Source organism: Bubalus kerabau, chromosome 8 (genome assembly GCF_029407905.1).
Source record: "Bubalus kerabau isolate K-KA32 ecotype Philippines breed swamp buffalo chromosome 8, PCC_UOA_SB_1v2, whole genome shotgun sequence".
In the NCBI taxonomy this organism is placed as follows: Eukaryota; Metazoa; Chordata; class Mammalia; order Artiodactyla; family Bovidae; genus Bubalus; species Bubalus kerabau.
The window spans coordinates 103,401,448-103,473,536 of NC_073631.1; the positions used below are offsets into that span (position 1 = coordinate 103,401,448).

At 40.2% G+C, this 72,089-nt stretch overlaps 1 protein-coding gene across 2 annotated transcripts; it reads left to right on the forward strand.

Moving 5' to 3' along the window:
- Window positions 1–44,446: 44,446 nt before the first annotated feature.
- Window positions 44,447–46,202, forward strand: LOC129659550 (heterogeneous nuclear ribonucleoproteins A2/B1-like). 2 transcript variants are annotated; one of them, XM_055591016.1, is made up of 2 exons: window positions 44,447–45,372; window positions 45,493–46,202. In XM_055591016.1, exons 1-2 carry the CDS (start codon window positions 44,616–44,618, stop codon window positions 45,675–45,677), a joined length of 942 nt encoding a protein of 313 aa, XP_055446991.1. In that variant the 5' UTR covers window positions 44,447–44,615; the 3' UTR covers window positions 45,678–46,202. The 2 variants fall into 2 exon arrangements, with proteins under 2 accessions (XP_055446991.1, XP_055446990.1); XM_055591015.1 differs by having other exon boundaries at window positions 44,447–46,202.
- The last annotated feature ends 25,887 nt before the right edge of the window (window positions 46,203–72,089 follow it).

The window sequence follows — 72,089 nt, forward strand, 5'->3', positions numbered from 1 at the left end:
AACATTCAGAAAACGAAGATCATGGCATCCAGTCCCATCACTTCATGGGAAATAGATGGGGAAACAGTGGAAACAGTGTCAGACTTTATTTTTCTGGGCTCCAAAATCACTGCAGATGGTGACTGCAGCCATGAAATTAAAAGAGGCTTGCTTCTTGGAAGAAAAGCTATGACCAACCTAGATAGCATATTCAAAAGCAGAGACATTACTTTGCCAACAAAGGTCCATCTAGTCAAGGCTATGGTTTTCCCTGTGGTCATGTATGGATGTGAGAGTTGGACTGTGAAGAAGGCTGAGCGCCGAAGAATTGATGCTTTTGAACTGTGGTGTTGGAGAAGACTCTTGAGAGTCCCTTGGACTGCAAGGAGATCCAACCAGTCCATTCTGAAGGAGATCAGCCCTGGGATTTCTTTGGAAGGAATGATGCTAAAGCTGAAACTCCAGTACTTTGGCCACCTCATGCGAAGAGTTGACTCATTGGAAAAGACTCTGATGCTGGGAGGGATTGGGGGCAGGAGGAGAAGGGGACGACAGAGGACGAGATGGCTAGATGGCATCACTGACTCGATGGACATGAGTCTGAGTGAACTCCAGGAGTTGGTGATGGACAGGGAGGCCTGGTGTGCTGCGGTTCATGGGGTCGCAGAGTCGGACACGACTGAGCGACTGATCTGATCTGATCTGATCACTTTAATTAGCTTTGGTGACATACATTTATAAATAGTACTTATAGAATTAAATATGTTAAAATCTACAAGGGGGTCTTGAGTATTCTAGCAGATAATTTCATTACTTTACAGATAATAATGTATAACTAAAATATCTTGAGAATTTACCATTTGCTGGACACCACAATAATCATTTATATTATCTTGTTTAGCCCTCATAAAAACACTGAGACAGAGAAATAGACCTGCAGGTTAAAGCCAATTATTTAAGGTTATAGAGCAGAATCACTTAGTAAGAAACCTGAGAGTTAAATCAAAGTTTTCCTGTGACCACAATCTGGAGACTCTCCATACTCTGCTGAATGTTGTTGCTGTTTAGTTGCTAAGTTGTATCCAACTCTTTTGTGACTCTATGGACTGGAGCCCACCAGGCTTTGTCCATAGGATTATCCTGGTAAGAATAATGGCGTGGGTTGCCATTTCCTCTTCCAGGGGATCTTCCCAACCCAGGGAATGAACCTGAGTCTCCTGCATTGGCAGGTGGATTCTTTAATTACTCACCTGGGAAGCCCACAATATTGAGTACATGTATTTTTAGCAGATACTAAATTATTTCTGGATGGTGGAGTCTCTGAAAACTCTAATCCTAACCCCATTCTAGCCTTTATTGTCAACCTGGGGCCTAAAATAATTAAAATTCTTTTAACTGAAACAAATAGTCATGAAAAATCATAGCTAATTAAGTTTTAAAATAAAAGAAAGAGTGAATCCCATGACTGACATGGATTGTCAAGGGGTGATAAGGCCCTTAAGAATCTAGGATGGATGCTCTAAAGAAGGTTTTAACAAATGATTATGAACAAGAGACTTCAGTTTATCAGGACAGAATTTGTCTCCCTAGGATGCATGTAGTTTTCTGTCTACATAAACCATCTATATATTAGTTGGTACCACCAAGGTGAAACTTTATAGCTTTGATTTCATAGTAATTGCATCTAACTTTCCATTTTATAGATCTGCTGAGACATAAACAGCGATGCTCATAAAAATTAAGGTTAATGACATTTAATTTAAATCTAAAATATAGCACTTAATTTAAAATAATGGTTGACTATTCTTTCATAGGAAATTAGGTTGCTGTTTTATGATGATTTTCATTTGGGAGTTTTATGGCTGCAATTTAGGATGACTGCTGACACAGGTCCATGCTCACCAGCAGGCTTTTACCATTAAACAGAAGTAAAGAATGAATAGAAATGTAATGCATATATTCTGTTTTATTTTATATGTTTGTTTCATTTGAAATTTAAAATGTGAATAAAGCACACTCACAGAAGAAAATTAGCAAAAACATTGATTGACAGCTTACTTATAGCATCAGGCTCTTTATTGAAAAAAGTATGCACAGTAAGTCATTTAAATATGTTTACTTACTAAATTATTTTCAGACTCTACTACCATGGCTAACAGTTACATATTACACACATTTTATTGGACAAACATGGGATGCTAATTACATTAGAATATTAAAAATTAAAGGCTTTTTTGAAGTAGCTTCTTGGAGTAAAAAACTCTGACTGACGCCTGTGAAATTACTTATACATTAAGATACAGCTCACATAAAATATACATGCTACAAATAGCACATTCTTTCCCTTTCCTTCTGTGAGGTAAATAGCAAGATCAGAAAAAGCAGAAAGCTGGTTAAAAGCTCAACTTCTTCCCTCACTTGTTTTATATTCATCATATTCATTTATTTATTAAAGTACATTGTATTGATGCTGGTGATAGTGTGAAAAAGATAGGAAAAGCCCCAGTCCTCAGGGAGCAATATACAAGGCTGTATATTGTCACCCTGCTTATTTAACTTATATGCAGAGAACATCATGTGAAATGCCGGCTGGATGAAGCACAAAGTGGAATCAAGATTGCTGGGAGAAATAACAATAACCTCAGATGTGCAGATGACATCACCCTTATGTCAGAAAGCGAAGAAGAACTAAAGAGCCTCTTGATGAAAATGAAAGAGGAGAGTGAAAATGTTGGCTTAAAGCTCAACATTCAGAAAACCAAGATCATGGCATCTGGTTCTATCACTTCATGGCAAATAGATGGGGAAACAATGTTAACAGTGAGAGACTTTATTTTCTGGGGCTCCAAAATCACTGCAGATGGCGACTGCAGCCATGAAATTAAAAGAGGCTTGCTTCTTGGAAGAAAAGCTGTGACCCATCTAGACAGCTTATTAAAAAGCAGAGACATTACTTTACCGAAAAAGTCCATCCAGTCAAAGCTATGGTTTTTCCAGTAGTCATGTATGGATGTTAGAGTTGGACTATAAAGAAAGCTGAGTGCCAAAGAGTTGATGCTTTTGAACTGTGGTGTTGGAGAAGACTCTTGAGAGTCCCTTGGACAGCAAGGAGATCCAGCCAGTCCATCTTAAAGGAAATCAATCCTGAATATTCCTGAATATTCATTGGAATATTCACTGAAACTCCAATACTTTGGCCACCTTATGCAAAGAACTGACTCATTGGAAAAGACCCTGATGTTGGGAAAGATTGAAGGCGGGAGGAGAAGGAGACGACAGAGGATCAGACGGTTGGATGGCATCACTGATGCAATGGACATGAGTTTGAGTAAATTCTGGGAGTTGGCAATGAACAGGGAAGCCTGGCATACTGCAGTCCATGGAGTCGCAAAGAGTCGGACATGACTGAGCAACTGAACTGAGCTGAACTGAAGTAATGGTAAGTTTCATAATGACTAATAGGGACAAAAACCCAGCTGGATGTGGCAAAAAGATGATCAAAGGGGACTGAATAAATAGTTAGACTAACAGGAGAATTGGAGGAAAGGGTAGCGTACTGGAGTACAAAGACTTAGAAATGAGCAGAGGGTGAGTGGCAACCAGACAGACAAGTTGGTTTTCTAGGTCATATGAAAAATTTTCAGCAATCTGACTTTGGGGCATATATCCAAAAGAGTTGAAATCTGAATCTCAAAGAGTATCTCTACTTCCATGTTCATTGCATCATTATTGACAATAGCCAAACCAGGGAAGCAATCAAAGTGTCCATCAACAGATGAATGGACTTAAAAAAATGTAGACAATCTTGTAATTATCCTCCAGTTTTAAAAATTGTGGCATATACATACAATGGAATCTTAGCTTTAAAAAAGATGGCAATCCTCCCATTTGCCGCATTGGGGATGGATCAGCAGGACATCATGCTAAGTGAAATAAGCCAGATAAAGAAAGACAAATACTGTGTGATTTCACCTATATGAGGACTCTAAAATAGTCAAACACATAGAAGTGGAGGGTAGAATGGTGATTGCCAGAGAGGAGGGCAGGGAATGGGCCAATGGGAAAATGTTGGTCAAAAGATACATTGCTTCCACTTTGCAAAATAGTTTCTGATGAGCTACTGTACAAAATAGGGCTCATGATGAACAATTTTGTATTGAATGCTAAGAGAGCAGATCTTATGTTAAGTGCTCTTACTACAAAAGGGAAAAGAAACTCCTCAATATATAAGGGGGCAAGTGGAAACTTTTGGGTAAGCTTGTGGCATTGATAATGATGGGAGTTTCAGGGATGTATTGTTGTTGTTGTTGTTGTTTAGTTGCTAAGTCATATCTGACTCTTTGTGATCCCATGAACTGTAGCCCATCAGCCTCCTCTGTTCATGGGATTCTCCAGGCAAGAATACTGGAGTGGGTTGCCATTTCCTTCTCCGGGGAGCTTCTGACCCAGGGATCAAACCCGTTTCTTTTTCAGTGAGCCACCGGAGAAACTTATCTCCAAACTCACAAGTTGTGCACGTTAACTATCTATAGCTTTCTGTATGTCAATCATTCCTCAATACAACTGTTAAAAAAGGAGAGAATTAAAGAATTTTTAACTCTAAGCTCTAACCCAAAGGAAGCAATTCAAGGATTCTTCAGTGTCACGGAGTTTGAATGAGAGAAGAAGACAACCATTTCTTCTTGGTTCCTTTATAAAGTGTCCTAGAGTGGGAATCCATTAGTAAAGTTAAGAGTGGTCACAGTTCAGAAATCTTTAATAAATAGCGATGTAAATTACCTTGTGAGATGGAATACCTTACTCATTATATTTACATTTCCAGGTTACTTTACATTTGGTCTCTAAGAACACAAATAAAACAGCATTGTCATTGGCTCAAAGGAGTGAGTTTCTGGGATTGGAGCATTCTGAGTATTTTAGATCTGATTTGGAGTAGATATTTGCAGGAGTTTTCCCTACAATTTCTTCAGTCTTTCAATATTCTTGCTCAAAAATATAGCCTGAGAGTAGACATAAAGTATGTTTGTTTTTATCAATAACTCCAAATTCGGCTGCCCATTAACCTGTCCTTTGGCCGTAAGATGCTTGTGCAGACAAATGTAAAGGAGTTCACTGTTAGTATCTGCTCAGGAATAGAAAATTGAGGATTTATGAGAATGACTGTGACCTCAACTATACCAGAGGGCTATATATGTTTGAGTTTCCAGCAGAATGCTCATTCTTTCAAAAATACTCCTGAACAAAGAAAGATGCCTTTATTTTAAAACGTTACCTCACATTATACCTGGAAAAAATTTTGAAGCAATTTCTGATAAAAATAACTGTCATTACTTTAGAAATTATTTCAGTTCAGCTCAGTTCAGTCACTCAGTCGTGTCCGACTCTTTGCGACCCCATGAACTGCAGCACGCTAGGCCTCCCTGTCCATCACCAACTCCCGGAGTCCACCCAAACCCATGTCCATTGAGTCGATGTTGCCATCCAGCCATCTCATCCTCTGTCATCCCCTTCTCCTCCTGCCCTCAATCTTTCCCAACATCAGGGTCTTTTCAAATGAGTCAGCTCTTTGCATCAGGTGGCCAAAGTATTGGAGTTTCAGCTTCAACATCAGTCCTTCCAATGAACACCCAGGACTGATTTCCTTTAGGATGGACTGGTTGGATCTCCTTGCATCCAAGGGACTCTCAAGAGTCTTCTCCAACACCACAGTTCAAAAACATCAATTCTTCAGTGCTCAGCCTTCTTTATAGTCCAACTCTCACATCTATACATGACCACTGGAAAAACCATAGCCTTGACTAGACGGACCTTTGTTGGCAAAGTGATGCTTTTTAATAAGCTGTCTAGGTTGGTCATAACTTTCCTTCCAAGGAGTAAGCGTCTTTTAATTTCATGGCTGCAATCACCATCTGCAGTGATTTTGGAGCCCAGAAAAATAGTCAGCCACTGTTTCCCCATCTATTTCTCATGAAGTGATGGGACCAGATGCCATGATCTGAGTTTTCTGAATGTTGAGCTTTAAGCCAACATTTTCACTCTCCTCTTTCACTTTCATCAAGAGGCTCTTTAGTTCTTCTTCACTTTCTGCCATAAGGGTGGTGTCGTCTGCATATCTGAGGTTATTGATATTTCTCCCGGCAATCTTGATTCCAGCTTGTGCTTCTTCCAGCCCAGTGTTTCTCATGATGTACTCTGCATAGAAGTTAAATAAGCAGGATGACAATATACAGCCTTGACGTACTCCTTTTCCTATTTGGAACCAGTCTGTTGTTCCATGTCCAGTTCTAACTGTTGCTTCCTGACCTGCATATAGGTTTCTCAAGAGGCAGGTCAGGTGGTCTGGTATTCCCATCTCTTTCAGAATTTTCCACAGTTTATTGTGATTCACACAGTCAAAGGCTTTGGCATAGTCAATAAAGCAGAAGTAGATGTTTTTCTGGAACTCTCTTGCTTTTTTGATGATCTGGCGGATGTTGGCAATTTGATCTCTGGTTCCTCTGCCTTTTCTAAAACCAGTTTGAACCTCTGGAAGTTCATGGTTCACATATTGTGGAAGCCTGGCTTGGAGAATTTTAAGCATTACTAGCGTGTGAGTTGACTGCAATTGTGCGGTAGTTTGAGCATTCTTTGGCGTTGTCTCTCTTTGGGATTGGAATGAAAACTGACTTTTTCCAGTCCTGTGGCCACTGCTGAGTTTTCCAAATTTGCTGGCATATTGAGTGCAGCATTTTCACAGCATCGTCTTTCAGGATTTGAAATAGCTCAAGGGGTACCATATTTAAGTCCATTAGCTTATGTATATAAATTAGTCCTCTGAGAGTCCTGAAAACTAGGTATTTCAGGTATCTTCACTTTAGTGGCCAGACTTGAGATCTGAGATGTAAGGTTGCCGGAGGACACAAAACTAATAAGTACTGGCTGCTGCTGCTGCTGCTAAGTCACTTTAGTCGTGTCCAACTCTGTGTGACCCCATAGACATCAGCCCACCAGTCTCTCCTGCCCCTGGGATTCTCCAGGCAAGAACACTGGAGTGGGTTGCCATTTCCTTCTCCAATGCATGAAAGTGAAAAAGTGAAAGTGAAGTCACTCAGTTGTGTCCAACTCTTAGCGACCCCATGGACTGCAGCCCACCAGGCTCCTCCATCCATGGGATTTTCCAGGCAAGAGTACTGGAGTGGGGTGCCATCGCCTTCTCTGGAATACGTACTGGAGATGTGCTTTAAACTCAGGTTTCCTGCTTCAAGAGGGTGTGCTGTTTTCACTGTTATGGATTGCCTCCAAAGGGTTTATTTAATATTTATTATGTTACTTACATGGACTAGTTATTTTGTGGATCACAAACCTATGCCCAGAGGTCATAATAAAAATGAGGCAGAGTTGTAAATTATTGATACATTTGCTTTGAGAAAATATTATTTGCTATCTTGGAGCATATTTTACTGTAGCTCAACTGCATGAGCGAAAGACAGAATCAGTGGGTAATGGACTTCTTGTGTGTGCTCAGTCACTTCAGTCGTGTGGGACTCTTCGTGACCCCATGGACTGTAGTCTGCCAGCTCCTCTGTCCATGACATTTCCCAGGCAAGAATACTATAATGGGTTGCCATTTCGTCCTCCAGGGGACCTTCCCGACCCAGGGGTTGAACCGGAGTCTCTTGCATTGCAGGCAGATTGTTTATCTACTGAGCCTCCTGGAAAGCCCTTCATACTCTGTTTAAAAAGTGGTCTTTTGTAGAAGAGCAAAGTCTTCATGCTTGTTTATTTGCTTATCATTTGTCTTAAAATAATTATACCTAAATGAGGAGGATTAAGGAAAGTCCAGGCCTCTCTCCTCTCTCTAGGGTTTTATTCAAATATGATTGATAATAAATAAGAAATGGTAATAATATACGGAATTATTCCTGGGAATTTGTTTCCTTAGAAAGACTAGCACTTCTCAAATTATTTTTTGCTGAAGATTAGTGTTTTGTTAGATGTTAATAATGGTTCTGCCAGGGACTTCCCTGGTGGTCAAGTGGTTAAGACTCGGTGCTTCTACAGCAGTGGGTGAGAGTTTGATCCCCGGTCAGGGAAGTTCCTCCGTGCCACTCAGCATGGCCAAAAAAAAAAAAAATCTGCCAAAAAATAGTTGGTTCCATGGTGAAATAAATTTGGAAGATTTGAGATGATACACTGTCAAATATGATCTTTGTAATTGGACTTCTTAGAAGCTTTAATCAGATCAGATCAGATCAGTCGCTCAGTCGTGTCCGACTCTTTGCGACCCCATGAATCGCAGCACACCAGGCCTCCCTGTCCATCACCAACTCCCGGAGTTCACTCAGACTCATGTCCATTGAGTCAGTGATGCCATCCAGCCATCTCATCCTCTGTTGTCCCCTTCTCCTCCTGCCCCCAATCCCTCCCAGCATCAGAGTCTTTTCCAATGAGTCAACTCTTCGCCTGAGGTGGCCAAAGTACTGGAGTTTCAGCTTTAGCATCAGTCCTTCCAAAGAAATCCCAGGGCTGATCTCCTTCAGAATGGACTGGTTGGATCTCCTTGCAGTCCAAGGGACTCTAGGTATGTTATAATCACTATCGGAGAAGGCAATGGCACCCCACTCCAGTACTCTTGCCTGGAAAATCCCATGGACGGAGGAGTCTGGTAGGCTGTAGTCCATGGGATCGCTAAGAGTCGGGCATGACTGGGCGACTTTACTTTCACTTTTCACTTTCATGCATTGGAGAAGGAAATGGCAACCCACTCCAGTTTTCTTGCCTGGAGAATCCCAGGGACAGAGGAGCCTAGTGGGCTGCCATGTATGGGGTTGCACAGAGTCGGACATGACTGAAGCGATTTAGCAGCAGCAGCAGCATAATCACTATATTGTGCAACCTTCCCAAACCCACTTAATGGGAATCTCTGAGGGTGAGATTCAAGCATCAGAATTTTTAAATTTTCCTGGTGAGGCTGGCATGCAGAAATGCTACTGTAATGAAACTACTTTTTTTTTTTTTTTTTTTGTACATACGCTCAGGCTAGAGGCCAATTGTTTTCATTTCCCCAATTATTTGTCACAATGGAGGGAAAATGATGATAAACAACACAAAGTAGAAAGGCTTTTGTAGTTCATCATAGATTCAGTTCTTTATTAAATGAATGTCAATTTTGATCAGACAAGCACCCTATGAATCACTAGCCATGGGAGAACAGATGGAGCTACAAGAGGGAAGGAAATGATGGGAAAATAAGCCAACTCCCCCTGTATATCTCGGATTTCTGTTCACAGTGCTTCCACTTCTCCAGAGGCAGCAGCCAGGACCACCGCGGGAACGCAGGGCGCTTGGCTACCCTGCCCACTCTGCCGCCCAGGGCACCTGTTTCTGCAGCCCTAAGGAGGGCTGAGATCTGAATCTCTCCTTTTATCTTTTTACTTTAGTCTGCTGGTTCTGGCAGAGGCTTCAGATCCTATTAAATGAATTCTTGCTCTCTTTTAGCCCATTCCGTATGTCTGAAATGTAGTGAAATGCGTTTATTAAAGATTTGGACTGACTTGTCCTTCTTAATTCCTCCCGTGGAGCCCAGTGTCTCTGAGGCAGAGATGGACCCAGAAGAGAACCCCCCTCCCTCCCCTCCGCTGGGCTTGCTCACCTCTCCAGCCAAATGTCCCGCTTCTGTCTCAGGCTCTCTGCCTCGGCGGATGGCGGTCCCGTCCCTGCAGTTCCACGGTTTCTCTTTGCCTTTGTGCTTTTGCACAGGTGGCTCTCTCCTTCTTGCAAGCATTCCTTTGTACTGTCTGGCTGATTCCTATTTGATATGTTCTTCACATCTGGACTTGGGGACCACGTTTCCTGGCAGTGCCCCCATCCTCCCTTATAGACTCATCTGGGTCAAGGGCCTCTCATGTCTGCTACAAATAGCACCCCCTAACTGGTATTAAGTGGTAATCAACATGGCTGGCTTATAGAGTCCTTGAGGGCAAGGTCTGAGTTTTGTTTCCCTGGAGTAGGAAATGGCAACCCACTGCAGTATTCTTACCCAGGAAATCCCATGCAGAGAGGAGCCTGGTAGGATACAGTCCATGGGGTGTCAGAGAGTTGGACACGACTTCTAGACTAAAAAACAGACAACAATTACTTTATGATAGTTTGTAAAAACTATCACGAGTTTTATGTTCCCAAAAGGACTATAAGCTTTTCATAGATTATCTGTATTCTACTTCCAACTTTGGGTAGTCATTGAATGGCTGTACAACTCAGATGATGCAGACATTATCAGGTCTATTTAGCTTATTCTGTTCACCTACAAGTATGCTTTCATTGTACCCTCCTTTATAATTCCAGCAATTAACTTTCTGCTTGCTGATATCTTCATTCATTCTTTATTTTCATAAATTAACTTCTTCATTTAATAGATATTCACTGAGCACCTCTTCTAGGTACCAGGGATACAACAGTGAATAAAACAGAAAAAATTCCTGCCCTACTGGGCAGAGGCAGAAGGGAAACAAGGTAAGCAAGTGACATACATCTGTGCTATGCTGTGCAGGCAGGGTTTTTTGTTTGTTTTTAACCACTAGCACCAATGGTAACAAAGATACTGGAGAAAGTAGATATAATGGAAGGAGGATAGAGAAGGTTGAGGGAGTTGGAATTTAAGATAGGAAAACCTCACTGATAAAAAAGGGACCTTTCAGCAGCATCCTAAGGGAATGAGTCTCGTGGGTATCAGGGGAAGAAAGTTCCAGAGAGAGGAGAAGGCAGATGCCGAGGCTCTGATGGGAGAGTGCAAAGTATGTTGGAGGGACAGAAATGCTATCAATGTGGTTGGAGCCAGCAAAGGGGAAGAGTTATGGGAGAGGGAACTGGAAAGGTGATGGGGGTGAACAGAACTGTAGGGCCTGGAGGTCATGATAGGAACTTGGCCTGTTTATCAGAACCTTGTTTGGGTATTCAGTGTAGAACCAATGCCATTTAGTGCATTGGAGGATATAAAGGTGAAGTGTCAGACACTGTCCTTGAATTCAGATTCTCTTGAGAGTTCAGATTCTATCATGTGGGGGAAGCCCCAGTTTGGGTGAGAAGCATCTCAGATCCCAAGTACAGAAGCTCAGTGCTGACCCTAACATACTGTTGGTGTGAGTGTAAACTAATATACTCTCCACTCCCCTGCTGGCAAAATGTATGTGCTCGTGTGCTTGGTTGTATCTGACTGTTTGCGACTTCATGGACTGTAGCCCACCAAGCTCCTCTGTCCAGTGGGATTTCCCAGGCAAGAATACTGGAGTGGGTTGCCATTTTCTTCTTCAGGGAATCTTCGCAACACAGACATCTCCTGCATCTCTTGCAATGCAGGTGAATTCTTTACCTGCTGAGCCATCATGGAAACCTGGCAAAATGTATACAGATTTCATCTGTGTATGCTCTGGACCTAGCAGTTGTATATATAGATTTTTTTCCCCTGGATAAATATGAAATAAACAAAGCTGTGTAAGTAAGTACATTTATAATAGTGAAAAATTAAATATTCAGCATGAGCTTATGCAGGTGAATTGTGATATAGCCAATTAAAGGAATATTTTGTAGTTATTCAAAATGATGTTGAAACTATTGATACAAAAAGATGATCATGATATACAGTTAAGTGGAATAAAGTTATAAAAGAGTATACAAAGGAGGAATCCATTTTTATAACATACTATAAGTGTGTGATCTGTGTATCATGGGATCTAGATGAATATGAACCAAGCTGTTAACAGCACTAATCTAGGCATATTGGAACTTGGGGGGATTTTTACTTGCTTCACTTTACCTCTCTTTTTGGTATGATGAAATCAATGGGAAAACATTTCTATGGCAATCAGAAAATTATTGCTTTCACTTTTTAAAAAGGAAAGAAAATGATAAGTTCTTAGTCCACGATGAACGCTGTGGCCAGAAAGCATTCTGCTTTTCACCTGCTCCCCCTGATCACATGGGGTAGATTTCTGGGTTCCCACATAAAAAGGCTTACTTGGTTTTATCAATTTACTTTCTTGTCTGCCAAACTAGGGCAGGTCTAAGGACCCATCACTCTGACTGTCACTTCCTTCTGCATTTTGTTGTTGTTCAGTCTCAGTTGCGTCTGACTCTGTGACCCCATGGACTGTAGCCCAGCAGGCTCCTCTGTCCGTGGGGATTTTCCAGGCAAGAATACTGGAGTGGGTTGCTTTGCCCTCCTCCAAGGGATCTTCCCAGCTCAGGGACTGAATCTGTGTCTCTCATCTCCCTTACATTGTGAGGAAGGTTCCTTATCACACTTGCCACCTGGGAAGCCTCACTTCCTTATACCCTTCCCTAAACTGCTTTTGACGTCAGTGTCTCCAAAGTGGAAACAAGAAATGAAAATACCACAATGGAAGACATATTTATCAAGAGAAGCAGCATAACTGATTAACCTGGCTTGTATGTTCTGTGCCCAGTTTGGGACTCTTCGGTCCTTGATTTGAAAATGTTTCTGGGTCCCCAAGGATACTTATTACTCATGCTTGTTACTTCTTGAATATTACTGATGCCTATTCAGGATTGGTTTGAAGACTTTTAAAAAAGGATTGTCCGGCCCCTTGCCTGTCCCCTATATAGTCCTGACTCAGCTGAGCAGAAAAAAATTAATAGAGTTCTGAAAGGACTGAATGAAAGCTATAGTTTCCAGCCAGTCTCCTTGGGGAGCTGGAGATGCCTAGGCTGTGGTTCGGAGGCATTAATTCTGCTTGCTTTGACTTGCCAACTGTGTTTGATTTCTTTTTTTCTCTATCATTGGGCACTTTATTGTAGAATTTTGTATATAAAGGAAGCGTTCAGCATGTATTGCCATTTCCCGCATGTGCTTAGGCAGCAAATGCTGTCAAAAGCACTCAGTATAATAACAAAATGGCTCTCATCAATGACTTTTTTTTATTATGGGTTTCCTAGCTCTCTGATAGGCTGTACCTTTGATTTAGGATTTCAAAAAGAATTTAATCATGAAAGAAAGCTCTGTGTGCTGGGTGAATCCTCTTGAAAGCAATTGCCTTTTATATCTCCAGGTTCTTAATCGCTCCTTCAGTCTGCTCAGCTGTTTTATTCTCTTTTATATTTGGATCAACATGTAAATAACCGAGGACGATGGCTGAATTGACTTAAGGCAAATGTAATGGAAAGGTAGGAATGAAGTCCAGGCTCAGTAGAAGAAGTATAATTTGGGGAACAAAAGAGTAGGAAGCTGATCCATTTGATCAAAACATGACTTTTCATGTCCCAAGTTTTTGCATCAGGAATATGGGATTCTTCCATATTCAGCAGTTCAGTCACTCAGTTGTGTCCGACTCTTTGCGATCCCATGGATCACAGCACGCCAGGCCTCCCTGTCCATCACCAACTCCCGGAGTTCACTCAAAACTCACATCCATTGAGTCGGTGAAGCCATCCAGCCATCTCATCCTCTGTCGTCCCTTCTCCTCCTGCCCCCAATCCCTCCCAGCATCAGAGTCTTTTCCAATGAGTCAGCTCTTCACATGAGGTGGCCAAAGTATTGAAGTTTCAGCTTCAGCATCAGTCCTTCCAATGAACACCCAGGACTGATCTCCTTTAGAATGGACTGGTTGGATCTCCTTGTAGTCCAAGGAACTCTCAAGAGTCTTCTCCAACACCACAGTTCAAAAGCATCAATTCTTCGGTGCTCAACTTTCTTCACAGTCCAACTCTCACATCCATACATGACCACTGGAGAAACCATAGCCTTGACTAGATGGAAATTTGTTGGCAAAGTAATATCTCTGGTTTTCAATATACTATCTAGGTTGGTCATAACTTTTCTTCCAAGGAGTAAGCATCTTTTAATTTCATGGCTGCATTCACCATCTGCAGTCTTCCATATTTGCTTTCCCCAAAGTGAGTTTCAGGGAACAGTGGTCCTGTGAGGTGTTCTAGGATAGTGTTCCAAGGTTGGGTAGGTTTGGGAAGTGCTATGCACTGGGGCATTGCACATGATCCTCAGTGGTTTACAACATGGGTTAATATTATTGGATTGGCCAAAGTTCAAAATTTTCTGTAATATCTTAAGGAAAAACATGAATAAACTTTTTGGCCAGCCAAACAGCTCTGAGAAGACTTGACATAAAGTTTTATTTTGTTGCTTATAGCACTTTTTTCTAACGTATTTGCCTATTAAACTCTTTTAGAAGAATCACTTATATTCTGAGTTTTATGTTCCTTCCTTCCTTTGGAAAATGGAAAGATTAATGAATACTGTGTAACTGAGATGAAAAGATATGTACACGGGAGCCCAAAGTTAGGGCAAAAAGTTAATATATTAAGGGATCTTCTACTTTATATTTAATTTTATGAATCTCTCATTTAAAAAGATACATAAAACAAATATGACAAGATGTTAACAGTTGTTAATTTTGGAAAGAGATTATGGGTTATACTGCTTTTTAGTATATGCTCAGTTTCTGGGAAAGTTAGTTAAGGTACATGGGAAATGTAAATGTCAATTGTGTATAAGGCATTACAGTAATAACCATTCATCTGTTCATTTGTTCAACAAAGGCTTATTGAATACTTAAAATATACCATGCACAATTCTCGGCATTTGTGATATACCAATAAATAAATAGATAAAGCTCTCTGTCCTTGAGGTACCAGACTAAAGTTTAATTCAATAAATATTTATGAATTGTTGCATCTTGTTTCTAATAATGTCTGAGTAAGATTCTATCTGACTGACCCTTCTGCAGATAACAACTGTAAAGTCTAGACAAGATCAAGACAAAGCTAAAAATCAAAACCAATGGCCAGAAAGTGCTGGAGAGCAACAAAATGCAGGTAGTTTCTGAAGGGGAATCAACACTGAGAAAAAGCAGATGGCTCTAGGTAAGTTCCTATTGGTATGGCTTATAAACTGAGTAAAGGCCTCAGTTTGCCCTACACAAATAATGGCCTTTTTTTTTTTTTTTTACTTTGGTGGAGGCCATCACCACGAAATTTGATAGATTTTTAAATCTGAGAGGATTAGGAAAACCTAAGCAGAATGTATACAAAGAAAGCCATACAAAACATAGTCAAACTTCTGAAAATCAGTGATCAAGAGAAAGTCTTGAATGTAGCCAGAGAAAATCAACAGATTTTATAAATGTGAATGAAAATCCAAATTGTTATTGATCTCTTTTTAGAGTAAAATGGAGTTTAGAATACATTAGAACAAAAATATTTAAAGAGCTTGAAAGGGAGAACTGTTAATCAAGAATTTTCTGTCGAGAAAAAATATCCTTCAAGAATAAAAGCAAAATGAAGACATTTTTAGGTCAAACTAAGAATATTTGTCACCAGTATAGCTGAACTAGAACTATATTGTATAGAAATAAGTTCTTCAAGCTGAAAGGAAATGATATCAGCTAAAAATGTCCTATTTTGAGAGTTATCATAAAGATATAGTAATCAAGACAGCATAGTATTGGTGAAAGAATAGACACATCAGTTGGTATAATAGAATAAAGAACTCAGGAATAGATCCACACAAATTTAGTCAGCTGATTTTTGACAGAGATGCAAACCTAATTCAATGGAGAAAAGATAAGTTACATCAATATGTTTATCAAAACTCTGTAAATATACACTTAAGATTTATGCATTTCATTGTATGAATGCATGTTTAAAAGAAAAAATAATGAACTTTAATTAATGATTTGCATATTGACAGATTTAGGAGTGAAATGTATCAGTGTCTTCAATTTACTATTGTTGTTATTTGCTAAGTCATGTCCGACTCTTTGCGACCCCATGAATTGCTGCACTCCAGGCTTCCCTGTCCTTGACTAGCTCCCAGAGTTTGCTCAAACTCCTGTCCATTGAACCTATGATATCATTACACTGTCTCATTCTCTGTTGTCTCCTTTCTCCTCCTGCCCTCAATCTTTCCTAGCATCAGGGTCTTTTCCAGTGAGTCGTCTTTTTGTATCAGGTGGCTAAAGTATTGGAGCTTCAGGTTCAGCATCAGTCCTTCCAATGAATATTCAGGGTTGATTTCCTTTAGGATTGACTGGTTTAATCTCCTTGCTGTCCAAGAGACTCTCAAGGGTCTTCTCCAGCACCACAACTTGAAAGCATCAATTCTTCGGCACTCAGCCTTATTTATCATCCAACTTTCACATCCATACATGACTACTGGAAAGACCAAAGCTTTGACTATATGGACCTTTGTCAGCAAAGTTGATGTCCCTACTTTTTAATATGCTGTCTAGGTTTGTCATAGCTTTGAAATGAATAGAGATTTGATGAAGCAGATTAGTAAATGATAATGATCAAATCCAAGTGGCAGCTCTTCACATGCCTCTAGTATTATTTTTCTCTCTGTTTGATGTTTTGTAATAAATATTGTGAGAAAAATTCTGGACTGTCTATATAGACTGGTATTTCTAACTGTTGTCCCCCAAATCAGGAAGAAGTAATTCTTCATTCTCAAGGATCTCCTAATCCAGTGAGAGAAACAAAGATGTAAATAATAAAAACATGGTACTATAAATTCAATAGTGATGAATACAAGTTTTTATGCCAACATAGAGAAAGGCCCTATAATCTAAACCAGGGGTGATCAGAGGTGATGAGGTATAACATGCTGCTTCTACTGAGTTCTGATTAACAACAATTTGTCATAAAGGTTGAGGAAAGGAGGCAGTGAAGGGAAGGGTATTCCAGGTAGAGGAGATAGATGGGCAGAGACCAAAAGAGGATTTACAATAGAAATGAATGAGATATTAGATATAATTGGAAGCCAGACATTGCAGGTTGAGCCTGTCTCTTGGGAACTGTGGAATGGTCTTCAATAAGGAGGTAGCATGGACACATTTGAGTTTCAGACAGAAACTCTGGCAGCTGTGAAAGATGGATTTGAAGTATTGCCTCTGCAAGAGTAATTAGGCTGTTAACAATTTTGAGACTTGATGGGCATTTGAACTAAAACTTATATTTTAAGGATGGAGAAAAAGGGAGACTCAGTTTAAAACATAGGAAGAAAGCAGAGTTGGATATGGGTCTAGGATAACCATATAATTTATCATCTATCAAGGGTACTTTGGAGAGTGAAAGCTGGCATTTTGATAATTACACCAGGGGCATCTGGCATTAACTGGAATGGTACAGGGCAAATGGAGCATATTGTCAGAGAAGACATAAAGGAGTGTGAATTGAAGAGGAGCCTAGAGTGACCCTGAGGCTCCTAACTCATTGACGGAGGTGGGAGCAGGTTTAAAAGTGAAGATGATTATGTACAAAGAAGTTTGTGATTTGTTGGTTTCTGCTCTAAGGAATTTACAGTCAAGAGAAAACTCAACTTTCCTAGGCTATGATAGACAAATGAGATCTGAGCTGGATCACAAGAGAATGCAGGATTTAGATCTCCAGCAAGCTCGGTTGGTAAAGAATCCACCTGCAATGTAGGAGACCCTGGTTCTATTCCTGGGTTGGGAAGATCTGCTGGAGAAGGGATAGGCTACCTACCCCAATATTCCTCGGCTTCCCATGTGGCTCACTTGGTGAAGAATTTGCCTGCAATGCAGGAGACCTGGGTTCAATCCCTGCATTGGGAAGATCCTCTGGAGAAGGGAAGGGCTACCCACTCCAGTATTCTGGCCTGGAGAATTCCGTGAACTATACAGTCCATGGAGTCACAAAGAGTCAGACAAGACTGAGCGACTTTCACTTTCAAGGTAAAAGGATACATAAGACCAAGGTGAGCCCAGTGCCATGAGCTCTGAAAATAAAATTTTTCATAGAACTATTTTTCTTGATTATTTAAATAGTTAAAAAATGGAAATAACTCCTGAGGGTCCCAGGTAGCACAATGGTAAAGAATCTGCCTGCCAATGCAGGAGACGCAAGAAACCCAGGTTCAATCCCTGAGTGGGGAAGATCTCCTGGGGTAGGAAATGACAACCCACTCCAATATTCTTGTTTGGAAAATGCCATGGGCAGAGGAGCCTGGTAGGCTTACTGTCCATGGGGTCACAAAGAGTTGGACATGACTGAGTGATTGAGGGCACATACACACACACAGACACATACCCACACACACCCCATTATTAGAATTTTAGGAGTCCAAGTGAGAAATAGATATCAAAGCAGACAAATGAGGTGACTGTATCTAGATCTCTCTCCATTACTATTATTACTAGACTTGGATTGGAGCAGGTGGTTTGGATCTGCAACCACCACTGCACTTCCTGATTGGATCTCGGGAATCTTTGTGGGGAGAGGAGCCCTTAAGGCAGTCACCACGATATTCTTGTTCTCAGTAGTAGTCTGTAACTTCAAGGTGGAGCTCCTAACCAGGTAGATGATTATCCATCCAGGGGAGGAATCACTGTCTTAACTGTATCGAGCCCTGAGAATGGGGTCAGAGAGATTAAGACAACAGGTGACACCTGACTTTTGTATCATTGTCTTTTTCCTATCAGAAAAGCAAATCAACTGATTTCAGAATCTTTCTACTTAACCAGATGGATAATTCCCTCCTCTTCCAATGCTGGGAAGTCAAGGAGAGGTGGGAAAAAGAGAAGTTTTACAGTCATGCTGGCCCTTCCTGGGATGAAAGTTATTTCACCGACACTTGAAGCCAGGAGAGTAGAGTCCCTTCTAACATCCTATATATCTCTGTCATAACTCCAGTCTAGGTTTGTTATCCATTTCAGAAATACATTAATATATTCTCATGTAGCAACACACCCATTATGTTAGGCTGCCTGCAAATCTCCTTTTTTTCCTTCATCCTAACAGTTTCTAGGCACTGACATCCTCATATTTGTAGATTTACATTCAGTTACAAATTCCTTAAGCTGCAGTTTCATTTTGCTTCCATTTCCATCTGATTGATTTCTTTTGAACAAGATATACCTTTTGATCACTGACTTCATAATGAATTCTGTACCATCGGGTCTCACCCATGCTTATGAGGTAAAATTGATCTTCTTTGCTAAGCCTCAAGTTCACCTTGACTTTTTTCCCCTAACCTAGATCGAATGCATTGGTATATCTATTGAAACATATGTAGATTCTTGTACTTTCAGCTATGTTCTCCTTTGAATTACTTGGCACTTCATCCACTGTTAATCTTTTTTTTTCCAATGTCAGAAGCAATGTGGACTGTCAATACTTTTTCCCATTTTAACTGAGAATATTTCATCTTCCTTTTCAATTTCAAATTGAAAGTCCTTTCAATCAGAATAACAAATTATTTTCTTATTAGTAATCATGATATATCTTTTGTCAGAGACATTCTATAACCTCTAGGTGGAACTCAAGGATGCATGCCCTACTCCCTCTTTCCAAAGTCAAGGAAGAAGATGTGTACTGATACCTGTCTATTTATCTAGATCTATGGGTCAGTGGGCTTCCCAGGTGGTGCAATGGTAAAGAACTTGCTTGCCAGTGCAGGAGACACAAGAGACTTGGGTTCGATCCCTGGGTTGGGAAGATCCCCCAGAGAAGGGCATGGCAACCCACACCAGTATTCTTGCCTAGAACCCCATGGAGAGAGGAGTCTGATGGACCACAGTCCATGGCTTTCATTGAGACCCTATGGACTGTAGCTATTTCCTTCTGTAGGGGATCCTCCTGACCCAAGGATCAAACCCACGTCTCTCTCATTGCAGATGGATTCTTAACTGCTGAGCCACCAGGGAAGCCCAAACTCTAGGTTTGAGGAGTGGTAAAGGAAGCCTTGCAATGGCCTCTGATTCCTATTTAAGCTGATGGTTTGGTGCTGATTTAGCTAGCTATTTGTGTTTGTACCCTAGGGAGGACAAGAGAAAATTGTTAATTTGGATACCAAATCCCACACTGAACTTTCAGCACCCAGTTCACCATGGAAGTAGATCCCACTGCAATAACACAGAATTAGCTAGGAAAAGAGCTTTGCATGTTCCTGGAATTTATTCTCTGAATATACCTCTCTCCTCACACAGTGTGACCTGTTCCAGAGTCAGCTAGTCAAGGATTCAGTGACCTAGGATTCCAGTCAAATATCTCTCTCCATCAGTGATAATCAGCATACCTAGCCAAAATCCTATCCTTTTTGAAACTTTAGGGTTTGGTCTGGAAAATGAAAACATACCTATATTATCCCCCATTTTCTAATAATCTATAATCTACTTCCCATATACTATTATTTTAAAGCTGCAGTACAATGTGGAAAAAAATGGTCAAGTCATTACGTGTCATGTGGTAAAGGGGTCCTAGTCCTTGGCCACTATAGTTAGGGTGGAGAAGCTATAAAATGGGAAGTAATGGAAAATACTTCATAGGTGGCACAGTGGTAAAGAATCCATGTGCGGTGCAGGAGAGACAGGTTCAATCCCTGGGTTGGAAAGATGCTGTGGAGAAGGAAGTGGCAACCCACTCCAGTATTCTTGCCTGGAGAATCCCCATGGACAGAGAAACCTGGTAGGTTATAGTCCACGGAGTTGTGGAAGAATCAGACACGACTGACTGATGCAGCAACAATAGATGGGGAAAATGTGCAAGCAGAGAAGGAGCAGAGCATGCATGCTCCCTGAAGCACTTCTTTTGCTAGAGAGTTGTTGACTCAAGCTGGGCATAGCTGGACAGGATGGACTGTAACCAATGATCCAGTGGAGAAGACTTTGCCCCTGTAAAACTCTCCATGTTTATAGAAACTAAATTTCTATTTTTCCCTTTTTAATTGAAGCATAGTTGATTTATTGTGTTGTGTTCATTTCTGCTGTACAGCAGTGATTCAGTTATACATATATATATGTACATTCTATTTATAAATTTATTTCTATAGGATCTATATGTTTATAGGTACCCTATATTTGTAGGAATTTGTTAGATCAGGATTGGAAACATTTCTCTCTAGAGGACTAAAAAGTATTTTTAGCTCTGTGAGACATAGGTTCTGTCACAACTACCCAACTCTCTAGTGTAGTGCAAAAGCAGACAGAGCCAATCTGTATATTAATGGGCATGGCTGTGTATCAGTAAAACTTTATTTACACAGGAGGTGGTGCGTCTGATGTGAGGCCCGTTTACTAACCATTTATCTAGATAACAATGAGCACTTTCTATTCAAAAGTGGTCTTAACAGAAAGGGAGAACTCTTGGAACTTAATACCTGTTGTGTCAGCCTGTTCTTTTACTGACCTAACTCTGACTGACTGAGTCAGATCTGCTAAGCTACAAAAGCAATCTGGAATGAACCTCCAGAACTACACTCTAGGAGCACTGTTATTAATTTCTCGTGAATCTACAGGAGAAGATAGGACTCCTAGCAACATTTCTAGGAAGACCTTTCTGAAATTGCAGTCTCCAGTTCTTTACTTTCTCAATTTCAGTAGAGACTCTCTGCCCACTGTGGTTTTTGAAAAGGTCGTTATCTGTCTCCATGTTATAAAATCCAAAGATGGCTCTCTGTCTCTCCTTACCCAATCACTCTGCAGTGTATATATAGCTGGCTGCTTTGTCTTTCGTAATGTACTGGCTTCTCTTGGCTTCTATGACACGGCATTTTCTGCATTTTCCTTCTACTTCATTGGCTACTCTTTCCTGTTTGTCTGAGTTGGCTGCATCAGCACATCATCTAAATGTTAGAGTGTCACATAGCTGGGTTTTGGGCACATGCTGTTCTCTATTTGTTCTTCCTCCATTGCTAATTTCATTTAGTCCTTTGGCTTAAATGACATTTATATTCAATGATTACAAAATTTATAACTCAACTTCTGGCATTTCCTTTCATTTAGAGTCATATAAAATTATATTCTTTTTTTTTTAAATTTTATTTTATTTTTAAACTTTACATAACTGTATTCTTGATGTTTAACCCCTTGGACTGCAAAGAGATCAAACCAGTCAATCCTAAAGGAAATCAACCCTGGATATTCAATGGAAGGACTGATGTTGAAGCTAAAGCTTCAATACTTTGGCCTCCTGATGGGGAGAGCTGGTTCATTGGAAAAACCCTGATGCTGGGAAAGACTGAAGACAAAAGGAAAAGCAGAAGACAAAGGAGAAGATGGTTGGATGGCATCACCGACTCAATGAACATGAATTTGAGCAAACTCTGGGAAATAGTGGAGGATAGAGGAGCCCAGTGTACTATAGTCCATAGGATTGCAAATAGTCTGGCATGACTTGGTGACTGAACAACAACAAGTTTAATATTTACAAGGAAGAAGTAAACCTGTATTTTCCCCAGTTTTCAGTATCTCAGTGTATGGCACCATCCCTTCAGCTCACCAAGTAAAAGCCCACCTTGGTTTCTATTTCTCTCTCTCACAAGCTCTACTTCAGAACCACAAGCAGAACAGAGCCCAAACTAAACAGCTTCTCTCCATCTCTGCTTATGCAAATCACTTCTTTGCTTGATATCTGTAACAGTCCACTTCAGTTCAGTTCAGTCACTCAGTCATGTTTGACTCTTTGTGACCCCATGGACTGCAGCACGCCAGGCTTCCCTGTCCTTCACCAACTCCTGAAGCTTGCTCAAACTCATGTCAATCGAGTCAGTGATCCATCCAACCATCTCATCCTTTGTCATCCCCTTCTCGTCCCGCCATCAGTCTTTCCCAGCAATAGGGTATTTTCACATGAGTCAGTTCTTTGCATCAGGTGGCCAAAGTATTGGAGTTTCAGCTTCAACATCAGTCCTTCCAATGAATAGTCAAGACTGATTTCCTTTAGGATTGATTGGTTGTATCTCCTTGCAGTCCAAGAGACTCTCAAGAGTCTTCTCCAACACCACAGCTCAAAAGCATCAATACATTGGCTCTCAGCTTTCTTTATAGTTCAACTCTCACATCCATACATGACTACTGGAAAAACCATGACTTTGACTAGACGGACCTTTGTCAGCAAAGTAATGTCTATGCTTTTTAATATGCAGTCTAGGTTGGTCATGACTTTTCTTCCAAGGAGCGAGCATCTTTTAATTTCATGGCTGCAGTCACCATCTGCAGTGATTTTGGAGCCCAAGAAAATAAACTCTCTCACTGTTTCCATTGTTTCCCCATCTATTTGCCATGAAGTGATGGAGCTGGATGCCATAATCTTAGTTTTCCGAATGTTGAGTTTTAAGCCAACTCTTTCACTCTCCTCTTTCACTTTCATCAAGAGGCTCTTTAGTTTTTCTTGGCTTTCTGCCATAAGGGTGGTGTCATCTGTGTACCTGAGGTTATTGATATTTCTCCTGGCAATCTTGATTCCAACTTGTGCTTCATCCAGCCTGACATTTTGCATGATGTGCTCTGCATAGAACTTAAATAAGCAGGGTGACAATATACAGCCTTGACATACTCCTTTCCTGATTTGGAACACCAGTCTGTTGTTCCATGTCCAGTTCTAACTGTTCTTTCTTGACCTGCATACATATTTCTTAGGAGGCAGGTAAGATGGTGTGGTGTTCCCATCTCTTGAAGAATTTCCACAGTTTGTTGTGATCCACACAGTCAAAGGCTTTAGTGTAGTCAATGAAGCAGAAATTGATGTTTTTCTGGCACTCTCTTGCTTTTTTGATGATCCAACAGATGTTGGCAATTTGCTCTCTGGTTCCTCTGCCTTTTCTAAATCCAGCTTGAACTTCTGGAAGTTCACAATTCATGTACTGTTGAAGCCTGGCTTGGAGAATTTTGAGCAATACTTTGCTAGCATGTGAGATGAGTGCAGTTATGTGGTAGTTGCATTCTTTGGCATTGCCTTTCTTTGGGATTGGAATGAAAAGTGACCCTTTCCAGTCAGTCCACTGACTCCTCCAAATTCTCCTATCTGGTTAGAACCTGGTCCCCAGGGATCAGCCAGAGTGCTCAGTTTATTTGTTTATTTTAAAATTTTTTTATTTTTTTTTAACACCAAAAACATCTTGTATTGGAGTTTAGCTGATTAACAATGTTGTGGCATCTTCAGGTGAACAGCAAAGGGGCTCAGCCATACATACACATGTATCCACTCTCCCCCAAATCCCCTCCTATGCAGGCTGGTACATAACATTGAGCAGAGTTTCTTGTGCTATACAATAAATCTTTATTGGTTATCCATTTAAAATATAGCAGTGTGTACATGACCTTCCCAAATTCCCTAACTATCCCTTCCCCCTGACAACCATAAGTTTGTTTTCTAAGTCGGTAAGTCTCTTTCAGTTTTGTAAGTGCTCGGTTTCAAAGGTAAATTGGATTGTGTCTTTTCCTGCAGAGAACCTTTAATGACTTCTTGGCCCATGCAAAGAAAACCCCAAATTCTTACATTATCTGGTCCGTCTCAGACTCTCCATCCCCTTTTCTATCACTGTCTCCCTCCCTTCCTTTGTTTCAGCTACGTTGGCTAATTTTGATTGTAGAACTTGTTGTAGCAGCTCTTTTCTTCTGTATGAAATGTTCTTCTCCCCAAGATCTTTGCATGACGAGTTCCATTCTGAACTTCAGCTTAGAAGTCATTGTCTCAGGCCTTTCCTTATTGATTATTTATCGCTTCACTCACCACGCACGGACATTGTGTATTACAGCATTGTTCTCATTACCCTCATAGCTCTTACCTCGATTATAAGGACATAAGTTTATGTGTTTTATTGTGTGTCTCCCACCTGAAAGTAAGCTCCTGAGAGTAGGGACCGTGTCTGTCTAGTTACTCATACCTATAGGAATGTTTAGCAAAGTTGCCTTACGGAGAAGGCAATGGCAGCCCACTCCAGTACTCTTGCCTGGAAAATCCCATGGATGGATGAGCCTGGTGGGCTGCAGTCCATGGGGTCGCTGAGGGTTGGACATGACTGAGCGACTTCACTTTCACTTTTCACTTTCATGCATTGGAGAAGGAAATGGCAACCCACTCCAGTGTTCTTGCCTGGAGAATCCCAGGGACGGGGGAGCCTGGTGGGCTGCCGTCTATGGGGTCACACAGAGTTGGACATGACTGAAGTGACTTAGCAGTAGCAGTAGCAGTAAACACTTGTTAAAAATGAACAGATACTGTACCTCTAAAAGCTTCTTTCTTAAGTATCTGCACCAGGAATATTGCTTACTGTCTGCTCAGCTTTGTTGTTTCCTAAGCAGTCATGTCTCTCAGCAGTGAGTCACCAGCCTCCACGATGCATCTCTTCTCCTGAGGCGGTTGATTGGTTTCTGGATCTTTCTTGGCTGTTTCCTCCTGGATGCAGCAAGTATGGGCTGTTTCTTCCCAAGAGGATCACTCAGGACTGTCGTGTCATTTCTTGCTAAGTCACAGTCTTTTACCAATTTCCTCTTGGTGCCCTTGTACTTTTTAAGAGATTTGAAATGAACAATCCTTTTGATTTTCTTTGATTATGATACATACTTATACATGATAAAGAGTCTGCCAACTCTTGGGTCTAGTTGGGGCAGCTCCAGTTCACTCCACCCCTGTGGTCTCAGAGTAATTATTAATGGAACCTCCTTTTGTTTCCCCAGTTTTTTTCAGTTTGGACAATGTACTATACTGTCACCCTTACTGGTAAGCTTGCATGCCATCATTCTTGCTCGTTTGTCATCAACCCTGTGCTTCCCAGTTTTTATCCCTGCTGGTGAGGGGTCTCAGGTGGCCTTACACTCTTAGTGGATCCCAGGAAGCCCTCATTAAAAATGGTCACATCTGGCCATTGAACCCCAGCGTGGGCTTTGCAGCCACTATCTTCTCACACCACAACAGGCAGGCTAATTTATCTTGGTGAGATGAATGAGTAATTAACAATTCGCCTCCTTAGAGCTGCTGAGCTGGGCTTTGCACAGGGAATTGCTTGCTTCAGAAAGCTGAGTCATCAGCCTAGAACCCACAGCCTTCAATATTTGAAAACTCCTCATCTCTCTCCGCCTCTTCCTCTTCTGCCAAATGAATTCCTTGATGTTTGTTAACAGGACTGCTAGTCTAGGCTGAAATGAAATTTCTTTCTTTTTTTAAATTCTTTTCCTTTTTTAAAAAAGTACTTACTTTGTTTTTTTCAGCCTGCTTGTGCCTCATTGGCATATCCTTCAGGAATCAATAGCAAATCATTTTGCTTATCAATTATAGTTGGTTTTACAAAGTCTTTTCTTAGCCATGATTTGTTTTCCATTGATACCGTGGCTTAAAATGCTATGATATTCTCTTCTCAAATAGCCTATAATTAATTTCTACCACCAGGCTTCCCTGGTGGCTCAGCAGTAAAGAATTTGCCTGCAGTGCAGGAATCTAAGGAGACATAGGTTCGATCCCTGTGTTGGGAAGATCCCCTGGAGGAGGGCATGGAAACCCACTCCAGTACTCTTGCCTGGAGAATCCCATGGACAGAGGAGCCTGGTGGTCTACAGTCCATGGGGTCTCAAAGAGTCGGACACAACTGAAGTGACTTAGCACAGCACAATTTCTACACTGAACTATATTAGTCTTCACTCAAATTAGTTTTAATTTACCTCATTTCACAAGGGAATCCTACAGCACGGGGTTATGTTTCACTGTAGCAGCTGTGATTTGACTCCATCTGCCTTAATGTTCTTTTTTGAGTTATTCTGACATCATTTTGATAGCATTCTCTGCCTGTGCCTGACGCTAATATGTCTTTGCCATCATGTAGCTGACTTACTATGGTATCAGTTGACTTTGGGAGGATTTTTATTTTAGTCTCTGAAGAAATTTATTGTAAAGTTTCACCTAGTTATTCCACGACATAGTCCTAAAGAACAGTGTTATAGTGAGAGTCTAGTGTATCTCAGTAAATTTTATGGACTTAACCATGCCCCCTCCAAATTCATGTTGAAGTTCTGACTCCTAGTACCTTAAAATGAATTCTCAGTACCTGTATTTGGAGATACAAGTTTACCTGTATCACCTTTAAAGAGTTAATGAAAGTAAAAATGAGGTCATATGGGGTCTGTATATGCTCAGTTGGTGAAGAATCTGCCTGCAATGCAGGAGACCCAGGTTCAATCCCTGGGTCAAGAAGATCCCCTGGAGAAGGAAATGGCAACCCACTCCAGTATTCTTGCCTGGAGAATCAATCCCATGGACAGAGGAGCCTGGTGGGCTACAGTCCCTGAGGTCACAAAGAGTCAGACACGACTTAGCAACTAAACCACCACGACGACTCCAGTATGATTGATGTTCTTACATGGAAGGGAGATCAGGACACAGACGTGTGTTCAGAGCAGAGGTCATGGGCGACACAGTGGCCATCCACAACCTAGGAGAGAGGCCTCAAAAAAACCCAAACCTGCTGACTCCTTGATTTGGGACTTTCCAGCTGCCAGCACTGTGAGAAGATAAATCTCCATGTTTAAGCCACCTGGTGTGGTGTGTGCATGCTCTGCTGTGTCCAACTCTTTGTGTCCCCATGGACTATAGCTCACCAGGCTCTTCTGTCCATGGAATTTTCCAAGCAAGAAATACTGGAGTGGGTTGCCATTTCCTTCTCTAGGATATCTTCCTGACCCAGAGGTCAAACTCAAGTGTCTTGCATCTCTTGAGCTGACAGGAGGATTCTTTACCACTTGCGCCATCTGGGAAGCCCTTAAGCCACCTAGTCTGTGGTATTTTGTTATGGTGGCCCTAGCAAACCAATACAGTACATATGCTCAAATTATAAGTCAATTAAATTACATATAGTATACTGCATTCAGTAGTTAAAGAAATGATTCTTTTCTACCCAGCATTGTACTAAAATATTAATAATAATGCCAAAGAAAATTGCATTTCATCCATTCTTTCAAAAGTTGTTCAAGAAAACTGTTTTAGGTTTTTTGTGATTCCTGCACAAAAATAGATTATAATGCAATTGAGAAGACAGGACTGAGGCTTTTGGGGGAAAAAGTAAGGTTATATAACAGTATATGTTAACTTATAAAACTTATTTATTTAAATTATTCTTATTTTCTTATTTGTTTGAATTCTCACAGCTCTGTGTGTTCCTTTAGGATAAACACCATCTCCTGTATGTTTGCTCTCTGGTACTCAACAGTTGATGAATATTTTTAATGAAAAGTTGCACCTGGAGTGAGCTACAACAGAGTGAGAAAGGTGTCAGGTGTAGACAGTCATCAGGGTGACTGATGGAGTAATAATAGATGACGGCAAGGGGTAGTGGAGCTATTCTGTAGCTGGCTATAGAATATATTCTACATTCTATACATCTATAAATATATTCTATATTCCTGGCCCTGGAAGCAGGAAGTCCAGGTATGAATTCTGTTCAGCCATTCCAGGAGACAGATATTTATGTCAGATGGATGAAGGCTTTATTCCAGGGCCATTCATTCTCTGTTTCTTTGTAGGTTTGATTTATTTTGGGGCTAAATTTGAGAGCTCTGGGTTTTATCCTGTATTATCCTAAGAGTTATGGATTCCTTAGAAAATGATGAACATAGGCATGGAGTGTTGTGGTTCACATAGTATCCAGAAAAGCAAAGGAAATTCCCAGGCAGAGAATAATCACTTCTCTTTATTTGAGGATATTATGGGAAAGGCAAGCTATAATTATTTTGGCTATAAACGTAAAAGAGTTGGATTCTTCATCTATTAAGTGGGAACTCAGCTTAGCTTTGCACTTAGAGGCAATTCTCATTCAACATTTGTGCAAGGAAAGAAGATCACCTCTACATTTCCATAGGAACAGAAGTCATTTTGGCTGTGCTGTCCCACTTCTGGCTTCCCTAGTGGCTCAGTGGTAAAGAATCCACCTGCCAATGCAGGAGACATGGGTTTGATCCCTGTGTCAGGAAGATCCCCTAGAGTGAAACCCACTCCAATATTCTTGCCTGAAAAATTCCATGGACAGAGGAACCTGGCAGGCTACAGCCCATGGGGTCACAAAGAGTTGGACACTGAGTGACTGAACACACACATCCCACTTCTTAGGGGGGTTACTCTTAAAAAACCCATCAGTGGTTTCAACATGTCAACTTCCATCAACATGTCAATGTATCCAACAATTTTGGAAGGAAATTGAAGCTGGGTGGAAATCTGGGGTGCCAAGAGCTAGGGAAATGACCTCTTCAGAAGCTGGCAAAGGCTCAGGTGTGCAGGGAATGTGAGATGAAAAGTGTGAATAGAAAGTGTGAATTGAAGAATCACACAAAAAGACTTAAAGTTCAAACTGCAGGAAACATTTTTTTTTTTCTGAGTTGCAATATCACAGAATTTTTTTTTTTTGCCTTTGAGTAGATTCAATTTTTAGCCAACTTAAAGGGTTGCTGCAACCATGAAATTAAAAGATGCTTGCTCCTTGGAAGGAAAGCTATGACAAACCTAGATAGCATATTAAAAAGCAATCACTTTGGTGACAAAGGTCCACCTAGTCAAAGCTATGGTTTTTCCATTAGTCATGTATGGATTGGAGAGTTGGACCATAAAGAAGGATGAGCATCAAAGAATTGATGCTTTGAACTGTGGTGTTGTAGAAGACTCTTGAGAGTCCCTTGGACTGCAAGGAGATCAAACCACTCAATCCTAAAGGAAATCAACCCAGAATATTCATTTGAAGGACTGATGCTGAAGCTGAAGCTCCAATACTTTGACCACCTGATGCGAAGAGCTGACCCATTGGAAAAGACACTGATGCTGGGAAAGGTAGAAGGTAAGAGGAGAAGAGGGCAGCAGAGAATGAGAACAGGTTAGAAGGGCTCATCTTTGAAGCAGAGTGAGATAAAAAGAGCTGGAAATGGAGAGCTGATGACCAGGAAGAAACTTTTCTGTCTTCAAAGAGAATAAAAAATGAGCTGGTAGGTGAAGGTATTTCCTGGACCACTTTTATTTTAAATTTATTTATTTGAATAAATGAAACATTCTCGTGAAAAAGAAAGTAACATACAAAGTGTAAAAAGTAAGTTACTCTCCATTCCCCATTACTGACTTTCAATTCCCCACTTCCCTTATCCATTTCTTGCTTCATTTAGAGTTTATCTAGGAATAGACATGTGTTTTCACCAGAAAAGAAAAAAAGAAAAAAGGAAACAAATGATTAGAGACAACATTAGTGATTCAGAAACTTCTTCATTTAACATCCTTTGGGATATGTGCCATATGAATACTTATAGAAAATACCTCATTACACAAAATGCTCCAGAACATTCTATTATATGGATATGCCTTAGATTGCTCTGCAACACAGAGCAACATTTTAATATTGCTGACAGATTTTGCTGTTTTAATATTTGAAAGATATACCCATTTGAATTAAGAGTTCCAAAGAATAGCAAGGAGAGATAAGAAAACCTTCCTCAGTGATCAATGCAAAGAAATAGAGGAAAACAATAGAATAGGAAAGACTAGAGAGCTCTTCAAGAAAATTAGAGATACCAAGGGGACATTTTATGCAAAGATGGGCACAATAAAGGACAGAAACAGTATGGGCCTAACAGAAGCAGAAGATATTAAGAAGAGGTGGCAAGATACACAGAAGAACTATACAAAAAAGATCTTTTAGACCCAGATAACCACAATGATGTGATTGCTTACCTAGAGCCAGACATCCTGGAATGTAAAGTCAAGTGGGCTTTAGGAAGCATCACTACAAACAAAGCTAGTGAAGGTGATGGAATTCCAGTTGAGCTATTTTATCCTAAAAGATGATGCTGTGAAAGTGCTGTACTCAATACGCCAGCAAATTTGGAAAACTCAGCAGTGGCCACAGGACTGGAAAAGGTCAGTTTACATTCCAATCCCAAAGAAAGGCAATGCCAAAGAATGTTCAAACTACTGCACAATTGCCCTCATCTCACATGCTAGCAAAGCAATGCTCAAAATTTTCCAAGCCAGACTTCAACAGTATGTGAACCATGAACTTCCAGATGTTCAAGCTGGATTTAGAAAAGGCAGAGGAACCAGAGCTCAAATTGCACATCTGTTGGATCATCAAAAAAGCGAGAGAGTTACAGAAAACATCTACTTCTGCTTTATTGACTATGTCAAATCCTTTGACTGTGTGGATCACAACAAACTTTTGAAAAGTCTTCAAGAGATAGGAATACCAGACCACCTTACCTGCCTCCTGAGAAATCTGTATGTAGGTCAGGAAGCAACAATTAGAACTGGACATGGAACAACAGACTGGTTCCAAATTGGGAAAGGAGTACGTCAAGGCTGTATATTGTCACCTGCTTATTTAACTTGTATGTAGAGTTCATTATGTGAAATGCTGGGCTGGATGAAGCACAGGCTGGAGTCAAGATTGCTGGGAGAAATATCAATAACCTCAGATGTGCAGATGACACCACCGTTATGTCAGAAAGAGAAGAAGAATTAAAGAGCCTCTTGATGAAAGTGAAAGAGGAGAGTGGAAAAGTTGGCTTAAAACTCAACATTCAGAAAACTGAAATCATGGCATCTGGTCCCATCACTTCATGGGAAATAGATGGGGAAACAGTGGAAACGGTGCCTAACTTTATTTTGAGGGGCTCCCAAATCACTGCAGATGGTGACTGCAGCCATGAAATTAAAGAACACTTGCCCCTTGGAAGAAAAGCTATGACCAACCTAGACAGCATATTAAAAAGTTTGCCAACAAAGTTTCATCTAACCAAAGCTATCATTTTTCCAGTACTCATTTATGGTGTGAGAGTTGGAATATAAAGAAAGATGAGCACTGAAGAATTGATGCTTTTGAGCTGTGATGTTGAAGAAGACTCTTGAGAGTCCCTTGGACTGCAAGGAGATCAAATCAGTCAATCCTGAAGGAAATGAGTCCTGGATATTCGTTGGAAGAACTGATGCTGAAGCTGAGGCTCTATTACTTTGGTTGCCTGATGTGAAGAACTGACTCATTGGAAAAGACCGTGATGCTGGGAAAGATTGAAGACGGGAGAAGAAGGGGATGACAGAGGATGAGACGGTTGGATGGCATCACCGACTTGATGGACATAAGTTTGAGCAAACTCCAGGACAGGGAAGTCTGGCATGCTACAGTCCATGGGATCGGAAAGAGTCGGACACAACTGAGTTTTTGAACTGAACTGAACTGAATATTTGAGGGTTTGTTTTGCTCTCCAAGCTTTTTGAGTTAATTGCTTATCCTAATTAATTTTTATTTTTTCTTCTTCAGTAATAAAGGCATTTTTGACTTGAATGTTCCTCTGATTTCTTTCACAAAAATATTTCCATATCTTAGCCTCATTGTCAGTAATTTCTATAATATTGTGAAATTTCAGGTTTGCTTGTTGTTAAGTTGCTAAGTTGTGTCTGATTCTTTGCAACCCCATGGACTATGTAGCCCCCTAGGCTCTTCTGTCCATGGTATTTCCCAGGCAAGAATACTGGAGTGGGTTGCCATTTCCTTCTCCAGGGGATCTTCCCAACCCAGGGTTTGAACCCACATCTCTTGCATTGGGAGGCGGATATTTTAGCACTAAGCCACCAGTGGGCGAGCTTTGCTTATTTCTTCTTAATTCAAAAAAACGTTTTTCATCCTCAAGGAGATAAAAGTTTTTTTTTTTTTTTAAATGATGTTTTGGCTATTAAAATATGGTGTGAGTTCTTATTTATGGACTTCCTTGGAGCGTCTACCTACAACATGGGAGGCCCAGGTTCGATCCCTGAGTTGAGAAGATCCCCTGGAGAAGGAAATGGCAGCCCACTCGAGTATTCTTGCCTGGAGAATCCCATGGACAGAGGAGCCTGGCAGGCTACAGTCCACGGGGTCACAAAGAGTCAGACACAACTGAGCAACTTCACTTTCACTTTCTTATTTATAGGGTCATTCAAGTTATTATTTTAGCAATGGAATATTTTTAGGGGGAGAAAAGCACATTTCATATGGAAGTCATGCTGTATGCTGAGTCTCAGCTGATAGTGCCTGAAGAAATCTTTCAGTCCCTTACTCTAAACCTAGCCCTGTGATCACCAGCTATCAGAATTATACCCTCTGGAAAGGAAAGTACCAAGATCTAGGAAATGTGACCAGCAATCTAACCAGTAACAGTGAGGACACCATAGAGGTAAATTGTACATTTTCAAGCCATCAGCACTGAAGGCTTACTATTGCTTATCACAAACTAGTAATTGGTGTTTACTGCCATATTTGTGAGATTCATAAATCCAATTTTTATCTTGGATAACTCAAAAGAAATTTCCTTCTTGATGAAAAACATCCACTTTGAAAGGCAGTTAGAGCCTTTGTACTCTCGCAATTCAGTATGTACTTTGTTCATGATTTGAGGTGATTTTTCTCACCCTATAACTGAAGAATTCCACTTCCATTCTCCCTAGAATTCCAAGTGCAGTTGTTTCATTTAAAGCAAGCTACAAAAGTGGCCAGAAGTGACTTGGCCGAGATATTAAGGCTGACTTTTCAGATGTCCATCAGTCCCGTTGTGGATGTGCGGATCCCCTTCTGCCAAGTCAAAGCTGCCTATTTGCTATACTTACCTCAGATGCAGTACATCCAGTTATGAGGAAAGCGTGCCAAATGCAGGTTCTGAGTGGACCCTGCTCAGAGGGATGTCACTCTACAGTTCTCAAGCATTTGTTTGTTATTAGTTATACCCAAGAGATGGAAGTAAACCCCAAGTATCCTTTCTCTTTATAGAAGACATGGTAATTTGTGAATCCATAGGGGAAAACAGCACTCTTATGTTGCTGAATAACCTTCAGTAAGTCTGTAATTTTGAAATTACCAAGTAGGGGCTTCCCTGGTGGCTCAGTGGTAAAGACTCTACCTGCCAGTGCAGGAGACACAAGTTCAATCCTTGATCCGGGAAGATCCCATATGTCGTGGAGCAACTAACCCTCGTGTGCCCGCAACTGATGAGCTTGTGCTCCAGAGCCGGGAAGCCGTAGCTACTGAGCCCACTCCCGGTAACTGCTGAACCCCGTGCACCCTAGAGCTCATGCTCCATAAGGAGAAACCACTGCAGTGAGAAGCCCATCCACCACAGCTAGAGAAAAGCCCTCACAGCAGCAAAGACCTAGCACAGTCAAAAATACTAAAATTTTTTAAGCATAAAAAAAAAAAAAAAATTACCAAGAGATGGGTTTGTGAGAAAGGAACAGATTCAGAAACATGAAGAATGGTTAGGGTGACCCTCAATTATTTTTCACCTTTTTTCCCACTCCCATCTTGCAAATGATTTAGGGGCAAAACCAGTTTTCAGGTTATAAATCATATGGTTTTCTAGTTTCAGAAATAATATTAGCTTATGGTACAACCAGTCCATCCTAAAGGAGATCAGTCCTGGGTGTTCATTGGAAGGACTGATGTTGAGGCTGAAACTCCAGTACTTTGGCCACCTGATGTGAAGAGCTGACTCATTGGAAAAGACCCTAATGCTGAGAAAGATTGAGGGCAGGAGGAGAAGGGGACAACAAAGGATGAGATGGTTGGATGGCATCATCGACTCGATGAACATGGGTTTGGGTGGACTCCGGGAGCTGGTGATGGACAGGGAGGCCTGGTGTGCTGCGGTTCATGGGGTCACAAAGAGTCGGACATGACTGAGCAGCTGAACTGAACTGAACTGATAATTCTGGTAAAATACCTAATTAAGTGATTAATTCTGTTTATGAGTATCTACTGAGCACAGCATTGTAACCATGTCTTTCAGTCATTTGCAGACTGATAGGCTAATAGGAATGCATAATAATCTAATATAGCAATTAATTTGAAATGTGCACAAATGTAGTTTATGTCCTCTTTCTGAAATAAAGAATTATTTTCCCTACAGAGACTGTTATCAGTGTGAGTCCTCCATGAGACTCCTACACAGGTTTACTGGATTATTATTAAGCAGAGGAAAACTCTGCTTCAGAAGAGGGTTACCTGATTGAGGGGGTTCTGAGAAGGGCTAGGAAGACCTGGGTTCCTGTTCCAGCTCTTGCACTGGTTTGTGGGTGATTTTGTGCACATCATTCAGCCTCTTTGCACCTCGGTTTCTTCATCTTTATGCATGTGTGCTAAGTCACTTCAGTCGTGTCCAACTCTTTGTGACCCCATGGACTGTAGCCTGCCAGGCTCCTCTGTCCATGGGATTCTCCAGGCAAGAATACTTGAGTGGGTTGCCATGCCCTCCTCCAGGGGATCTTCCTGTCTAGTGATCGAACTCGAGTCTCTTATGTCTCCTGCATTGGCAGGTTCTTTACCACTAGTGCCACCTGAGAAGCCCCTTCTCCATCTTCAGTGTGAGGACATTAGAACTGTGATGTAAGTTCCCTTTAACTCTAACATTTAGAGACTAGGATGAATATGATCTACACACTCAGAAGTTTGCAGACAAAAGTGTAGTTGTCTGGATTTGATGACAAGCATATGCTATTTCTTTCCTTTTTTGCAGCAAAAGTCTTCATGAGCAATTGTTTCCAAAGGAAGTATTTCTCTGATAAAAGTATATCTGAATAAATATTGAGCAGTGTTGATCATTGGGAACTGCTGAAGATTCCTGTGTTATAAACTGACTGTTTTCTTATATGTGAGTGGGTGAATGCTCAGTTGCTGAGTCATGTCCTACTCTTTGCCTGCCGGGCTCCTCTGCCCATGTGTTGCATCTCCTGCCTTGGCAGGTGGATTCTTTACCACTAGCACCACCTGGGAAGCCCCATTATCTTATCTGTAGGCAGAAAAAAAGAATGTGCTTCTGAAATGGACAAGGAAATAGTGCCCTCTCCAAACTACACACAGTGAGATGTAGATTTTTGTATACACAATGGCCAAAACCTTTTTTCCTTTCACTTTTATTTGTGGTAAAATAACATAAATACCATCTTGAACATTTTTAAGTATACAGTTCAGTGACACTAAGTACATTGATACCATTATGTGATCATTATCACCATCCATCTCTAGAACGCTTCTTAGTTCAGACTTGAAACTCTCTCCTCATTGACTCGGTTCCCTGCACCCCATAGATCCTGGTTGCTGCTGACAAAAACTTTCAGTTCTCAAGTTCAGCTGCCTTCTTTCAGTTCTTGTGGTCCTTTACCTCTCCGTAGCACTGGACACCATTGACCAACTGTGGCTTTTTGAAAAGCTCTGTGGTTTTTTTTTTTGTTTTTGTTCTTTGACCTCTCTGTTGCTTCCAGCTGCTTCTCTGCTCCCCAAGGAGAGGAAACTTGTTTTTTTTCCCCTTCCTTCCTAACTGGATACAAGGAAAATTTCAGCTATGATCCTTAGCCTACCTCTCTCACTGTCACTTTTCCCTAAGACATCATTGTGTGTGTGTGTGTAAATTTAGCTATCATGTCTATTTGGACAATTCAGAAATTTTTGTCTCTGATCCTGTTCTATCACTCTAACCTCTGGTGTGTACATTACCACTCAAGACTGTTGCCATCATGTCATACGTAATGTTTTCAAGGATTTTATCCTGTTATCATTTCTTCCGTGTTCCTTTATTTTCTGTCTCTTTTTTTGCTACTTTCTTAATTTATCTCTCACATTCTCCAAGAAACTAAAATGCTTCTTGATCTCCTGCTTCCACTCACTAAGTACAGTGTGTTCCACCTTTGAAAATATTGCATGTCTCTCTTTTACTTTCTTCAGTGCCGCCGTTCAGGTACAACTCTTGGTGGGCTGTCTCATGTCAGACTGTCTCCTCCTGAAGAATTGTGCACACTTCTGCCTCACTCACCTTCCCCAAAGACCACTTTCTTCAAGTCTATCACTTCACTGAACCTATTTCCCGTGGTTTTCTGTTGGAATTCTTCTGCTTGGTTTCAAGTCTCTCAGACCATATTTCATCTCATGTACGCATTCTGTACTCTGGTCACATTGGTCTCTTTCCTGACACTTGGATGTTCTTATATCTGTGCCTTTAACCACGTGGTTCCCTTTTTTCCGAGCACCCTTTATCTTTCTCTAACTATACCCTCATACGTGAAGGCTGCTCCAGTTCTCACTGAGGTCCTCATCTCCCCTTTCTCTAAACTTCTGGGGTCACAGCCGGTACCACAGGCGTCTTAGCATCACTTACAGTCCTAGATTGCTTGCTTTTTTATGTGTATTTATTTTGTGATATCCCTACTTAATTGCACATTCCTTGAGGGCATAGGTCTACATAGCTACTGAATGACTGGAGTTTTTCATCAACAGAAGTGCCCTAGGTTTGGAATAATTATAAAAAGTTCAAATCTTAAAAAACACATCAGGAAAATTGCAAAGCTCCTTCTTAAGTAAAGGAGTTTTGACCAAATAAATTTTTCTTTTCAGGTAACTTTATTATAGTGCAGTTGTTGAGATCCTGTTTTGGGAAGCAAAGCTATAGATTCTGGAAGGAGGCAGAGGGAAAGTTCCAGTGGAGATGCTAACAAGAATTAAGACATGAGTTCTCCACAGATTACTCTTCACATGCATGCCATTAAGTTGTGATTCAGCTCCTTGTCTTAAAAAGAAGTGTTACTGGAGACCTTTGTTGCTCAAGTGTCATAAGCAGCCATAAAGCTGTATTGAAACTTGAACATTTTGGGGGGAGAAATCTCCCCCTTTAAAAGAAAGTTTCTGCATTGTCTATACTCTGACATTAGATGGAAGTAGAGAGTTATAAAGTCCAAAGATCTAAGGTCACAAAGTCTAAAGATCCTTCCAATAGTCAGATAATTGGATGAGTTTACATTTGTATAATTAGCTGGATTAGACATTTATCAGATTTATTGATTGATCTGTTGAAACGGTCTGTTTTTGGTCTCACTGATGATCTGGTTTCCTCTTGTTTCTACCACATTGTGTTTTCTCCATGCAAAGATGCTTGTCTGACCCAGTGGTATATAACACAGTGAGGAGACTACAGGTGAAGCAGGCTTTGCCCTGTTTGTTTTACAGCATTGCCAAATAGGGGAGAGGACAACAGGCCCTTCAGTAGCGCATGGAGTCAGCCGACTGCTCCAGTTTCTCTAGGCTTCCCAGCTATGATCTGGAGCTGAACGAGGATGTCTGGATCTAAGCAAGCTCTCCCACTGCCGAACGAGGGAGGTGAAATGGTTGGCCTCCGTTCTAGTGCCATGACTCAGGATTTCAATCTCTTCTTGAGTGGGTTCTCAGATGCCCTCTGTGACTCAGAGCATTATGGTTCTCTAGACCTACAGAAACTCTGGGTTAGGTTATCAGACTTTCCTCTTTCCCTCCTGTTAGAATCATTTCAGCACAGGGTCTTTGAACTTGTCTAGTCTACCACATAACTGCTCAAGTGCAGGTGGTACTCCAGAAGTGGATGATAAGTAGTCCCAGTTTTCCTGGTCACTAAATGGCACCCCACTCCAGTACTCTTGCCTGGAAAATCCCATGGACGGAGGAGCCTGGTAGGCTGCAGTCCATGGGGTCGCTAAGAGTCAGACACGACTGAGCGACTTCACTTTCACTTCTCACTTTCATGCATTGGAGAAGGAAATGGAAACCCACTCCAGTGTTCTTGCCTGGAGAATCCCAGGGACAGGGGAGCCTGGTGGGCTACCGTCTCTGGGGTCGCACAGAGTCGGACACGACTGAAGCGACTTAGCAGCAGCAGCAGCAGCAACATAGTATTTTAGAAAAAGAAAGTGATGAGTAAAGTGAAAGATAATTGTTGTCTCAAGGAATATTCCTACTCAAGTAAGGCAGAAATGATAAATTAGAAGATACTCAAGCAGGAGAAATAGGCTTCAATGGGATGCTTAGTGATAATAGAATTCAGCCAAAAGAGGCAGTGGGACAGTACTGTACTTAAGTAACAGCAGGCATTTTTAATACAGTCAGCAAAACTGAACCTAAAAATTGAGGTGGCTATAGTTAGTGGGCAGGGGAGGCTTTTGGCCATTCTATAAGTATCATGCCTTCAGGAGAAGTGAAGATGTTTTTATCTGTCCTTTCTTTTAAATTAATACCATTTAAACAGTAGAGAAAGTGTGAATCTTGTATGGAGTCTAACTCATACTAAACGTGTAGGCAATGAATAATGGTCAAATTATCAAAATTACAATTAAACTTTTGCTGGAAACTCAAATAATTTACTAAATTAAAGTTCTCTTAGTTGTTAGAACCTTTATTTCTTTTAGTTAATAGTAGATATAAGTATTTGAGTTGTATGAGAACCTTTCAAGTGGTATATTTCAGAGAATGAATACCTTGAAGTAAGGCTTGGGGAGTTACCTTCCTATACATGTCACTACTTTTAACAAAAAAGACTGTTTTGAAATTGGGTAATAGCCATTCATTGCTTATAGCCATGGTATGTATATAGTGCTCTGATGTCCAAAGTCACACCAACATGATTGTACCATGCATTTGGCTAAATGTCCAGCAATCTGGAAGGAGACTTAAAGCCTTAAAGCTGCCTTAAAGCTAAATTATTGACACCATTAACTATTTTTGGTAAAAGTAATTCCAGGCAAAGATCATTCTCTAGGCACATCTTCTGGGGATGTGAAAGGGAATCTGTGTTCCACATTGTAAAATATGATGTGTTTCCTCTTTTTTTTAGATCTTAAAATTAAAATGGTATTTGAAAAAGTCAGAATTACCAAAAAGAACTGATAGAGAAGAAAAGAACAGTTCAAAATGTGATCATGGAAAGAAATGTATCTCCATGGTTATTACTGTTGTAAAGATTTAAAAAATGGAATTACTTTTTAGGACACAAATCCACATCCTCAGATAGAGAAACACATGAGGACATGTGTACATTCGTGCAAATCAGAAGTGCAGTCATTTGAGAGTGGAGCGGTAGCTATTTTGGTAGGTGTGGATGACTGAGTGTGTGAGAGAGATGGAGTGAGGGAGAGATAAATGAGAGTTGGAAAAGGATGGACAACATCGTTATACAACCCTGTGGGTCATTTTCTATTGTTGGGAAGTGAGAAGGACGACTGGTTGTAAATGATTCATGAGGGGCCAGATAGAGCCTCTGAGGAGGGCAGTGGAAAAATATTGTGTTGGGGAGATGGATCACTCCCTTTAGCATCTTAAGCCTTACTCTTAGCCTTGGGGAGAAAAAGAAACAAATTAAGGAAAAAAATAAATATTAATTTCTCTTCCTCATAATCATCTGGAACTGCAACTCTGCTGTTTCCTTGAAGTGGCTAGGATCTTTACCCCAAGGAATAATTTATGGTCCAGTTTGAAATGTAAGCAGGTCTTATAAGGAGGAGAAGAACAGAAGGCGAGAATATGTGTGAAAGGGTTGGAGGCACACGGTCACCTATAATTTAGCAAAGTCCCTCGTTTTTATTTTGTGTTCATGTAAATGCACCATCAAACATTTTTGAAAAAACACTCAAGTTTCTAACAGTATTCTCTACCGATTCTCTAGCCCAAGTTCAAAAGCGTGCAGACATCAAAGAAATTGAAAAAAAAAAAAAGTAAAGAAAAGAAATAGGGCAAAAGAACAAATAGGGAAGGAGCAAATAAGTGTACTTTATTAGGTGTCTGGCACAGCAATAGCTGTTATTTATACAATATCTAGTTTCACAACAACTTCTGAGGTTTAGTTAAAGCTTTACCTTTTTTACATTTTTTTCCTGAAAAAAAAAACTATAATTTTAGTCTAAGAAATTTCTCTGAGACCACGCATCTTTTAAATGGGGAAACCAGATTTTAAATGAAGCTCTATGTTCTTTCTAATCAAATTCATGACCAATAATATCTCATTTTTATTGTCTTGAAAACTTGTGTCACTCTTCATTCTTCTGTTTCTTTTGACCACCACATTTAAGAATAAAGTCCTATCTAATCTACCTCCTAGGCCCCTCTCAATTGCTTTTTTTTCTTTTCTTCTTTTTCACTAACCTCCTTTAGGCCTCTAATATTTCTTCCATATTCTATCTCATTAGTTAAAAAAATTTTTTTTATTTGTTTATTTTTGGCTGTGCTAAATCTTTGTTGCTGTGCTAGTAGCTAGAATTCACATAATTCAAAGCCTTTTGAGTCTTTACATAAATTTTTAGGGTGTAAGAGGTCCTAAGACCAAAAAGGTATAAACTGCTGAGCTGTTGAGACAGAGATGAAAGCACAAGTGGCTGGATGTATGAAGCTAAGACATTCTCCTGTTGTTCAGTTGCTAAGTTGTGTCTGACTCTTTGATACCCCGTCAACTGCGGCACGCCAGGCTTCTCTGTCCTTCACTATCTCCGGGAGTTTGCTCAAACTCATGTCCATTGAGTTGGTGATGCCATGCAACCATCTCATCCTCTGTTGCCCCCTTCTCCTCTTGCCCTCAATCTTTGCCAGCATCAGGGTCTTTTCCAATAAGTTGGCTCTTTGCATCAAGTGGCCAGAGTAGTGGAACTTCAGCTTCAGCATCAGTCCTCCCAGTGAATATTCAGGGTTGATTTCCTTTAGGATTGAGTGGTTTGGTCTCCTTGCAGTCCAAGGGACTCTCAAGCGTCTTCTCCAGCCCCACAGTTCAAAAGCATCAATTCTTTGATGCTTAGCCTTCTTTATGGTCCATCTCTCATATTTGTACATGACTATTGGAAAAATCATAGCTTTGACAACATGGACCTTTGTCTGCAAAATTATTCTAATTTCATCTTTAAAATGATGGGGAGATAGTGAAAGATTTTTAAATAGAGGAGGGCAAATCAAATCTATATATTTCTGTGTTGGGAAATATCAGCCAGCCTGTCCTTTGGAGGCTTGCTTTGTGGTTTAGCTGAGGGGTGGCTTTGAGAGGAGGCACGGTGACTAGGAGGCTGTCCTAGTGGTTCAAGCTCAATGTGATGCAGTCTCAAAGGGGAGCAAAGGAGCAGTGGGAATCACTTTGAGGGGACTTCTGGATCTCTGTAGGACTTAGGGACTGGAGCAGTGCACAGAATGAATGGAAGTGAGGACTCCGGAGTGCTGCAGGTTCCTGGGTCAGGTAATTCAGGGAATGCTAACAGCACGCACTGTGCTCACACCCTCTCAGATCTCTGTTTCCTCTCCAGGCTTCTGTGCTATTTCGCTTCTTTGGGCGATGACTTGATGGCTAACTTGTGCAGAGACTGCAAGTACCTGGGAATTTATGTTTCCCCAGCTCAACCGTGAGATGGCTTTTAGCCAGAGACTGACTGCACAGAATATGAAAGCTCAGCTCCGCTTCCTTGAGATGGAACAAACTGGAGATGTAAAATATACCCCAGGGCTCCCCCACAGGATCAGGCTGAAGCTAGAATTTTTGCTGCAATCACACTGTTTCTTGGCTTCCACTTTTTCCATTCAGTTTTCTCTTCCTTACTCCCTTACAGCGTTCTCCTGGGAGCACACTTCTCTCTCTGCCCCTCACATGAATATTCATCTCAGAGTCTGCTTCTGTGGAACCTGACCTAAGACAGCACTCTTGTGGACCTTGCATTTTGCTCAGATAGAACATGCTGTTGGGGGCCAGCATGAGGCACTCCGCCTGTGGCAAAGGTCATGAGGAAGGAGGCTTGATATATGCAAAGGCGGGATCGAGCCTCAGGAGTCACCCTGGAAATCCTCGAGCATCTACCCCCATAACCAGAGCCTGCCTACTTTACTACTTCGTGCTCTCACCTACACCTCTGACTTTACGGGGGGCTGTCCCCCACCACCTCTTTCGGAGAAGGAGTTAACTTAGAGCTCCAGTTAATAAAAACTCCTGGGCGTGACAAGAGTGTTTTAACCTCCAAACTCCTCTGAAGGTTCTCTAGCCTGCCTGACAGGCTTGTCCGGCCACATGTGATTGCTCACAGCCTCCCAACCGTGAGAGGCACGAGATGCTTTAAACCTTCTAAAAACAGGTTCTTTAGAGAAGTTAGAAAAACCATTAGTATAAGTATAGTGGGCTGATTAGAAATTGTATTGGTGAAGGGTTTTTCATTTGTTGAGCCAATGTTTGTTGCTAAGTCTCCACATCCCCTGCCTTTACACACATTAATGAATATATAGAAGAAATAAGTATTAACCTTTGATATTAATCACATTAGACCTTAGGCTAAGTAAATTCTTTCCTTAACTAAAACCCACTACACCCTCACCCTATAGGAATGTAACTTTATTTGGGTGGCATCTGTTTTAAGAATAATCACCCCTGGAGAAATAAGTGTCCTGGTTGACTGACTGCTGTCACAAGGAAAGGGTCATAAATTGTCAGCAGGCTCCCTGGCCAGAAGATGATGTAACACCCCTAAGACCTCTGTATACATTTGTATGAAGCACCTGACTTTGATAAAAGTCAGGACTGCTGACCCTGCATGACCTTTGCATAACATCTCAGTGTATAAAAGTAGACCATGGAAAATAAAGAATTGGGATCAGTTCCTCGAAAGACTGGTCTCCCCATGTCGCTCTCTCTCTCTCTCTCTCTCTCACTCTGGCTGAGTCTCCATCTGGAGCGCGGAACCTGCCATGCTTACTAATTATGCCTGGGCTTCTAAGATTGGACCGGGGAGGCCTCAGTGTCTCCTCTCCTTCAGGAGAACGGAAGGACGCCTGCGGCCTATGTAAGTGGTGCAAACTTCTTGTCTTGAAGTTTTATTGGTCTCCCGTGTAAACCAAGCCACTCAGCCTCTTTTCTCCACTGAATTTTCCTACTGAGCTATCCTTATTCTATTACTCTTTATATCTCTAATTAATATCTAATTGAAGCTATTGTATCCTGATCCTCGCCGACGCCGTCCCTGCTTCGAACTCCCTGGATCAGCCGGGGCTGGACCCCAGCAACATACCATATGTGGAGCGGACTTTAGAGGAAGGAGAGTCAGTTCACTTTGGACATGTTGATTTTAAGTGCACTTGGATCATTTGTGGAAATAGCTAATAAGTAGTCAGAGCTGAGTTAGAAATATTGATTTGAGAGTCGTCAGGATATGGATGGTGGTTGAAGCCATGGGTGTGAATGAGGTTCTTTTAGGAGAGTGTATGAGAAGTCTAGAGGTGAATACTGGGCCATGGGGAAATTTTGACAGATGTATATTAGCATGTCCTTCATAAAAATCCTTTTTACACAAGTAGCACTTTCCATTTTCATATTCAGAAACATCATATCATTTGACCTTTATGGTAACAAAGGAAGGTGGGAGTCTGTATAATTATTGTCATTATTTTTCAGATGAGGAAATTGAGACTCTGAAAATTCATGTGAATTACTTAAAAGTCAAGAAAATGGCAAGGCCAGCACAAAAACTCAGGTCATTTAATTCCTAGTAAAAAGATTTCCTGCCTCCCAATTGCTTTTGAAAAAAAATGTCTTTTTTTTTCCTTCTAAATAGTCTTGCAATGTGCAGGCAATTGTCTTCTTTATTGCAGACTCAGCAGTCATATGAATGCATATGACATCTGTTCCAGGGTTTCTGATATCCTCATAAATTTATTATGCTCTGCTGCATAATAACTTTGTTTCCTAGAGCCCAGAAAGTCACTTCCTTCAGGAAGCCACCCTGAACCAGCTTCAGTGCTCTGCTTGTTTCTTAACAGTTTTATGTTCATTTGACAGCATATTCTTTTCACATGTTGATATACTACTTCTGAATTTTTTTCCTTGATACTTTTTGTGTATTTTTGTTTTTCTTCTCCCAACTATTTTATAAGACAATCTTTAAGATGTTCTCTTTTATATAAAAGTCAATACAGGGCGCCAGAGGCTCTAGCGGCAGTAGCAGCAGCGCCGGGTCTGGAGTGGAGGTGCTCCAGCGGTGTTGTTTCTCGAGCAGCGGCAGTTCTCACTACAGCGCCAGGACGAGTCCGGGTTCGTGTTCGTCCGCAGAGATCTCTCTCATCTCGCTCGGCTGCGGGAAATCGGGCTGAAGCGACTGAGTCCGCGATGGAGAAAACTTTAGAAACTGTTCCTTTGGAGAGGAAAAAGAGAGAAAAGGAACAAATCCGTAAACTCTTTATTGGTGGCTTGAGCTTTGAAACTACAGAAGAAAGTTTGAGGAACTACTACGAGCAATGGGGAAAACGTACAGATTGTGTGGTAATGAGGGATCCTGCAAGCAAAAGATCAAGAGGATTTGGTTTTGTGACTTTTTCTTCCATGGCTGAAGTTGATGCTGCCATGGCTGCAAGACCTCATTCAATTGATGGGAGAGTGGTTGAGCCAAAACGTGCTGTTGCAAGAGAGGAATCTGGAAAGCCAGGGGCTCATGTAACTGTGAAGAAGCTGTTTGTTGGTGGAATTAAGGAAGATACTGAGGAACATCATCTTAGAGATTACTTTGAGGAATATGGAAAAATTGATACCATTGAGATAATTACTGACAGGCAGTCTGGAAAGAAAAGAGGCTTTGGATTTGTTACTTTTGATGACCATGATCCTGTGGATAAGAGTGTGTTGCAAAAATACCATACTATCAATGGTCATAATGCAGAAGTAAGAAAGGCTTTGTCTAGACAAGAAATGCAGGAAGTCCAAAGTTCTAGAAGTGGAAGAGGAGGCAACTTTGGTTTTGGAGGTTCTCGTGGTGGCAGTGGAAATTTTGGACCAGGACCAGAAAGTAACTTTAGAGGAGGATCTGATGGATATGGAAGTGGCCATGGATTTGGAGATGGCTATAATGGGTATGGAGGAGGACCTGGAGGTGGCAATTTTGGAGGTAGCCCTGGTTATGGAGGAGGAAGAGGAGGATATGGTGGTGGAGGACCTGGATATGGCAACCAGGGTGGGGGCTACGGAGGTGGTTATGACAAATATGGAGGAGGAAATTACGGGAGTGGAAATTACAATGATTTTGGAAATTATAACCAACAACCTTCTAACTATGGTCCAATGAAGAGTGGAAATTTTGGTGGTAGCAGGAACATGGGGGGACCATATGGTGGAGGAAACTATGGTCCAGGAGGCAGTGGAGGAAGTGGGGGTTATGGAGGGAGAAGCAGATACTGAGCTTCTTCCTATTTGCCATGGGCTTCACTGTATAAATAGGAGAGGATGAGAGCCCAGAGGTAACAGAACAGCTTCAGGTTATCGAAATAACAATGTTAAGGAAAATCTTATCTCAGTCATGCATAAATATGCAGTGATATGGCAGAAGACACCAGAGCAGATGCAGAGAGCCATTTTGTGAATGGATTGGATTATTTAATAACATTACCTTACTGTGGAGGAAGGATTGTAAAAAAAAAAAAGCCTTTGAGACAGTTTCTTAGCTTTTTAATTGTTATTTCTTTCTAGTGGTCTTTGTAAGAGTGTAGAAGCATTCCTTCTTTGATAATGTTAAATTTGTAAGTTTCAGGTGACATGTGAAACCTTTTTTAAGATTTTTCTCAAAGTTTTGAAAAGCTATTAGCCAGGATCATGGTGTAATAAGACATAACGTTTTTCCTTTAAAAAAATTTAAGTGCGTGTGTAGAGTTAAGAAGCTGTTGTACATTTATGATTTAATAAAATAATTCTAAAGGGAAAAAAAAAGTCAATACACTCTCGGTATAGAATTTTGGGGAAAGTAAAAGATAATCCATAATCCTAGATTATAACAATTATCAATTTCTTATGTATTTAATTGCAGTCTGTTCATTTCCCCCACTTTTTTGATTTTGTCCTTCATGGTGGCATTCCTGATAGTTGTAGTTATTCACCCAGATTGTTATTTGAGGTACAAATATGTCTCATAATGAATTTAGATTCTGTGTTAGGATATATTGCAGACATTGAATAGAGATTCTACATCTGCTTGGGCCTTCCTTAAGTAGGAGATAGATTTGCAAAAGATGCCTCTGACATTTCAGTCAGGTTTCAGGAGCCAAGATGGTCAGAGAAGAGACTGATGAGGGGGATATGATGTTTTGCTTACAGGGGTATTTTTACTTTCATGGAATAAAATGTTTAACAGATTTAATGGGTCCAGTGGTCTTCATTTGTTAGGATGACCCTGTTTGGTGAGCTTGCATTTTTACTTTCCTCTCCCTGTTGGGACTATTTTGACAGCTGAGGGCATATTGGAGCTAATAAACAATTTGGCTTTATCTGATTTTTATTCAGCTGTCAAAACATGAATCTGACCTTCTTTTAGAGTTTAGTATAAAACATTTTTCTGGACTTTGATTAATTTTTAAGAGAGTTCTAATAGACTGTACATTCCATTCTTAGACGAGAAACTCTCCAATCAAGTTTTCTAAGCTATTCTCAAGTTCATTTGGCTAGCATCCTTTCTTGGCACAAGAACGTCATTGTATATAACTATGACTCGTCATTAATCTGGGTGTATTAGATTTTCAAACATTGTTGCTCCAAACTACACACTGGATTTGCACTTTGCTGGATGACATTTAAGCTGTTAGCCTGGGTGTTATGTATTCCCAGCACAGCATGAAAATGCATTTACCAAGGGCTTTGTGTCTGTGGTTTTAGATAAAAGAAGAAATAAATCTTCCTCTCTCTTGAGATGTTTAGATTATGTTTAATTGACTTTTAAAATATATTAGCATGATCAAAACACTTTAAAAAATGAATTCTTTTTAAAAAAAATAAAGCAGGTTATGTTAGGGGTTTTAGTTTAAAAGCTTTGAAACTGTGAAATACCAAGGAGTTGAGGAGCATTTTTTTTAGAGAAAGACCAGCACATGTGAAAAATATTTATGATATATGCTTATGCTTTTGAAGTTTGAATAGACATAAACTTGCTTCTGAAAAGAATGCTTTTCATTCCTAGGAACTTGAAGTTTCAAGCCTTTTCACAGGATACTGTTGGAAACCTGTTGTTGTCTAATGCTACTCTTGACTTAAACCTTAGAAAGAAGTCAATATATTTTTGGAGATACATGGACAATGATAGAATTTCCATTTCTGAAAAAAGGTGAACATTTGCCACTCTGGCCATATCTCTCAAGGCATGGTCTCTGGACCAGTTGCTTTGGCATTGCTACCCACCAGTGTGATATTGAGCACGCGGTTGTCCTGTGATAAATGATGCTGCTCTCATAGACTGTTGCTGAGGTGCTTGACCTCAAACTATCTGCCAACCAACTTCTGCTTCAAACTCAATGGAGGTCAGTCCCTTATGAGTAAAACTGTTGAAGAAACATGATATCAACTCACTGCTCTGGCTAATCGATTATCAGGCCTATCCTTGAATCAGGGCAGAGCTCTAGAAAAGTACATAACTGTTTCACATTATCATATCGCCTGAACAACCACCGTGTCTAAATCAGATTTAAATGCTTTATCTTTGGTTTTGTCTGTATTTGGTAGATAATTTTGGTCAAAGACATATTGCCTATTACTTCTGTATACAGTCTCATTTGGTAAGTCCATTTAGAATTAATAACCTGGGAAGAAATGCATGTGCCCATTTTCTCTCTTTCTCTCTGTCTCTTTTATTCCCTTATAAAATTGCTTTGCTTTCTTCAATCAAATAACAGAAAGTTTTTGGCCTGGGTTTTTTGCTGTTGTTATTTTTCTTGCTCCTGAGGAAATTCAGAGCAAAATTGAATAGGCAATCACAATAATTACATCATACCTTATGCTTAGCATTTTTGCTTTCTTCTACTCCTTCTTATATCTTTGATACATTATTTCCACCCCCAGAACTTTGCTGTATACATGCATTTTATTTTAAGGTGCTTTAAATCCCTATGAAAAGCAGAAACTATAAACGAACTGTTAAGGGTAGGATAAAAAGGGCTGCTGAGAAGGGCAGAGAATAATGATTCTATAAACTTCTATAAACTGTAGAAACATAAAAGGCAAATGGTATTTTTGATCATCATTTTACTGCTAGAGTAACTCCAGTCAACCATGGTCATTTATAGTGAGACTTAGCAAGTTGTGGCCTTATCATACATTACTTTTCTGTGGACTCTATTGATTGAGAGAGATAATGAATATGATTAATTATATGTGGATTTAAAATTCTTTATATAGGATCCTTTAACAAAAGATTATGAAATAAATAAGTGGACCAAATATCTGTATCAAAATGGAAACACCATGAGGATTCAAAGGGCTTTCCTGGTGGTTCAGACAGTAAAGAATCTGCATTGTTGGGAATATCCCTTGGAGAAGGAAATGGCAACCCACTCTACTATTCTTATCTGGAGAATTCCGTGAACATAGGAGCCTGGCTGTCTACAGTCTATGGGATTACAAAGAGTTGGACACGACTGAGTGACTACTAACACCTTCACTTTCACGAGGATTCAAAACATTAGCTTCTCTTAAATTTATTGTATTGGTTTTTTTTCTTTCTTTTTTATTGGAATATAATTACTTTACCATGTTGTGTTTGTTTCTGCTGTATAGCCTTGTGAATCAGCGATATATATCCCCTCCCTCTTGAGCTTCTCACTTACCCCCTCATATACACTCATTACCATGTATTAAATAGCTACTGGGAAACAGCTGTCTGGTTTTGGTTTTACATGTCTCAATTTTTTTTTTCCAAAGGATATATAAACTTGGAATCTTTGGCTATCTGAAAAACTTTAGACGTGAAGCTAAAATAATTTCAGTGGAAACAGGAAGTAATTATGAAGCAATTAAAATATATTTGCATGCAACCTTTCAAAATTACATTTATTTTTGCATCTAGTCCTGTCTGTACTCTTGAGATAATGTAGATACCAGTAAAAGATGAAAAACGAGAATCAGAACTGTAGGGTAAAAATTTCTTTGAAAAGTCATTTACCCCAAAATCTCATCTGAGTTTTAACCTTTGATGATTGTTGCTTTAAATGAGCAGAAAATGAGTAGATGGAAAATAACTTTTTTCTGTTCTCTTTCCATTGAAATCGGTCTTCAGAGCTGATTATTCCACTTCGTGGATGGAAAGTCTGGCAGGTTGTGGTAGCTTTTATGGAATGCTAAAAGTTTTTCTCATTACAAATCACAAGATGTAGTCTTAGTATGAAATATTTAAAAGTCTTTTTTGTTTTGCTTTAATATTAAGGCTTCTTCTATTTCTTCCTGTAAGAGAATTTTTCTCCCTTGATGAGTAGTTTCCAGCTCTCACAGATCAGAAAAGGGGAGGGAGGAGAGGAAAGTGCAGGAAACTTTTGGTATCCTTGTGATCTAGTTCCTGTGTTCTCTAGACCTGGCCAGGTATGGAAGCTCACTTTTCTTCATATCGAGGGATGCTTTTTAATGGATTCTTCAGAGACACTCTCCATTGTTGGGATCACCCAGCTGAAGTTCTCTGGAGACTGGCTGCTGCTGCTACTACTGCTAAGTCGCTTCAGTTGTGTCCGACTCTGTGCGACCCCATAGGCAGCCCACCAGGCTCCCCCGTCCCTGGGATTCTCCAGGCAAGAACACTGGAGTGGGTTGCCATTTCCTTCTCCAATTCATGAAAGTGAAAAGTGAAATGAAGTTGCTCAGTCGTGTCCGACTCTTAGCGACCCCATGGACTGCAGCCTACCAGGCTCCTCCGTCCATGGGATTTTCCAGGCTACTGCATCTCTATTTCCACTGGTTGTTTGATTCTTCCTTAGACGCTTTACATTAAACAATACCCAATTCTTTTTCTCTCTGGTTTCTCACTTTCTGTCTTTCTTGTCCTCCAGATGTACTCACACCCCAACAAACTCTGAGAATACTGACCAGTTCCAGCATAGCCAAGTCTCATTTATTTCTCTATCAAAGCAGCCAGCAACCCCGTGTCTTGCTCTTTAGGATTTATAGGTAGGAGTCAGACACCAGCTCATTAGGTCTCCCTACATACAGGGCACACTCATCAGCTCTCTGAGTGGTCCTGTTGAGTCCACTTTCCCTATAGAGAGAGAGAACTCACTGCCTCATTTTAGTGAGTGAAAACTTTAGGGTGAAACATTTTTGACTTTTTATCTGGGTAGGAGAAGAACTGTTAGGACAGTCATAGTGAGTATTACGGAATCACACTATAAGTTAGTGAAAAATCTGTGTAACTTTGGTTGCAGGAAAAGAACATAAATTTTATCAAACTAGTCAATCTAAAATAAATGTGTGCAAGAAAGAAGTTTGGAAGTAGTGACAAAAAAATTGGTGATGAAATAGACAGGGACGATAAATACTGTGTGGAGTAAGGAATCCAGAGAAAATCTCTAGTTGTTTGAACAAGAATAATATTAAAATATACGATTTAAAGTTCCAAAAGTAACAGTGATGAATTGTAATAGTGGATTAACTGTAGTAGAAAGAATCAGGAAGGGATTTACAGAGTCACATTTTTGAATCTTGTTTTGTTGGAAAAAGATGTTTGAAATAGATAAATTTTAGCATATTATTTAGAGTCTTGGAGCCAGATGAATTTAAAACATAAACCCTTAGAAGGGTGAAACCTAGGTTTTTGTAGGAACAAAGAGTAGGGATAGATGAACTGGGGGGCGATTGTGCATATTCCTTGTGCATGTTTTTAAAAAATATGTGCATTTATTTCTCTAACAAAATTTTAAACTTTTATTATTTAAATATATTTAAAAATTATGTGGGAATATATAAATAGATAAGAATATATTATTTAATGTGAAAAGATGATTGGTTTAAATTACTGCTGTAAGATATTAAATCAGTGTAAACCTATAGTATCACATTAATCAATGGGATACAGTCATAGGCACCTTTAGAAGGATCAAAGAAACAGAACAATACTAAAAACGATAGTGCATATATGATTTCGCCTTATGAAAATGATCCATTAACAGATCTTTGGGAAAGGCAAGGGTTATTTAATAAGTGGGTTTAGGTCATTTACTTTTAAGTAAAACTGTGGTCTTCAACTCTTATCCAATACTAAAATGAATTCCAGATCATAATTAACTTATAAATATTAAGCCATAAAATGCTTAGAAAGAAACTCAGACATTTTATCTGAGCTCTACTTTGGGTAAGACCCTTTATATTTAAAACAAATAAGAATTTGCAAAAAATAAAAAGCAGATTCAGCTACTTTTGAAAGTTTAAAATGTGCATGTTAACTTAAAAGATGGCAAAGAGAGGGAGGAGCCAAGATGGCGGAGGAGTAGGACGGGGAGAACACTTTCTCCCCCACAAATTCATCAAAAGAGCATTTAAACGTCGAGTAAATTCCACAAAACAACTTCTGAATGCCGGCGGAGGACATCAGGCACCCAGAAAAGCAGCCCAACTCTTCGAAAGGAGGTAGGAAAAAATATAAAAGACAAAAAAAGAGACAAAAGAGGGAGGGACGGAGTTCCGTCCCGGGAAGGGAGTCTTAAAAAGAGAGAAGTTTCCAAACACCAGGAAACCCTCTCACTGCCGAATCTGTGCCGAGCTTTGGAAGCACAGAGGGCAACATAAAAGGGAGGGGAAAAAAAAAATAAACAATTAAAAATCGCGGATTGTGAGCCCTACGGTAACTCCCCCAGCGGAGAAGCAGCGCAGACGCCTGCACACGCCATTAGCAAGCGGGGGCTAGGCAGGGAAGTGCGGCGCGGGCTGTGTCCCTTAGAGTAAGAATCGGGCCGAATGTCCTGAGCGCTATCTGAGCGAAATAATTTGGGCTAGCAAACCAGACTGTGGGATATCTACCACGCGAAAAGCCAGCCCTAACCTAAGACACCGCCAGGCCCGCGCACAGAACAAAGGACTGAACAGATATAGCCGGCTGCAGACCTTCCCCCTCCGGTGACAGGCAGCCAGAGCCGGAAGGGGGACATCGCAGCCCCAGAGAGACACTATCTATAAAACTGTAAGCAGGCTTCTTTGCTAACTAAAACTTCTTGGGGGTCTGGACGGTCAACATCTGCCTGAGAAGGTGCGCCGGTTTTACACCCAGATAACCGAGTGGCGGGGAGGCGATAAGTCGCAGCATTGGCGCCCGCCAAACACCTCATCACCTGAGCTGCTCGGATCTGGGAAGAACACAAAACTCAGGCCCAACCGAGTCTGCGCCTCTGAGGACTACCCGAGTGCCTGAACCTGAGCGGCTTGGACCTGGGAGCTCAGCCCAGGGCCGGCCTCGGATTGTTCCCGGCGGAACAACCTAGAGCCCAAGCAGTGTGGGCAGGGAGGCTACACGCGCCGTGAGCGGGGGCAGACCCAGTGTGGCTGAGGCACTGCGAGCGCACGCCAGTGTTACCTGTTTGCAGCATCCCTCCCTCCCTCCCCACAGCGCGGCTGAACAAGTGAGCCTAAATTAAAAAAAAAAAAAAAAAAAATAGTGTCCTCCACCGTCCCCTTTGTGTCAGGGCGGGAACCAGACACTGAAGAGACCAGCAAACAGAAGAAGCTATAACAGAGGGAAACGCCTTGGAAGCTACAGGCCATAGATTAAAACCCTGTGGTTACTACGGATTACATAGGAAGGGGCCTATAGATCTTGAGAAATATAAGTCGGACTAAGGAACTGCCAAAAATGAACTGAACCCACAATACTCACAACAAAACCAGAGAAAGACCTAGATATATTTTTACTATTTTTACGATCAATCTTTCTTTCTTTCTTTTTTTTTTTAATTAAAAAAAAATTTTTTTTAAGTCCTCTATTGTCCTTTAATTTTCACTTTTATAACTATTACTTTGCCAAAAAAAAAAAAGACCCTATTTTTTTTTCTTCTTCAGCAAACTTCATATATATATTTTATAATTTTTTGACCGTGTTTTTTTTTTTTTTCTTTTTTCTTTTTTTCTTTTCTTTAACATTGTATTTTTGAAATTCCAAACTCTACTCTAGATTTTTAATTTTAGCCTTTTGATATATGTTATCAATTTTGTACCTATAGTTTTTTTCATAATTTCTGTGACTTTTTTTTTCCCTCTGTTTCTTTCTCTTCTTCTTTTATATAACATCGTATATCTGCAATTCCAAACTCTACTCAAGATTTTTAATTTATGCTTTTTGGTATTTGATATCAATTTTGTACCTGTATTTTCTTTATAATTTTTGCGACATTGTTTTTGTTGGTTTGTTTGTTTTCTCTCTTTATTTTTCTTCTTCTTCTTCTTCTTCTTCTTTTTTTTTTTTAACGTTGTATTTTTGAAATTCCAAACTCTACTCTAGATTTTTAATTTTTGCTTTTTGGTATTAGTTATCAATTTTGTACCTGTAGTTTCTTTATTACTTTCACGACCTTGTTTGTTTTTCTTTGTTCGTTTTTTCTCTCTTTCTTTTCCTTCTTCTTTTCATTAACATCGCATTTGTGAAATTCCAAACTCTACTCTAGATTTCTAATTTTTGTTTTTATGTATTTGTTACCAATTTTATACCTTTAAGAACCCAATCTTCAGGACCCATTTTCCACTAGTGTACGAGATTACTGGCTTGACTGCTCTCTCTCCCTTTGGACTCTCCATTTTCTCCACCAGGTCACCTGTATCTCCTCCCTAACCCCTCTCTACTCTACCCAACTCTGTGAATTTCTGTGTGTTCCAGATGGTGGAGAACACTTAAGGAACTGATTACTGGCTGGATCTGTCTCCCTCCTTTTCATTTCCCCCTTTTATCCTTCTGGCCACCTCTGTCTCCTGCCTCCTTCTTCTCTTCCCTGTATAACTCCGTGAACATCTCTGAGCGGTCCAGTTGTGGAGAGCACATAAGGAAGTGACTACTGGCTAGCCCACTCTCTCCACTGTTGATTCCACCTCATCTCATTTGGGTCACCTCTAACTCCCTCCTCCGTCTTCTCTTCTCCATGTAACGCTGTGAACCTCTCTGAGTGACCCTCACAGTAGAGAAACTTTTCATCTTTAACGTAGATGTTTTATCAGTGGTGCTGTATAGAAGGAGAAGTTTTGAAACTACTGTAAAATTAAGACCGATAACTGGAAGTAGGAGGCTTAAGTCCAAACCCTGACTCCAGGGAACTCCTGACTCCAAGGAACATTAATTGACAGGAGCTCATCAAACGCCTCCATACCGACACTGAAACCAAGCACCACACAAGGGCCAACAAGTTCCAGGGAAAGACATAACAAGCAAATTCTCCAGCAACAAAGGAACACAGCCCTGAGCTTCAAGATACAGGCTGCCCAAAGTCACCCCAAAACCATAGACATCTCATAACTCATTACTGGACATTTCATTACACTCCAGAGAGAAGAAATACAGCTCCATCCACCAGAACATCGACACAAGCTTCCCTAACCAGGAAACCTTGACAAGCCACCTGTACAAACCCACACACAGCGAGGAAACGCCACAATAAAGAGAACTCCACAAACTGCCAGAATACAGAAAGGACACCCCAAACTCAGCAACTTAAACAAGATGAAGAGACAGAGGAATACCCAGCAGATAAAGGAACAGGATAAATGCCCACCAAACCAAACAAAAGAGGAAGAGATAGGGAATCTACCTGATAAAGAATTCCGAATAATGATAGTGAAATTGATCCAAAATCTTGAAATTAAAATGGAATCACAGATAAATAGCCTGGAGGCAAGGATTGAGAAGATGCAAGAAAGGTTTAACAAGGACTTAGAAGAAATAAAAAAGAGTCAATATATAATGAATAATGCAATAAGTGAAATTAAAAACACTCTGGAGGCAACAAATAGTAGAATAACAGAGGCAGAAGATAGGATTAGTGAATTAGAAGATAGAATGGTAGAAATAAATGAATCAGAGAGGACAAAAGAAAAACGAATTAAAAGAAATGAGGACAATCTCAGAGACCTCCAGGACAATATTAAACGCTACAACATTCGAATCATAGGGATCCCAGAAGAAGAAGACAAAAAGAAAGACCATGAGAAAATACTTGAGGAGATAATAGTTGAAAACTTCCCTAAAATGGGGAAGGAAATAATCACCCTAGTCCAAGAAACCCAGAGAGTCCCAAACAGGATAAACCCAAGGCGAAACACCCCAAGACACATAGTAATCAAATTAACAAAGATCAAACACAAAGAACAAATATTAAAAGCAGCAAGGGAAAAACAACAAATAACACACAAGGGAATTCCCATAAGGATAACAGCTGATCTTTCCATAGAAACTCTTCAAGCCAGGAGGGAATGGCAAGACATACTTAAAATGATGAAAGAAAATAACCTACAGCCCAGATTATTGTACCCAGCAAGGATCTCATTCAAGTATGAAGGAGAAATCAAAAGCTTTTCAGACAAGCAAAAGCTGAGAGAATTCTGCACCACCAAACCAGCTCTCCAACAAATACTAAAGGATATTCTCTAGACAGGAAACACAAAAATGGTGTATAAATTCGAACCCAAAACAATAAAGTAAATGGCAACGGGGTCATACTTATCAGTAATTACCTTAAACGTAAATGGGTTGAATGCCCCAACCAAAAGACAAAGACTGGCTGAATGGATACAAAAACAAGACCCCTGCATATGTTGTCTACAAGAGACCCACCTCAAAACAGGGGACACATACAGACTGAAAGTGAAGGGCTGGAAAAAGATTTTCCATGCGAATAGGGACCAAAAGAAAGCAGGAGTAGCAATACTCATATCAGATAAAATAGACTTTAAAACAAAGACTGTGAAAAGAGACAAAGATGGTCACTACATAATGATCAAAGGATCAATCCAAGAAGAAGATATAACAATTATAAATATATATGCACCCAACACGGGAGCACCGCAATATGTAAGACAAATGCTAACAAGTATGAAAGGAGAAATTAACAATAACACAATAATAGTGGGAGACTTTAATACCCCACTCACACCTATGGATAGATCAACTAAACAGAAAATTAACAAGGAAACACAAACTTTAAACGATACAATAGACCAGTTAGACCTAATTGATATCTATAGGACATTTCATCCCAAAACAATGAATTTCACCATCTTCTCAAGCGCACATGGAACCTTCTCCAGGATAGATCACATCCTGGGCCATAAAGCTAGCCTTGGTAAATTCAAAAAAATTGAAATCATTCCAAGCATCTTTTCTGACCACAATGCAGTAAGATTAGATCTCAATTACAGGAGAAAAACTATTAAAAAATCCAACATATGGAGGCTGAACAACACGCTGCTGAATAACCAACAAATCACAGAAGAAATCAAAAAAGAAATCAAAATTTGCATAGAAACGAATGAAAATGAAAACACAACAACCCAAAACCTGTGGGACACGGTAAAAGCAGTCCTAAGGGGAAAGTTCATAGCGATACAGGCACACCTCAAGAAACAAGAAAAAAGTCAAATAAATAACCTAACTCTACACCTAAAGCAACTAGAAAAGGAAGAAATGAAGAACCCCAGGGTTAGTAGAAGGAAAGAAATCTTAAAAATTAGAGCAGAAATAAATGCAAAAGAAACAAAAGAGACCATAGCAAAAATCAACAAAACCAAAAGCTGGTTCTTTGAAAGGATAAATAAAATTGACAAACCATTAGCCAGACTCATCAAGAAACAAAGGGAGAAAAATCAAATCAATAAAATTAGAAATGAAAATGGAGAGATCACAACAGACAACACAGAAATACAAAGGATCATAAGAGACTACTATCAACAATTATATGCCAATAAAATGGACAACGAGGAAAAAATGGACAAATTCTTAGAAAAGTACAACTTTCCAAAACTCGATCAGGAAGAAATAGAAAATCTTAACAGACCCATCACAAGCACGGAAATTGAAACTGTAATCAAAAATCTTCCAGCAAACAAAAGCCCAGGTCCAGACGGCTTCACAGCAGAATTCTACCAAAAATTTAGAGAAGAGCTAACACCTATCCTGCTCAAACTCTTCCAGAAAATTGCAGAGGATGGTAAACTTCCCAACTCATTCTATGAGGCCACCATCACCCTAATACCAAAACCTGACAAAGATGCCACAAAAAAAGAAAACTACAGGCCAATATCACTGATGAACATAGATGCAAAAATCCTTAACAAAATTCTAGCAATCAGAATCCAACAACACATTAAAAAGATCATACACCATGACCAAGTGGGCTTTATCCCAGGGATGCAAGGATTCTTCAATATCCGCAAATCAATCAATGTAATACACCACATTAACAAATTGAAAAATAAAAACCATATGATTATCTCAATAGATGCAGAGAAAGCCTTTGACAAAATTCAACATCCATTTATGATCAAAACTCTCCAGAAAGCAGGAATAGAAGGAACATACCTCAACATAATCAAAGCTATATATGACAAACCCACAGCAAACATTATCCTCAACGGTGAAAAATTGAAAGCATTTCCTCTAAAGTCAGGAACAAGACAAGGGTGCCCACTTTCACCATTACTATTCAACATAGTTTTGGAAGTTTTGGCCACAGCAATCAGAACAGAAAAAGAAATAAAAGGAATCCAAATTGGAAAAGAAGAAGTAAAACTCTCACTGTTTGCAGATGACATGATCCTCTACATAGAAAACCCTAAAGACTCCACCAGAAAATTACTAGAACTAATCAATGACTATAGTAAAGTTGCAGGATATAAAATCAACACACAGAAATCCCTTGCATTCCTATACACTAATAATGAGAAAACAGAAAGAGAAATTAAGGAAACAATTCCATTCACCATTGCAACAGAAAGAATAAAATACTTAGGAATATATCTACCTAAAGAATCTAAAGACCTATATATAGAAAACTATAAAACACTGGTGAAAGAAATCAAAGAGGACACTAACAGATGGAGAAATATACCATGTTCATGGATTGGAAGAATCAATGTAGTGAAAATGAGTATATTACCCAAAGCAATCTATAGATTCAATGCAATCCCTATCAAGCTACCAACAGCATTCTTCACAGAGCTAGAACAAATAATTTCACAATTTGTATGGAAAAACAAAAAACCTCGAATAGCCAAAGCGATCTTGAGAAAGAAGAATGGAACTGGAGGAATCAACCTACCTGACTTCAGGCTCTACTACAAAGCCACAGTTATCAAGACAGTATGGTACTGGCACAAAGACAGAAATATAGATCAATGGAACAAAATAGAAAGCCCAGAGATAAATCCACGCACATATGGACACCTTATCTTCGACAAAGGAGGCAAGAATATACAATGGATAAAAGACAATCTCTTTAACAAGTGGTGCTGGGAACTCTGGTCAACCACTTGTAAAAGAATGAAACTAGAACACTTTCTAACACCATACACAAAAATAAACTCAAAATGGATTAAAGATCTAAATGTAAGACCAGAAACTATAAAACTCCTAGAGGAGAACATAGGCAAAACACTCTCTGACATACATCACAGCAGGATCCTCTATGACCCACCTCCCAGAATATTGGAAATAAAAGCAAAAATAAACAAATGGGACCTAATTAACCTTAAAAGCTTCTGCACATCAAAGGAAACTATTAGCAAGGTGAAAAGACAGCCTTCAGAATGGGAGAAGATAATAGCAAATGAAGCAACTGACAAACAACTAATCTCGAGAATATACAAGCAACTCCTCCAGCTCAACTCCAGAAAAATAAATGACCCAATCAAAAAATGGGCCAAAGAACTAAATAGACATTTCTCCAAAGAAGACATACAGATGGCTAACAAACACATGAAAAGATGCTCAACATCACTCATTATCAGAGAAATGCAAATCAAAACCACTATGAGGTACCATTTCACACCAGTCAGAATGGCTGCGATCCAAAAGTCTACAAGTAATAAATGCTGGAGAGGGTGTGGAGAAAAGGGAACCCTCTTACACTGTTGGTGGGAATGCAAACTAATACAGCCACTATGGAGAACAGTGTGGAGATTCCTTAAAAAACTGGAAATAGACATGCCTTATGATCCAGCAATCCCACTGCTGGGCATACACACTGAGAAAACCAGAAGGGAAAGAGACACGAGTACCCCAATGTTCATCGCAGCACTGTTTATAATAGCCAGGACATGGAAGCAACCTAGATGTCCATCAGCAGATGAATGGATAAGAAAGCTGTGGTACATATACACAATGGAGTATTATTCAGCCATTAAAAAGAATACATTTGAATCAGTTCTAATGAGGTGGATGAAACTGGAGCCTATTATCCAGAGTGAAGTAAGCCAGAAAGAAAAACACCAATACAGTATACTAACACATATATATGGAATTTAGAAAGATGGTAACAATAACCCTGTGTACAAGACAGCAAAAGAGACACCGATGTATAGAACAGTCTTATGGACTCTGTGGGAGAGGGAGAGGGTGGGAAGATTTGGGAGAATGGCATTGAAACATGTAAAATATCATGTATGAAATGAGTTGCCAGTCCAGGTTCGATGCACGATACTGGATGCTTGGGGCTGGTGCACTGGGACGACCCAGAGGGATGGAATGGGGAGGGAGGAGGGAGGAGGGTTCAGGATGGGGAACACATGTATACCTGTGGCGGATTCATTTTGATATTTGGCAAATCTAATACAGTTATGTTAAGTTTAAAAATAAAATAAAATTTAAAAAAAAAAAAAAAAAAAAAAAGATGGCAAAGAAAAATTATTGTGACAAATATAAAAATATTTAATAACATTGATTTATAAGGAAGTAATTCAATGAATTTTTATTTCTTTTCATGCAGTGCTAGGGTTCTACCACTAAGCATGCTAGGCGTGGTCTTAAAAATCAATAAGAAAAAATCCTGAGATTCCAATAAATAAATAGGTGAAGACCATGTATGCTTATTTCACCAAAGAAACAATAAAATAATTAGTAGGCATTAGACAATCATTTGAGTTACTTCATAGTCAAAGCTTACAAATAAATATGAGATATAAACTGCATTAATTAAATATACGAAGTTATTCTTAAAGAGAATTCCCAGTGTTGGCAAATATGAAGTGGGCACTGCAGACACTGCTGAGAGTACAAATTGTTTTAACTTTTCAAGAAGGTGGTTTGGGAATATGTGTAGAGTTTTAAAGATATTCATATCTTTAAGGTCAGAAATTCAATTGCTGATGTTTTTATAAGATTATTTATAACAGTGCAAAAGTTAAGACTTTAAAAAAATTAATTAATTTATTTTAATTGGAGGCTAATTGCTTTACCATATTGTAGTGGTTTTTGCCATACATTGGCATGAAACAGCCATGGGTATACATGTGTTCCCCATCAAGTTATGACTTTCAAACTGTTTAGCCAGTAGGAACTGAAAAGTGAGAAATAGTGTCTTTAAATACTATGCAGACATTATATAGGGTGTTCACGTTTAGGTTTTACAAATATGGAAAATGCTTATGATAACATTTTAAAGAAAAACACAAATTAGTATTTAGTAGGCAAAACAACATATAGAAAAACTGAGAAATTATGATAACATTTGGGCTTCTCAAGTGGTGCTAGTGGCAAAGAACCTGCCTGCCATTGCAGGAGACTTGAGACACAGGTTCGATTTCTGGGTTGGGAAGATCTCCAGGAAGAAGTCTTGGCAACAGACTCCAGTATACTTGCCTGGAGAATCCCATGGACAGAGGAGCCATGGGCTACAGTCCATAGGGTAGCAAAGAGTTGGACACGATGAATTAACTTCCTACATATGCACGAATGATAATGTTTTAACATTTTCTCTAGGGATTGAAGTCATGGTTTTTTAAAACACTTTCAGTATTTTTTCTACTTTCTCTGAAATGATTATGTACTGTTCTCATATTGAGAACAAAATCAGAGAAATGAACACTTGGCACCTAGTCCAAGATCCATGATTTGTTCATCGTGAGAGCCTAGGTAATTGGCCCCTTTCATAGGGCCATCATCACAGTAACAGCTTTGTTCAGTTTAGTCGCTCAGTTGTGTCCGACTCTTTGCAACCCCATGGACTGCAGCATGGCAGGTTTCCCTGTTCACCAACTTCTGGAGCTTGCTCAAACTCATGTCCATCGAATCTGTGATACCATCCAACCGTCTCATCCTCTATAATCCCCTTCTCCCCCTTCCTTCAATCTTGCCCAGCATCAGTGTCTTTTCTAATGAGTCAGTTCTTCACACCAGGTGGCCAAAGTATTGGAGTTTCAGCTTTACCATCAGTCCTTCCAATGAATATCCAGCACTGATTTCCTTCAGGATTGACTGGTTTGATCTCCTTGCAGTCCAAGGGACTCTCAAGAGTCTTCTCCAACACCACAGTTTACAAGCATCAATTCTTCGGCGCTCAGCTTTCTTTATAGTCCAACTCTCACATCCACACATGACTACTGGAAATACCATAGCTTTGGTTAGATGGACCTTTGTTGGCAAAGGAATGCTTCAGCTTTTTAATATGCTGTCTAGGTTGGTTTAGCTTTTCTTCCAAGAAGCAAATGTCTTTTAATTTAATGGCTGCAGTCACCATCTGCAGTGATTTTGGAGCCCCCCAAAATAAGGTCTGTCACTGTTTCCATTGTTTCCCCATTTATTTGCCATGAACTGATGGGACAAGATGCCATGATCTTAGTTTTCTGAATGTTGAATTTTAACAGTTTTGTTGGTACTACATTAAACCATGATGGGTCTGGCAAATATAAATGGTTATGAAAATGGTGATTCTGGTTTTGGTAACTGCTGGTTACACAATCCAGTACATCTCCCCTTTTCTTGTCTCTGTGTATTCTACTGAATTGCATCATCAGTATTTTCTTTAATATTTCTCTTATTTGGGGAAAAGACAAGTGAAAAAGTTCATTATTTCAATCTGTATTTGTACTCACAATCTCCAGACCTGGAGTTATGAGCTGAGTTTACAAATCTGAATACTCATTACTTATGGTCTTGAACCTTGGGTCTACATTCTCCTCTCCTTTTAAAAAGTGGTCTTTTGGCTTCCGTTGAATACCAATGAACTTGAATTAGACAGAAAGGAATGTAATACCCCTTCATAAGAACCCACAACCTTTCTGTACTTGAAAAATAAATCAAGTACAAAATACTCCACCTGATTCCCTCTTTGGATGGCCTTTGGCTTCTGTCTCTTGGAGGAATCAATTTTTGTTCCAGTGACCTCTGCATTGTCACTTTTTGATACAACATTCTTCATGAACCTGGGGCCAAGAAAAAAAAAATGGAGGAATAAGTTTTGGTCTTAGGGCTGGAGAGTCTGTTATTAAAAATGCCATTGGCTTTTGAGTTGGAAGAAGTATGTTCTTGAGAGAATGCATTTCAAACAGTGTTTTGATCCTCAGAAACCCAATAAATTCTTGACTCTTTCTAGTTGGGAACATAATGTAATAATACTGTGCTAGTCTGTTAAGTCAGAGCTCCATCTTTTGCACGATTCATATTTAAATTTTAAAGAGGCTCACAACTGAGCTTTCACAAACAGTAGCTGTTTACTTTCTTTCCACTAAAATAATCATCACAAATATCCCTCTGAGAATGTATATTTTCAGATGCCAGGTAATCAAAGCTTAGTTGTACTCAGAGGCTTTTTTAGAACCAAATGGAAAATAATTGCTTTAAAGTACCCACTTGTGAGGATTTCTGCTCATCAGTATAATTGCCAGCAGCCACTGTCTTTCTACCACAATAAATTCACAATGATTCATTAGTTTCTTTTGGGAGGATGAAAAAGATCATCTTGTTAACATCAGCTTTGATTTTTAAATAACTTCACTTGATTTCATATTGGAATTAAAGTTTGCACATAAACTAAAATAATAAATACCCCTGACCCCACTCTAAAGAGTAGTGTAGGTAGTAGAAAAGGATAAAATTAGAATTTAGCCAGCCTTGCAGGATTTAGATATGAGTTCTCTGTGTGTTTTCTCTAGGAGGATTTTTATTTCTTATTTTTTGTCAAAGGAATTTAATTTCTTGACTGTAAGCCTTGGCACACAGAACCCAGCAGTTGGCAAATAATCCTTGGGATGTGGTCTCAAGTACCTTTGTCCAGCCATCTGTTTGGTATCAAATGAACAGGATGATTGCTGGAAAAAAAAAAAAGACTACTGAGTAAGAATGCTTGTCCAAAACTCTGTCATCTTATTTACCAGTTTCCCTAGATTGATGAGATCTTAATTAATGTACATCAAGACTACTTTGCATATGTGGATAATGGTCAAAGTTTAGCATATGTTTGCTGATTTGCTAGTTTTTAAACAGCTTGAGAAATATATCCTGTCTATATCTTTGTCATTGGGTTGGGATGATTAACTACTTGAATCAATTACTCTTTTGGAGTTCTGCCAACTCACCTGAGGGCTCAACCCTAGCTTTTCAGGGTCAATACAGGTGGGCGAGTATGTCCCCCTCCAAGCTGGTGCACACCCTCAGTGTGTAACTCACAAGTGCATCATCCAGTGGCTGCCATCATAGGGGTCCCATCCACATTCCTGCCCCGCTGCAGCCTCCTCAGCCAATCAGAGGCTCCATCCTCTAGCTTCCATGTTCATCACCATAGTTGAAATAAGAAACCTAAATTTGAAAAGGTTTAAAAGGTAATGACCGCTCATGGGTATTTAAAAATTTTAAATTGAAAGTGTAGCCAGAGCTTTTCAAGGTGACTTCAGAGACAAATACACAGACTTAAAGCTAATTTAACTATTTTAGTCTGTATCAACACTGCAGAACACAACCTAGAGAAAAAGATTTTGAGGGGGAAAAAAAAAATGTTTGCGAGACGCTACCTAGAGATGATTTCAAAGAGATAACCAAGGCTGAGAAGGGCCTGTTTGTCAACTGTTGGTGAGCCAAGACTGTGGTGAGCAAGAGAGTCTGTCCAGGGCCCCAAACAACAAGGTGACATGAACGCAGGCCGTAACAAGTGGCAAGGGTGCAGGAAAACAGAACAGACAAATCCCAGGCTCTTAATCGGCACTGTGAGCAGCGGGCTCACTTCGCAATGCAGCACACCCTATGCCGTGTCTAATCATTTGTTCGACTGGCTGTGGAGGTGGCCTGTGTCCAGCACAGCACCCGTGATGTAGATAGTACAGTGAAGGGAAGAAAGAAGCATCTCAAAAAAAAAAAAAATCAGTGGGTATTTCTGATTTGGAATTTGGGAAGCAATAACCTAGTTTCTGAGTTGGGAAAGGAAAAAATAACAAAGTGCCTAATTTTTTTCAATGCTTGGTCATTTCTAGAAGAAATAACTAAAAAGGATACCCATCAAAGTCTTTCAGAGTTAAACCAGGGCAATTTTCAGCTGTTTGGATGAATAACCTTAATTCCCATTAATACAAGCTGCATTTGTCCTGTAGTGGAGGATCTCAGACATATTGTGATGCAAATTTAATTTGGTGGAAAGCTTGCAGTGTCACTAAAATTCTCAAAGTCCTGATTTCAAAGAATTTTAAAGCTACAGATGAATAATCCTGGGTATACTGTGAATTTGATATCATGATTTGCCCTAGGAAATGCTTTGTTAATGTAGGTAAGGGATGGAAGAAAATACTTGATCATATGCTTTTTTAGCCTTTCTACCCTTGAAATATTGAAGGTTAAGCTTTGAAAGAAAGAGTAGTTGTCATGGAATTACGGGGCAATCATCTGTATCTTTAATGCAGGACAGATGTGGGTCAAAACAGGAAGACACACCAAAGCTTGCAGTTTGCATTTATTAGAGATGCTATGAATGTTTCTTATTTGACTGGCTGAAGGAACAAATGAAGTAGAGTTTGTTTTGTGCAGTGTCCAGCTTCTTCCATGTCTTCTTCCTCTGTGTCACCATTGGAGTTATTGACTGCACTTCCACAGGGCATCAGGTGCCTGATCTCTTGGTGGTGGAAGGGCCAAGACATCAAGATCCAAACTTATGTTGGCCACCCACTCATACCATGAAATTTATTCCCCCTTCACCTTGCCAAGCTCTGGGCAAGGTATCTTAATACATTACTTCCTAGTATGCTGTAAATTATCCACAGTTGGCTTAAGACTCACCTAAATGAATGGATTCCTTTTTTGCATTTCAGATGACAAATTTGGGGGTGGAAGGTCCCTGAGAAGTCTAAAATCTAATTCACTGGATAAAAAAATACATTAAAACCAAATAATGAAATATTAGCAGCTACAGAAAGAAGGACTGTCAAGTGTGCTGGTAAAGGAGTGGTACTGGAATTTTAGTTAATAGACCTTTATTGCATCTTCTCTGCAAGAAGCATATGACACTAGGTGGTTACATTTTCCTTGAATTTAATTTGAAATTTCTTCAGGTTCTGACAGCCTAACCTGAAATAGGCCATTCCTCTGATTGTTCACTAACCTCACCATCTCTCTCTCTCTCTCTCTCTTTTTTTTTTAAAGGAAGGACGAAGTTATTTATAGACTATTAATTTAGCTTAAGTGATTCTAGCTACTGGTTATGTGTAATCAGCTTTTTCCTCCTTTCTACTTAGAGTTGGCTGGAAATGCATCAGATGAGAGAATTAACAGATGTATTGTTTAAGAGCATCCGTAACTGCCTCTAATGTCCTAATACAAGTGGGGTTTCCAGGCCACATGAAAAATAGGCAGATTCAGTCCTCCATATAGACGGCTGGCTTGTTCACTGTGCTTAGAAACACTTGGGAAGAGAGAGGCTCTTACCTTGGAAGTGCCCCTAATGACCCATGAAATGGAATTTGAGCATACTTCTCTGTATTTTGAAGCACATAGAGTTAATTTACAGTAGGAATTTTAAAAAAAGTTTGTGAGGGAAGTTCTTGCTGGGAGATTAGGGAAGGGATTACTTAGTGAGGACCACTGAAGGGTTTTGTTTTTCTGTGGGTAACTAGTCTCCCGGTTAATGCAGTGTCTGTCAATTTAAATGGGCTCAACTTGTGTCATTATACTAGAAATGGGAGCCTGTTGCCTGCACTGTTTTGAGGAAATAATCAGACAGTGAGAGAATTTAGGATCCTCTTGGATGGTGGGACCTCCTCTGAGCCACCATCTCATCAACCTGGTCAACCCACTGGGTGAGATATTCAGGAAGTTCCTCTCCTGGTTGAAACTTACAGAGGACAGCACTTCTCCCATCCCATGTAGGGGCAGGTCACAGAGGACTTTTTTTTGAAGTCATTTCAAATCCGGAGCAATGTTCCCCAAATAGTACAAAAATTTTTTGTTGCATTTGGGAAAATGTTAACATCTTACCATGTTAAATTAATTATTATTCCTCTCAGTCTCTATAATTTTTCTGTCTATAATATAACATATATTTATCTGTAATATAATCTTTTTTCTGTGAATGACGTGATGACTCTGACTTGGAGAACAAGACTGATCCCACCATTTTCAGAGGTAAGATCCTCATAAGTTTCACCTGGCTGCAGAGTTTACCATCTCTGTTTCGTGTTTCACTCAAAACTGGTACCAGGTCTCCCAAGGTAGCAATTCCTGCCAGACTCAATTCCTGCCTACTCTTCCTGTCACCCATCTCTCAGCTCACATCATTAGGTCTGCTTTTGGTAAGTAACCCCCACTGCTGCCTCCTCCTAGCCCAGGGCCTTGCATAATTTCCCCCAGACCCTCTCATCAAACCTCTTCTTGAATCATAGAGTAAGAATAGGCCTCCCATCCCTAGATATTCTATCTACAACACTCCTCCTGCCCCCACTGCCAATAGCCTGTTCAGGGTTTTTGTTTACATGCCAGAACACTTGATTACAAGCATATTTATCTGTCTTTTCATGTCATTCATTTATTTAATGAAATACTCAGGATTTCCCTGGTGATCCAGTGGTTAAGAATCTGCCTTGCAATGCAGGGGACAAAGGTTTGATCCCTGATACACGACTGAGCAACTTCACTTTCACTTTCCACTTTCATGCATTGGAGAAGGAAATGGCAACCCACTCCAGTGTTCTTGCCTGGAGAATCCCATGGATGGAGAAGCCTGGTAGGCTGCAGTCCATGGGGTTGCACAGAGTCGGACACAACTGAAGTGACTTAGCAGCAGCAGCAGGGAAACTAAGATCCCACATGCTACTGGGCAACTAACAACTAGAGAGCTCCTGTGCTGCAACTAAGACCTCATGCAGCCAAATGAGTAAATTTGGAGAAGGAAATGGCAACCCACTCCAGTATTCTTGCCTGGAGAATCCCATGGACAGAGAAGCCTGGCAGGCTACAGTCCATGTATCAAGAGTTGGGTAGTGACTAAAACACTACCACATCATTTAAACTTACCTATCCCTATTTGGTTGGATTTTGATCAAGTATTTCTAAACCGCTTCAACACTTGAGTATCCCCAGGACATCCACTGTCAGTCTCTACACATAGGCCTGTTTCCCTTATCCCTGTTCATCTTAGTAGGTGGGTCTACAGACTGGTCTTGAATGTTTTCACTTTCTCTGATTCAAAATTGCTAAGATGGTAATTCTCCATCTAATACTTCTTACCTTTGTACTCGAAGGACACATGCCACAGTGAAATTGACCTCTAGTATATGACCTTATGCTTAATTCGTAGTAGTGATTTTTATATTTTAGTTCAGCCAAAGTGATGCATAACTGTGATTACAACGCTTTGTGATATGTTCAAGGCTAGAGATAGGTAAAATGTACTTTGGGAAAAGGAACCCCAGGTGAAGAGGTACTCAGTTCTCTTGAGAAGTATGGAGAAGAATGGTTCAGTTAAGCTCCAGGTAAAAGACAACAGCTGGGCTTTGAAAGATAGATAGGAGTCAGAAAGAGTGGAGGAGTCCATTCAGTTGGGTCAAGGTTTCCCAAACCTGACACTATTGACATTTTGGGCTTGGCAGTTCTTTCCTTGGAGGGATTGCACTGTGCATTGCAGAATGCTTAACAGCATCCTTATACTCAACCCATTAAATGCACCCTACCCTCTTCCCAGTCATGGCAGTGTCAAATGTCTCCTGGGGCTACATCCCTAGCTGAGAATTCTGAACTGGGCCAATGAGAGGTTCAAAAATGCTAGGGTTGCTCTTAATACTTTTCCATTTCACTGCTGGTCTGTCAGATTCCACTTTCAAGAGAAGGAGACCTTCGTCTGATTTCTCAGTTCTGTAAGTGACACTGTTTCTCACCAGTCATGTGAATGATCACATATTCATCCTGATGTCATCCTTCTGGTGACATCCTGTATGTATGTCACCAAGATTGTTGGATATTTAGTATGTGTCAGAGGTTATGCCAAGCACTGAGCACACAAAATCCTTCCTCTCTTATGGTAGAGGGTCAGAACTTGAAATTTACTCCCTCTTGTGGTTTTTATACATGCCAGTCACTCTTTCAGAATTCTGTTCCAGTTTTTGCAAAACATTGTAAACTTCTTATGACTCATCATCAGTTCATAAAAATTATTGCAAGTGTAATTATTAAACATAAAATCTTAATCACCTACACTTCTTGACTGCTTTAGGCTCTGCACCTTAACATTCAAGGCCTTCTGGACCTTTCTGATCTGTGAATCTAGGACAGGGTGTATAAACCACAGTCCCAGGATCATGTATCAAACTTTGGCTAACCTAATCCCCTCTAATTTCCTTCTTTAAGACATCTACATCCTATTTTTTCATACTGTTCATGGGGTTCTCAAGGCAAGAATACTGACATGGTTTGCCATTCCCTTCTCCAGTGGACCACATTCTGTCAGACCTCTCCATCATGACCTGCCCGTCTTGGGTGGCCCCACGGGCATGGCTTAGTTTCAATGAGTTAGACAAGGCTGTGGTCCTAGTGTGATTAGATTGACTAGTTCTGTGATTATGGTTTCAGTGTGTCTGCGCTCTGATGCCTTCTTGCAACACCTACCGTCTTACTTGGGTTTCTCTTACCTTGGGCGTGGGGTATCTCTTCACAGCTGCTCCAGCAAAGTGCAGCTGCTGCTCCTTACCTTGGATGAGAGGTATCTCCTCACCACTGCCCCACCTGACCTTGAACGTGGAGTAGATCCTCTAGGCCCTCCTGCACCCATGCGGTCACCGCTCTTTGGACATGGGGTTGCTCCTCTTGGCTGCGGCCCTTGACCTCAGGCATGGGGTAGCTCCTCCTGGCCGCCACCCCGGCCTCAAAATTCTCCAAGCCAGGCTTCAGCAATACATGAACCATGAACTTCCAGATGTTCAAGCTGGTTTTAGAAAAGGCAGAGGAACCAGAGATCAAATTGTCAAATTGTCAACATCTGCTGGATCATCGAAAAAGCAAGGGAGTTCCAGAAAAAATCTACTTCTGTTTTATTGACTATGCCAAAGCCTTTGACTGTGTGGATCACAATAATCTGTGGAAAATTCTGAAAGAGATGAGAATACCAGATCACCTGACCTGCCTCTTGAGAACCCTATATGTAGGTCAGGAAGCAACAGTTAGAACTGGACATGGAACAACAGACTGGTTCCAAATAGGAAAAGAGTATGTCAAGGCTGTATATTGTCACCCTGCTTATTTAACTTATATGCAGAGCAATGACACCCCACTCTAGTACTCTTGCCTGGAAAATCCCATGGATGGAGGAGCCTGGTGGGCTGCCCTCTATGGGGTCACACAGAGTCGGACACGACTGAAGCGATTTAGCAGCAGCAGCAGCAGAGTACATCATGAGAAACGCTGGGCTGGAAGAAGCACAAGATGGAATCAAGATTGCCGGGAGAAATATTAATAACCTCAGATATGCAGATGACACCACCCTTATGGCAGAAAGTGAAGAGGAACTAAAAAGCCTCTTGATGAAAGTGAAAGAGGAGAGTGAAAAAGTTGGCTTAAAGCTCAACATTCAGAAAACAAAGATTATGGCATCTGGTCCCATCAGTTCATGGGAAATCGATGGGGAAACAGTGGAAACAGTGTCAGACTTTATTTTTTAGGGCTCCAAAATCACTGCAGATGGTGACTGCAGCCATGGAATTAAAAGATGCTTACTCCTTGGAAGGAAAGTTATGACCAACCTAGATAGCATATTGAAAACCAGAGAGATTACTTTGCCAACAAAGGTCTGTCTAGTCAAGGCTATGGTTTTTCCAGTGGTCATGTATGGATGTGAGAGTTGGACTGTAAAGAAAGCTGAGCACCGAAGAATTGATGCTTTTGACCTGTGGTGTGGAGAAGACTCTTGAGAGTCCCTTGGACTGCAAGGAGATCCAACCAGTCCATTCTAAAGGAGATCAGTCCTGGGATTTCTTTGGAAGGAATGATGCTAAAGCTGAAACTCCAGTACTTTGGCCACCTCATGCGAAGAGTTGACTCATTGGAAAAGACTCTGATGCTGGGAGGGATTGGGGACAGGAGGAGAAGGGGACGACAGAAGATGAGATGGGTGGATGGCATCACTGACCTGATGGACGTAAGTTTGAGTTGGTGATGGACAGGGAGGCCTGGTGTGCTGCAGTGCATGGGGTCGCACAGAATCAGACACAACTGAGTGACTGAACTGAACTGAACATCCTATTTATGGTCTATTCATTGATCTGTTTTCTTGTTAATACCTGGTTCTTTATAACATTAACATTCATATTTCCCCATTCATTAAACATGCATAGAATGACTGTTTGTAGTAAGGACGACAATAACAACAGTAAAATGTGAAGGTATACATGTGTTTAGACATTGGGTAGGGCCGATCATGATAAGATGATCTCTGAAAAGGCTCTGTTATGAATGCATACATATGCACTCAGCAGTAGTGACTAAATGGTTCAAGAACATTTCCATTCCAAATAATATCAATTCAGAGCTACTAAGTGCCGCCCACTCTGAACACTAGGTACTTTACAGATGGCAGAGAATATTTGGCCCTCTACAATTGCAAGGGAGGGGAGGCTTGATCACAGAGGAACATGTGTGTGTACATGAGTTTACTTTGATTAGTTGTGATTCCTGAGAGGCCTATGTATGTAATCTTCATCTCACATCAGCTTAGTCACAATGCCTGTGGCCCCAATGATAGTGACTTCATGTGAAAGGACATCTCAGTTGGAGATGTTAAGTTGGAAACAGACCCTTTGCTTGTGTAAAACAATATCTGCTAGAAATATTAGCATAAATTCTACTTTAAATTCTTTTCTGTAATTTAGAAACTTGTTCCTTTATAGGGGGCAAAATTAATTTTATTTACAATGGTTCCACTTTCTTTTTAGTATAGTTTTACCATTTTTCCAGGTTGGAAATTGATATGGAGCATAGAGATATTTAGAGTTGTCTGACAACTCCCTGGGAAACTTTAAAAAACCATTAATTTAGAAACAATTTTGCTTTTATATTTAATTTCTCAATTGGTTATGATGGAAGTAATTGTCATACCCAAAGGAAGAATCATGACTTCAGGCAATACATAAACAGCTACACTCTTGGAAACAAAGTCTTGTTTTCATGTTAATGCCCCCAGTTATTAAGAAAAATATAATTCAATATGGGAGGCATAATACCATGACAGAACTGTTTCTCAGTAATAATCAAAGTTGTCAGGCCTGTGCATCATACACTTTAATAAGAGAAAAATGGCTTATTTTTTTACACCAAGTCTTTTTGCCCCAAATGTTTGATTAGGTGAGACTGCACCTATGTACTGTCTACTCAATCATTAAACACTCAAAAAATCAGTTCTTGATATTACCAAACTTGTGGGATATCAGTGT

Coding starts and splice junctions, on each gene's coding strand:
- LOC129659550 (XM_055591015.1), top strand. CDS start 44,616: ATGGAGAAAACTTTAGAAACTGTTCCTTTGGAGAGGAAAAAGAGAGAA.